This window comes from Artemia franciscana, chromosome 2 (assembly GCF_032884065.1).
Source record: "Artemia franciscana chromosome 2, ASM3288406v1, whole genome shotgun sequence".
Lineage (NCBI taxonomy): Eukaryota > Metazoa > Arthropoda > Branchiopoda > Anostraca > Artemiidae > Artemia > Artemia franciscana.
This window is the reverse complement of record NC_088864.1, coordinates 8,956,345-9,026,185: the sequence shown is the minus strand read 5'-3', so window position 1 is coordinate 9,026,185 and position 69,841 is coordinate 8,956,345. Positions and strand designations below refer to the sequence as shown.

The 69,841-nt window shown below is 34.9% G+C and overlaps 1 protein-coding gene across 3 annotated transcripts; it reads right to left on the bottom strand.

Moving 5' to 3' along the window:
- Positions 1-21,113: 21,113 nt before the first annotated feature.
- Positions 21,114-62,540, bottom strand: LOC136037063 (general transcription factor IIE subunit 1-like). Of its 3 annotated transcripts, none has more exons than XM_065719502.1 (8): positions 62,305-62,540; positions 54,029-54,195; positions 48,027-48,161; positions 41,443-41,613; positions 37,105-37,254; positions 32,824-33,067; positions 29,685-29,843; positions 21,114-21,359 (listed from the first exon to the last, which is right to left on the bottom strand). In XM_065719502.1, exons 1-8 carry the CDS (start codon positions 62,423-62,425, stop codon positions 21,178-21,180), a joined length of 1,329 nt encoding a protein of 442 aa, XP_065575574.1. In that variant the 5' UTR covers positions 62,426-62,540; the 3' UTR covers positions 21,114-21,177. The 3 variants fall into 3 exon arrangements, with proteins under 3 accessions (XP_065575574.1, XP_065575583.1, XP_065575590.1); XM_065719511.1 differs by lacking the exon at positions 62,305-62,540 and adding an exon at positions 62,223-62,303; XM_065719518.1 differs by lacking the exon at positions 62,305-62,540 and adding an exon at positions 59,779-61,109.
- Between the last annotated feature and the right edge of the window lie 7,301 nt (positions 62,541-69,841).

Genomic DNA, 69,841 nt, shown 5'->3' with positions numbered 1-69,841 from the left:
TTTTCATCAATATCGCTTTCCTTTTCTTGGAGTCTATTTTTTGTTTTTAAAATCATACCAAGTTTTCATGCACTACCCTCAATGATGAGCAGCATTAAAGTTAACACATTTTGAATATTTAGAATTAATATGAATAAAATATTTTGTTGTTGCATATATTGTAATCAAAACTTCGTTTTTAGATTTGGGATTTCCATTGTCAAAGGCTCCCCTTTACTTACAAGTTGACATTCACGTTGAATTTTGATGTAAGTTTATCAAGCTGAATTTTGATATAACACTGCTCTGAGAACAACAATCATTCCTGGTAAGATGCATTCCTCCAAATACTTGCTAGAAAGGGTCTAAATTATTAATACTTAAAAAGAGGGTTATTTTTTCCCGTTTTTTTAAGGCGTATCTCCTCCCCTCTGAAATTTTCCGATGGGGCTTATAACGCCCTCTCTCCACCTTTCCATCTTTTAATGATAACATATTTGAACCCTTCATACATAAAAAAATGCCCTTTGAGGAATGTGAAGAAAATAACATACATGATAAAAACACTTATCTAAAACACTTGTTTACTGTCGCAGACACTAAAAAATACACTAGCAATGACTCACAAGCGATTAGTACAACTCAAGGGAAATCTACGACTGATTAAGATTGCTTTCTGAATCTGCCTTCTAATGCAACCATTTTATCACATATCTCAAAAACTCTACAACGTTTGGAGATATAACTGTTACGAGACCAACTAGGAACACGGATAAAATACTTACAAAATTTGAAAAAGATACACCAAATTTGTTGACGTTCTGACGCGGTGAAAAACTTCCATAATCGCACCAGAAAAAACACATGGGGACCAAAACAATAAAGTTTTTCATTGTTTTAAAAAGTAGAGGTGTGAGAAAGAGTCAAGCTTCAGCGCAAAGAGTGAGGCATTGAGGAGGGGACAGCCCCTTTCATATACGGAATAATTTCTGTTCGTTTTAAGTTTTATTGTCGATCCGTAATTGCAACTAAAAAAATTATTTTTTTAAATTTAATTTCTGAACGTTTTTTAATTAATGCATGTTTTGATTTTGGCTCACCGCGCACGAACAATTAAAATGAAATTTGTGTATAATTTTATTTGATAAAAATAAGGGGCGCGGGAGGAGGCCTAGTGGAACTCATATTTTTGGTTAATTAAAAAGGCAACCAGAACTTTTTTTACGAACGTTTTTATTAGTAATAAATATACGTAACTTAAGAATTAACTTACGTAACGAAACTCAATATTTGCATATTTTTATTACGTATATGAGGAGGTTCTCCCCCTCGTCAATACCTCGCTCTTTACACTAAAGCTTCAATTTGGTCCCAATTCCTTAAGAATGACCCCCTGAATCACAAAGGCCGTAGAATAAATAGTTAAAATTACTAAAAAATACTTTAGCGTAAAGAGTGAGGTATTGTTGAGGAAACGAACCCCCTTATATACGTGATAATTTCTCTTCGCTTTAGGTTCTAACACTGCTCCTTACTTCCACCTGAAAAAACTTTTTTTTTTATTTTCTCAGTTTTTTTTTAAAATAATGCTAGAAGATCCTGCGGCCCCTTAATGGAAATTTTCTTCCCTCATGATAAATTCCTCCATGGAAAGATCCTCCGACGTAACCCCCTCGCCCCGACCCCCCTTTAACATCAAAAAGTACCCCCGAAAAAGTCTGTACACGTCACAATAATCATTACTATATGCAAACAATGGTCAAAGTTTGTAACTTGCAGCCCCTCCCCCAGGGACTGTGGGGGATTAAGTCGTCCCGAAAGACATAATTATTAGGATTTTTGACTATGTTGAACAAAATGGCTTTCTCAAAATTTTGGTCCAATGACTGGGGAAAAATGAGCGTGGGAGGGGGCCTAGGAGCCCTTCAATTATTTTCAGTCAATTAGAAAATGGCACTAAAACTTTTAATTTCCATTAGAATGAGCCCTCTCGCGACATTCTAGGACCACTGGATCGATACGATCACCACTCAAAAAAAAAAACACGCATCCGTGATCTGTCTTCTGGGAAAAAATACAAAACTCCACATTTTTGTAGATAGGAGCCTGAAACTTCTACAGTAGGGTTCTCTGATACGCTGAATCTGACGGTGCGATTTGGTGTGTGATGGTCGTTAAGATTCTATGACTTTTTTGTTTTTATTTTCTATCTGTTTGTATTTGGTGTTTTCCCCTATTTTCTAAAATAAGGCAAATTTTCTCAGGCTCGTAACTTTTGATGGGTAGAACTAAACTTGATGAAACTTAATCAGGATAAAATGTGGTTCTTTTGATGTAACTATTGGTATCAAAATGGTAACCAGTTTTTAGTGTTTTGGTTACTATTGAGCCGGTTCGCCTTACTACAGTTCGTTATCACGAACTGTTTGACACTAGTCAAAGTTTGTAAATTTGAGCCCCTCCCAAGAGACCTTGGGGGAATAATTCGTCCCCAAAGACATAGTTATTAGGTTTTTCGACTACGTTGAATAAAATAGCTGTCTCAGAATTTCGATTCGGTGACTTTGGGAAAAAACTGAGCATGGGAGGGAGCCTAGGTACCCTACAATTTTTTGGCCACTTAAAAAGGGCACTAGAACTTTTAATTTCGTATAGAATGAGCCCTCTTGCGACATTCTAGGACCTTTGGATCGATACAATCACCCCTGGGGAAAAAAACAAATAAACACGCATCCGTAATCTGTCTTGTGGCAAAAAATACATAATTCCACATCTATGTAAATATTATCTGACTTAACGGGTGTTTTTCCAAAATAAGGAAAATTTTCTCAGGCTCGTAGCTTTTGATGGGTAAGTCTAAGCTTGATCAAACTTATATATTTAAAATCAGCATTAATTCTTTTGATGTAACTATTGTTATAAAATTCCGTTTTTTAGAGTTTCAGTTACTATTGATCCAGGTTGCTCCTTATTACAGCTCGTTACCACTAACTGTTTTGTCAGTAATCTCAGCATGATAGCAATCTAGATCCAGGCTGCTGTCATTCAGCGTTGTAGATAGAAGGTGAAAAGAAATTTTGATTTTAGATAGCATAGAATCCAAAACACTTTTATATAGTGGTATACCATTATTATCCCAATCCATCTTCCAAAACCACTGAGGCTTTTGACTGATTTATGGAACAAACAAATTCACACAAAACTTTAAATGTAAAAGGTCACTCGTTAACATATCATTAGATACGTCAACAATGACACTTTGCAGTTCCAGGGTATTCAAGAGGACACAGTCAAAATCGGAATTGGAACCAAAATAGTGAACGTAAGAGAGAGATTTGGATTTTGAACCAAAAATATGTCGCTTGGCATTGAAGAAAGGAGCAACTGCATAAAAGGTACAGCAGCATCTGACAAATTTATCTTGTGTAAAAATTCAGTTTTGCCGTTAAATTATGACGAAAAGCCTATTTCTTTGGAGGCCTTAGGGCTCCTCTAAGTCCCTCAAAACTAATGAATAAGCCCCTTAAAGCCCTAGCTATTTTACCTTTATTAAGATGAAAAGAATGCGTCATTTTAGCCATTTCTTGGAGGGCCAACATCAGCATTGAACTAGGGTAAAATTATAGAACACATCATAAGCGTTTCAAAAATATTTATTGGTCTCAAATAATTTACTGACTTGAATGTCGGTATTGTTGATGGTGCATTGCATAGTAGGCCCGGCAAATTTACTGCAATGGGGCTTGGGGGCCATAACAGGGCCCAAAACTTCACATTGATTGGGGCGTAGGTCTTGAAGTGAACACATATTCATCGCCGGGCATACTTGGACCAACTCCTGCCCTCACCCTCTTACTGGGAGGTTCTTGCTGAGAATTTTCCGTAAATAAAAATACAATTTTAGATTTTCCAAATAACTTGAACCTAAAAACTCTAAACAAAAAAGCTTAACAAACCAATCGCGAAACCAATGTCCTTTACAGGACATTGACAAACAACCCTGGTAATAGTCCATTCTATGACTCAGTTGTCGTGGTCTGAGAGTAGCAGCGCAGCAATCAATATTAGGAGAAGCAAAAGTATTTTTTTTGATTTGTCACCTTTAATTTCAACAAATATTGTGTTCCCCAGTAAATTCGCCTCTAATAAATCAACCCCTCGGCCCCCCATTCCCCTTGGGACTGCCTACTTTTCTCCTTTCCTTATCATTGCCAGAAACCTTACCTTTTGTTAAATTTATAACTATAGATTTTGTCAAATCTGTAGCGAAGATTTGCTGTAAAAACAGCTCATCAATTGATCAGCAAAAGTATCTTTATTTGTGATTAGTTCGTAATATGAGAGCGTTCAAATTTACCCAGACAAAAGGGATGATTCTCTACGTAATTGAGTAACACCGACTGTTTGCTAGAAACTAACCCTTCTACCTAAAAGGGCATATCACTAAAGATTACGCAAGTATCTGATGGTTATCAATCGTATCCTTGTCAGAATACGGGAAGGACTTTGAAAAAGCCAGGCAAATGAAAAGCGTATATTTTGCAAGAAAAATTAGATAAATTTATCGGCGATGGAGCTATACAATAGCAGGGGGAACAGGGGTTTACTTTTCAATTCCATATAGTGAATTATACTAGCTCCAATTTGAGCATAATCACGCCCGTATTTTAGTGGGGGAGGACGGTATCTTTAATACACATAGAGACTTACCTGTATAAAAGTAAACATCCAATCCTCTTTTATATTCCTTGGTTTGTCATTGTTCATTTCGATAAGTAGACTGATAAAGTTTCCCATCTAGCAGTGACTCTTATATTTCCATGAGAACAATAGAAAATTACCCGGTCCCACCAAAAGAATAACAAGCCACTGTATAACGGGAACCCTTTGTTCCTGAAAAAATAAATACAGGACCACGTAACGCTTCATTCCATGTTTCTAGAAGTAGTGGGAAATTCCTTTGTTCGCCAACAATCAAGAGAACAAAGGCCCTGTATGCGAAGCAGAAAAATATTGGATTATGATCAATTTAGACTATGTCCCTACTTGAGAGGACGATATTTTTTCCCTACACACTTAGGTTTTTAAAAAACCTTACTTCCAGTTGAAATTTTTTTATTATTATTTATAAATAAAAATAATCCGCTTTTCATTGTTCCAACTTCAAGAGCTACCCTTGGAAGAAGGAATTGTAACTTGGTTGTTGTGCAATTTTACAGAAATTAAACATTAGGTGCTTAAGAAAATCTGGTGTTCGAGAACTACGTTTCGAAAAGGGTTTACTTCATTTTGAGATGGTAGAAGTAAACATTTTTTAAAGGATTTTTTGTATACTGGGAAGTGCCAAAAATCATAGCATTTTTCGATATTTCTATTGGCTTCTGGCTTCCTCCTATTGCGCTTCCTCTTGGCTGTATGGGGCTGTCAACAGCGCTGCAGTATCGTGCTACAGTATATATTTAATATAACCATTACCTTATTATAATCTGTAGCAGTACCAGCTGCAACATGTTCCGTTTTTCTCAAATCATAAATTTTTTATGAATTCCATCCGTGATTATAAGTCTTAGGAAATAGAAGAAATTTTCTTATTAAAGCATCATCTTAGTCTTCTGTTTATTTTCCCATGATCTCGTGTTCACCTTTTTTGGCATAAATATTGAGATAAGACCGTTGCTAGAAATCAGTTTATTTTTTGTTGCGGGTCCATGCGGTTAAAAGAAAAAGATCTGAAGTGGTAAGTTCCACATTTAAACTATCGACTTGATTCATGTGACTGTATAAATTATTTACATGGCTGTAATTCCTGAATAATCAAATTTTGATTTCAAAACATTGCACAGTACGATTTTCAAAGGCTGTTTCGAATTATTGGAAACAATTCTCAGGCCAAGAAAAGTTTTAATTACGTATTTAATTTCAAATGGTCCTTGGAATAGTTTGAAAAAGAGTTGGAGCTAAGGACTGAGAAAGAGAGTATTAGTTAGGTTAATCAAGTTATCTGCAAAAAAAAAAAAAAACGACGAGAAATTCTGAGGATAAAAAATTCAGAAATCTCAAAATATTCCTACGAGTAAGAAAATTTCCTCCGTCGGAAGGGTTGGATTTTACCGCATTAAGTATTCTAAACAGAAAAAAAACTTTTGTTTGTTCAGCATTGAAGTTGTAAAAAGAGAAAATATTCAAAAACTTTATAAAAAATACAAAAAAATGTCAGAGTTTCTCTAGCATTCCCTCCCAAACCAAATTTCAGTATAAAGGTTGGGATGGGGGATCTTTTTTTTTTTTACCTTGAATCATACAAAACATTTAAACAATATAATTTGAGGTATAAGGTGGCCCATGACTCCTCTAATGTCTTTTGTCTTTTGAACCTTGTTTAAAGCGGAGTCATGTAGGAATTTTCTGCTGTATTATTTAAGGCCTAATTTATTGTTTAACACTCTCCAACGATCTCCCACGCAGTCTATCATTAAATCCGTGGCAAAAGTGTAGGCTTCTTGCGTCGTTATTGAATTAAGTAAAAAACAATCAGTTTTCTCAAATGAAAGTAAAGAGTGACATTAAAACTTAAAACCAACAGAAACTATTCTCTTTACTGCCAGCGTTACTGCCCCTCATCCACCCCCATCTGTACAGTAAAGTTTTAAAGTGTTTTAAAAATACTTCTTGTTCCAATCCAACGGCTCTTGTGTTTGAGAAGTTGTTCTTAAAGAACCTAGAAAAACGCGCAATGTAAAGGTTAATTTTGATGTGTTAACAACTGAAAGTCCATACTTCTTTAAAATTCGATTTGTTTACTAACAATAGTAACATTAAAAATAAAATTAATTATCTATTTTTATTCAGGAGGTAAGGACTTGTCATTTCCATACTAAATTTTAAAAGTTATTTGTAGTATTACCTTTTTGACGGTATTAAAGGTAAATTTTTAGAACAAACCTCTTTTATAGAGATATTCCCTATGAGTACCAATTGGAGGGAGGCAATGCTTCTTAGAAGACAAGAAGACTTCAAGCATTGCATACACATAGTAAATAAAAAATGTTAAATCTGCCGCAAAATGAAAGAAATGCTACTTTAATCATTTCTATCAATTAAAGGGGTTATTGGGACGTTTAATTTTTCGATAAAGAGTCTCCTTCGCACATACTAGAGCCCCCGGATCGATACGGTTACCTCTCTGGGCTTAACAAATAAACAAACAAATAAATGGGTATCTGTGACTATCCGTCTCGAAGAAATAAAACAAATTCCACATTTTTGTAGATAAGGACCTGAAACCTCTACAATAGAATTCTCTTATATGCTAAATCCAATCCTTTTAGGTTAAACAAATAAACGCACAAAAAAAGACATAACTGTGACTATCCGTCTCGAAAGAATAATGCAAAATATCACATTTTTGTAGATAAGGACTTGAAACCTCCACAATAGACCTCTCTTATATTTTAAATCCAATCCTTTCATTAAAACTACTCAATCTTTTTAGACTAAACAAATAAACACACAAATTAAGACATATTTGTGACTACCCGTCTCGAAGAAATAATACAAAATCTCACATTTTTGAAGATAAGGACTAGAAACCTCTACAATAGAGTTCTCTTAAATGCTAAATCCGATAACGTTCTCTACAGTAGAGTTCTCTTATATACTGAATCCGATCCTTTTATCAAAACTACTCATCCTTTTTAGGCTACTTACCCCCTTTTTCAAAATTGGGAATATTTTCTCAGGCCTGTAACTATTATATTTTATTTTTTAGATTGCCATGCTTGTGTTTTTATCATTTACCCTGGTAATTATAAATCTGGATTTTGCATATTCACTCAACATTCAAACCTTTGAGCAAAAGGAGCTATTCTCAAGAATACAAGAATTGACCAATACATCAGGATGCGTCGACATTATTTCGGAAAATGAAATTTTCCTTTCAAAAGTGGCCAGACATATGCATAAGCCAAAAAGGATCTTTACAAAATTAAAAAACTACCTGGACTATGAAGGCATGTGCTCTCATGTCATTTTATTCCTGAAAGACATAAAAGAAACTCGGGCATACATTGAGCCATTGAAAAGACGAAATAGATTCGATGTGAGAACCGATATTATTCTTATAAAACAGGACCCTATTGTCCGGATAGGCCGCCAGGTTACAGAGCCACTTTCAACTAGTAGGGATGTGAAAAGACTTCTATTGCAACCTTCTGGAATATCTATGCTTAAGAGTATTGTACAAGGCACAAAATCAAAAAACTAGCTTTGCCATTCTTATGAATATACATAAAACTGTCTATTTATAATTTATTTTTAATCCTCTTTTCATGTACAACTGCAGAGACTATCAGTGGATACAGCAAGGCAGTTGCGTTGTTTGTAATGCATGTGGTGTTTTTTTTTTTTTTTTTTTTTTTTTTTTTTTTTTTTTTTTTTTTTTTTTTTTTTTTTTAGTAGATGCATTGGCTACTTTTACGGGGGGTGTATCCTCTAATTTTAAAACTTGCTATGAACTTGATTTAACAAAAAATTTTAAGAAGAAGGGACAGCCAATTTTCAAGGGGTAAAATGCCCCTTCTTCCCTAGCAATTTCAATGATCATGAAAGAAAAATCTTTCGCAACCATCATTTACTATCTAAAACCATCTGAGCTGGTGATCGACCTTGCAAATGATTAAATAAGAAAAACAATTTTTTTTGAAATGAAAGTAAGGAGCGACATTAGAACTTAAAACGAAAAGAAATTATTCCGTATGTGAAAGGGGCTTTTCCTCCTTGACGCCCCGCTCTTTACGCTAAAGTTTTTTATTGTTTTAGAAAGTAGAGTTGCAAGAAAGAATCAAACTTTAGCGCAAGGAGCGGGGTGTCGAGGAGCAAAAGCCCCTTTCACATACGGAATAATATCTGTTCGTTTTAAGTGCTAATGTCGCTCCTTACTTTCATTTCAAAAAAAAATTGTTTTTTCTATTTAATTTCTGAAAGTTTTTGAATTAATGCATGTCTGATTTTGGCTCTCCGTACATAAATTATTAAAATGAAATTTGCATATTAATTCTTTTTTTGGCTAAATGGCTTTCTCTTAGTTTCGATCAGATGATTTTGAGAAATAAGGGGTGGGGAAGGAGGACTAGTTGCCCTCCAATTCTTCGGTTACTTAAAAAGGCAACAAGACTTTTTAATTTTTAACGAACGTTTTCATTAGTAAAAAATATACGTAACTTAAGAATTAACTTACGTAACAAACTTTTATATTCTTATATTTTTGATTATATGTATGAGGGGGTTTGTCCCCTCGTTAATACCTCGCTCTTCACACTAAATCTTAAGTTTTGTCCCAATTCTTTAAGAATGATCCCTGAATCAGAAAGGCCGTAGAATAAATAGTTGAAATTACTAAAAATAATTTAGCATAAAGAGCGAAGTATTTATCTCCTCCTAAATACCTCGCTCTTTATGCTAAAGTATTTTTAGAACCCCTCAAATGCGTAATAATCTCTGTTCGTTTTAAGTTTTAATGCTTCTCCTTACTTTCAATTGAAAAAAATTTCATGTTTATATTTTCATTTTTTTAAAATAGTAATGCTAGAAAATCCTGTGCCCTTTTCATTGAATTTACTCTTCCCCCATGAAATATTCCCCCAAGGAAAGATCCTCCCATATAGTCCCCTCCCCTGAACCCCACACCCAGACCAAAAAAATCCCCATGAAAACGTCGGTACACTTCCCAGTAACCATTACTATATGTAAACATTGGTCAAAGTTTGTAACTTGCAGCCCCTCCCGCAAGGACTGTTGGGGGGGGGGGGGGTAAGTCATCCCCAAATACATAGTTATTATGGTTTTCGACTATGCGGAACAAAATGGCTATCTCAAAATTTTGATCCGTGGGAGGGGGCTTAGGTGCCCTCCAATTTTTTTGGTCACTTAAAAAGGGCACTAGAACTTTTCATTTCCGTTAGAACGATCCCTCTTGCAACACTCTAGGACCACTTGGTCGATACGATGACCCCTGGAAAAAAAACAAACAAACAAATAAACACGCACCCTTGATTTGTCTTCTGGCAAAAAATCCCACATTTTTGTAAATTGTACCTTGAAATTTTTTCTAAAAGGTTCTCTGATACGCTGAATGCGATGGTTTGATTTTCGTTAAGATCCTATGACTTTTAGGGATGTTTCCCCCTATTTTCCAAAATAAGGCAAATTTTCTTAGGCTCGTAACTTTTGATGACAAAGACTAAATTTGATGAAACTTATATATTTAAAGTCAGCATAAAAATCCGATTCTTTTGATATATCTTTTAGCATCAAAATTCCGTTTTTTAGAGTTTCGTTTACTATTGAGCCGGGTCGCTCCTTACTTACAGTTCGTTACCACGAACTGTTTGATTAGTGCTTGATTAATATTATCTTTCATTTTTTTATACTTTTTTTTTATTTGAATAGAATCAGGCACGTTTCTTCTAACAATAATGCAATATTTCTTAATTGTTTTGACCAACAAAATGTGTTTCTGTGCATCAAGAAAGAATAGGTGCTGACCATAGTTGATGAAAATTGCCGACACTAAGGTCTTGTTATTCAAAAGTTGGGCCAGCAAAAACAAAAAGTTGAAAAATCAAACCAATTATGGTTACAAACAATATACTTATATTAAAGAAAGTTACTTTCGTGTTTCACGATTATTTGTATTTATATATATATATATTTTAATTCTGTGTACACATTCATAAGGTTTTCTTTTTATTTCCATGTTAAGCCAAATGTTCCTACGGATATTGATTGATGAGTATGTTCTTCGGATCCCTTTAATTGGATTTAAGCATCAATGTAATATTTTACCAATAACAGACAAGCAAATGGAACCACAAACAATTAGCACGGCGCAAACGCAGCTCTTGCCTCGGTTTATCTTTCTTCCAGAATTCTATTATCCAAGAAAGATAAATTTCTTAAACTTCAATTAGTTCCAAGAATCTCTTGAACTTGAGAGAGAGAGAAAGAGACACATTTATTTAAACAACAATTGAATTATATATATTAAATATTGAAAAAAAGGGACGAAAGAGTTCTGTTAGCGGTTTGTCCGAGCACGCACAGGCACAAGTTTCAGCTTCTGTCTCGTACGGCCGACTGTCAGGACTTCTGGTGGTAAAATGTCACGATGAGCAGGGTTAGACAGCAGCATTTTGCCAAACCTCAGGATAAGGTCACCCAAACGGAGTTCCAAACTTTGGAGTTAAAGGGCTGCTAGGGTATCGTGATAGGAAATTTCTCTGTTACTCAGGATGATCCTGGTTGCCCGTTTTGGGACTTTCCAGTTCCTGAATTAGATAGGCGGTTCTTAATACTGACGGGCCCCAGACGAAACAGGCGTATTCAAGTATGGGGCGTACGTAGCACAGGTATGCACATAGAAGACTGTGGGCTTTGCACCCGAAGCGAAACATTTTTGAAAGGGTTTGCAGAGATGCGTTTGCATTACCGGTCTGACTATTAATATGGGTAGTAAATGTGCAATCACATGAGAAAATGACACCTAGTATTTTCACCTCACTCACAACAGGGAAAGGCGCTTCAGGGGGGACGAAGTCTCTCTTTAACGGGTTCAGTCTAAGTATTTTGGACGTAACAGAGTTAACAGTCAATTTCGTATCAGACCACTGTGAACTTAGTAGATCGAAAGTGATTTCGGGGAATTGTATGGTGGGGACATGGCCATGAAGAAGATAGGGGAGTAAGAGCGGCGAATCGTCGACAAATTTGAATTTGTCGGGGTGTTCTACCAGCAAGTAGTTGATGATGGCAAGAAACGTTATTCCTGTCAATTTCGTCACTTGCAGGGCACCACAGGTTATTAACTTCATAGAAATCCAATTAATAATTAAAATAAACGGAAAATCTGATAATAGAAAAACTTTTATTTGAGACAGTTAACATTGATCTTTTTCATGGCATATTAATGAGTCTAATGTTTTGATTCAATATCCAGAACCCTTTACCAACATAATAAAAGGGCACAACTAGATTAAATAATTAGCACATGCTAGGACGCTATTGAAAAAAAAATAAAGAAACCCATATCCAATAAATTACATTTGTTGATTAGACATCGGATTTGTTTAGAAAAAACAAATGTTGCTTATGTTTTTCGCTTAATATTCACAATGTTCACTAAAGAATTTACCCGCTATTACATTTTCATTCATTTTAATAATGCGACACAATTTTTATATAAAAGCAATTGTTATATAAAACACAAGTTTATATAAAAAGTTTGTTTGGATACAGTTTTTTAACATTCTCTTCTTTTTCTGAAACTGCTTTTCTGTGTATATACATAACTTTTTCCGCTTTCGATATTTTAGTTTTTATTTTATATATTTAGTACATTTACACCACTCTAAAAGATAGACTCAAGTATACAAGTAATATTGACTCACCCTAGTACATTTTTCACACAGAAAAATACTTAATCTTCAATTATTAGATAGTTTTCTAATTACCATTAAAATTTTCTATTTTTTGTCTGATGGTGGTACAAGTTCAGTCTGAGAAATTTTTTAATACCCAAAGAATGTCGAAACTGTTCCATGGTTTTGCAGAGCATATTGATGCCAGTGCAAAATGTGTTAGTCCTCCCCCCTCTCACGGAGTAAATTTTGCCCAGTTTTTGCCAAAAGACACAACCATTGATTGGAGAAAATGGAATGAGGGAAAAAATCTTACATAGTAGCGACATCAAAGTGGACAACTAACTCACCAAACTTTCCATCGAGTAAATATATTCTTTATAACGAAACAGCGGAGCAGCTCGGTCTTTGAAATTTTACATGACTAGCCTTTGGACATAGTACTTCTTAATAACAGTTGCCTATGAGACACCACTAGGTAGCCTTTTAACCACTCCTTTGTCTAACCTTAATATAGAAGCAATTGTTAGGTGTTTATTACAACTTTCTCAGTTTTCTATTTTCATAAAAAAGTAGCTTTTTTATACAGTTGGACTTAGTTCAAATCTCCCTTCTGTGGAGATTTTTTATTGTACTGTTTTGAAAATTTTGCTTTATAAAGGGTAAATTTGTAGTGCCAGACTTAAAGAAAATTGCTCCTATTGAACATAATGAATTTACCATCATCTGACTTCCATTCACAACTGAAACTTCTTCATCTGATCCCCCTGGTTTGATTCTGTAGTGGCGGAATTACAGGGACTGTCACGGCACTTGCATATGTTGATACAAATTCCAGTAAGGCCAAATGTATGTCTCATGATATTTTACTCTCAACTTAGGAAAGATCGTTAGAGGTAATTTACAATTTCTCGAATCGCGGATTAAGGTATGTGGCAATTGTGACGAGTGTGATCTGAACAAGACCTATAAGCCTAGAAGGTATTTTATCAAACCAAGGCTTTCGGAGGTTCTCAGCAAAATTTTAGATTCCACCCTCGATAAACGTAGTTTAAGAACCAACTTATGAATACAGCTGTCCATGCTGTGTATCCCAAACCAAAACTTATGTATACCAACTTATGGATACAGCTGTCCATGCTATGCATTACAAATCACAACTCATGGATACCCACTTATGGATACAGCTGTCCATGCTGTGTATCACAAATCACATATAAATAATAGTAGTAATTCTCGCTGCAACTTATCTTTTAACCCTATATTTCTTTGTTCCTCAATCGCGTTTTTTGCTCGTTGTAATTCCTGCTGTCGTATATTTTCTAACCGCTTTGTCTTATAGAAACGCATTTCTTTGTTCTTCACTGTAGTTGTTAGCTCGTTGTAAGTCTCGCTGCCGCTTATCTTTTAACCGCATATTTATTTGTCCTAGCTTTGGAATATCTTCTAACTGCATATTTATTTACTCTCTATTTTCTTTTTTGATTTTTCCCCGTTGATGTATGTCTTGTAGCCAAATATTTCTTTTCATCAGTTCCGTTTTTGACTCGTTATAATTGTCGCTGTTGTTTATCTTCAAACCGCAATTTTTTTTTTGTTCTGCACCTTTTAGCTTCTTTTAATTGTCTTTGTTACAAGTATTCAAACCGCATATTTCCTTCTTTTTTATATTAGGTTATCATTAGACTACTTCGGATATTTCTTTACTGTATAAATAAGTAAAATAATAATGAGTCAATGGGCTGAATATATTATTCTTCTTTTTGGCCATTTGCTGAACAATTTCCTATGCTGGATCTTTTCAGGAGGCAGATAAAAAAAGCGGAAATAATATCGTTTTAGATATTGGTATTTTGCGATTTAATATTCGATATCGATATTTAGTGCGATATATAGTTATATCTATATCGATATGCAATATCGCCCAACACTATTTCAAACTAAGCAAATGAGTCGAAATACTCCTTAAAAAAACAACTAATTATGTGTTTTTATTTTGTGTTTGATTAGTATAGATTGGTGATTTAAATTCTCAGGATTTCAAGCTGTGGTAGATTTCTAATTTTTTTTTTTTTAATATTTAGATTTTCCAATATTCAACTCAAACATTTAAATTTCAATATGTCTGTCGAGTATAAAAATACAAATCTGAAATTCAGCTCATACTTAGCATTAAGTAAGAGAATTGTCCTGTAAACATTTTGGCTTATAAACAACTTATCGTAGAAATATGATTGAATGGCATGTATCAAAATAAGTATAAAAATCGTCAGCAGAGTATATAGCAGTTTGTACAATTTTGTTGACAAGTATATGCAATCTCTATACAAAAACATAAATATAGTTTGTGACTGGTTGGTATTGAGCAGATTAGAAATTCTGAAGTAATATTATAGTTGCATTGCGTTTCAGTGGTTTACTCAAGTGGTTTGAATTTTCACTTTTTTTAAGCATTTCATTAGTAAAAGTTCGAAAAAATCGATGCCATTCCACGGATTCAAACTGAGAATTCAGAAATCCATCTATATCAGCTCGATAAAAAAAATAAAAATGTAGTTATTTGCCTTCTCTTATGAACGATTTTTCTAAAATTTATTTTTCTCATATAATTACTTCGACCTTTGAAGAATTATTTCGACTCCTATACTTCGTTAATGTTTTAGGATGAACAGAGGAGGTGATATATCACAAAAATCAGGGGCTTTAATTAGATGAAAATAGGCAGTAAAGTAGCCACCATTTGCTCAGTGAAATCAATAGCGTAAATTGATAAAACGTCTGCACTTCTTATACATTTACTCTCTATTGTACGAATCCCCTAAAAAACAACAATGTTGTAAAAACTACCTGACTTCCCAAAAAAAGCAAACAAATTTTTTACTGCGAAGAAAGTAATGATATCAGTTTCTTCACCTCTGTGCCATAGCAAGAATTGGAAACAAATTTTGACAGTAAAAAGAAGTTTGAATACCAATTTTTTCAGCCCCTTCGAGACAGAAAATCCTTAAGATATCTTTTTGAGAGCTTAAGGAATTTAGGATTTTAAAAATTTTCCTTCTCGTTATTACAAAAAGAAGATTTTTACTTCCCAGTTGGCTTTTGTGGTAATATGGACAGATTCTCTTGATAAATCTAAATTTAATTAAATGTTTTTATAGGGTATACGTCATCAGTAAAATCTCACAGAGACCACACAAAGCAACTGGAATTTTGTTTCAAACTTGTTTGCAAAGAGAAACAGTCTTAACAATTAAAATCTTATTAATAACTCAACTGTTAAAAATAAATTACAAATAAACAACTTTCGTTCCAACCCCAACCAGAGCAAGCAGTCCCAGCCCCAAGTCCACCAATACGTTAATGGGGTGCGTGTCCCCCGTGCCCCACCTGGATCCACCAAGGACATGGGTTCAGTGACTTAAAGAATCGGAACACCAAATCTGTCATCAAAATTTCTCATGTATTTGTTACAAGCTTTTGGTTTCTATTTATCACATGGCACTAGTCTCTAATTTGGATATAAAGGAAATAGTTCAGCTCATTTGTTTAAGAGACAAAGGCTGATACGCAATGCTCTGAAAAAAAAGTTGAGAAATCCATCAACACGTTCATTTGTTTGAGGAGAACTAAACAAGAAATTATGAATAGGAAATATAATAGTTAAATATCAAATTCTGCACACCATCTGACAAGAATCGCGGGCACAACATGTAAGACATTGTACTTACAGAATTAAATGTAGGGACTAATTGGCAGTATAGGAATTGTTAGAAAATGGTGGTTTCAAATATAAAGATCAATTACTGGAGAATATGAATATTCAAAAAGGGGGTAAAACTCACAAGGAGGTATGGGTTGAAGATGCCGGAGAATTACTCGAGTAGGATTCAAGCCCAACCACTCTGTAAGCGAACAGATATTCAGTCAACGGCAAGCATAAGAAAAGACGCGTGAGAGTTGAAAAAAAGATGTTCATATTCTTCGGCAAGTTTAAAACCGCTTTTTGACTCTGTGAGCAGGGAGTCACTGTGGCTCCCTGTAACTTCGAATTAAAATAAAATAGTTGTGGGCATCAAGTCATGGCTAATTGTAGAAAAAGCCATGACAGATAGTCCGATTGAGTGAGAGTCAATTCTGGCATTAATCCCTCCTTATTAGATTTGTATAAAAACGATGTTAGTTCATTTGTTAACAGATATGTCAGACACGCTCTATCATTGCAACTCTAAGAGACACAATATTCGCTTTTAGCGGTGACATGAGCGATTCAAGTATCGCTGCTTTGTAAGTGCTACATTGGACATCTACAGGGAAATCCATGTATCTTATTGGTTAACTCAAAATTCTCTCGAAAAAACGCCTTTGAACGGTTATGAATTTTTAAAGGTAAAATTTAGAGATTGGGTTCGAACTGTTTCTTAAACCAATGAAAATTAGAATAACGGATATAAAATTTAAATAAGGCAGTGGACAGAAAAAATTCAACCAAACAAACTTTTAATAATAAGAGATTACCCCCCCCCCCCCCTTCCCAATATGTTGGGCACTCGGTAGAAAAATAAGTCGATAAAATTCTTTGTTTCGTTAAATAAAGATCACGAAAACACTGACATGCTATCTAGAGTAATTTCGAACTTGGTCGGTAAACCCAGCAGTTTCATCGACTTCCGCCTCTATTTTACAGATGGTGCTTAGTTAAATGAAGAGCATTGAAATAGTGGTTGGATACGTACCAAAATCTGAATCTCGATCGGTAAATGCAGCGATTTTACCGACTCGTGTAATGATTTTACACATTTTATTCGGAACCGATATTATGCTAATTATTGATAAAAAAAAAAACACAGTCAGCAAAAATAATCATTTTTTTTACTATATAGGAAATTGAAATTGAAAAAGGATCTGCTATAAGACACTGTTAAACAAATCCATTTTAACATGAAAACAGTCCCTAACCCGAGATTAAAAGCTTTTTCTTGCACCGTTAGTTGCTTATTTTAGTTTAAGGCCTTCATTCTTCAATTATTAGGCCTCTTTTTAGAGGCTCAAAGAAGGCTGGCGTTATGAACCAGCCCTGCCCCCTTCTCTGCTGCTACTCGGCTGTTTGATACTTAGTCATGTTATTAAAAAGCCGTTGTTTTTCTGTGATTGTTTTTTTGTTTTTTGCCACTCTGTGTACTTACCAAGAGTATTCTCTGTAACTCTATATATTATGTATTATTATCTATATATATATATATAGATTACTATATTATACTATAATATATATTATACTATAATATATTATCTATATATATATATTATGTATTATTATGTAAAAATTATAGAAAAACAGTTTTTAACCATTATTTACCATGCGTTTAAAAACCCAAAAAGTTTGGCTAGAGTTTATAACGGTACATTTTGCTAAGACCTAGGCTCCTGCAAGAAAGGTTTTTTCTTTAGTTTTTGTCCCAATAATTTTTGAACTCTTATGGCCACAACTGTTAGGCCTTCTGAATAAAACAAGAGTAAATTTTGTTCAATAAGCATTTTCTATGAACTTTTAATATTGAAATTTCACACAGAGTTTGTATATTATGATTTACTAGGTTGTCACTGACATAACCAATGAATAAAGTATAACAGTTCAAAATAGGGATGAAACCTTTTAATCGACAGTGACAGATATAAAATTTTTAACTGGATATTTCAAACACGTATACACTGTTCATCATCAGCAGTAAAACTCTGCTGAAAACTCAGCAGTAGTTTTACTGCTGATGATGAACAATGTATATGTGTTCGAAATATCCAGTTGAAAATTTTATATCTGTTCACTGTCGATTAAAAGGTTTCATCCCTATTTTGGACTGTTTGCTTTCGTCATGAAAAGGCAGTGTGGTCTTCAAAGTTATCTAGCCCATGAATAGTTATAAAAAATTTACCTTTTCAGTCAGTATCTTCTTCAAAACTAAACGGCTCGTGCAGGAAGGAGCCAAAGAGTTTCCTGACAGAGTGTGCGCAAACCATTGCAATTTTCGAAAATTTTGATTTCAATTGGGGTCAACATATTTGGCTGGAAGGGATGTTCCAGCTAAGTAAAAGCGTATTGTTAGTAACTATTCAAAAAATAATAAATTTAAAAAAAAAAAAAAAATTGAAGAAGAAAAAACAAGGGTACTTGCAGCCAGTGAAAGGGGGAAGGGTACATATGCAGATATTTCAGTCAGGACCTCCTCTCGACCGTCCTCAGTGCTCAACAGTAAATAAATAGAACAAAATATACGGAGGCAATTCCTAATGTGTAAAACAAAAGCAACAAACATCAAAACAAAACACCTAAAACAAAACAAATCAAAGCACAAGACAAAACACAAACCACGAAAACAAAACAAAAACAAAGCCCTCTCTAAGCAACAGTGAAAGGGTAACTAAAAAGCATCAAACCTTGAATTGCTACTCAAACCTAGGAAGTCATTGTATGTAAAACTTTCCTTAGTGTTGATTACATTTTATGAGATATCGGTTACGAGACTTGTCAATATGACCTTTGACATGGTGTCTTCCCAAGTGCTTTAAAGTATGCTCGTGTTATTACTATTTTTAAAGGCGGATCACGTACTGACCCTGCTACTTATCGTCCTATGTCTCTCTTATCAGTGTTTACTAAAATTTTCGACAAAACCAGTGCTTTCTCGACTTCTTGATTTTCTTAATTCCAAACATTTTTCTTATGATTCTCAGTTTGGTTTTAGAGCAAAGCACCCAACTGAGCATGCACGTGCGAATCTCTTGAAGTATATACATACATTTCTTGACTCTGGTCTGATACCTGCAGCTCTTTTCCTCGATGTATGAAAAGCATTTGGTTCGATAACACACAAGATTCTTCTTTGGAAACTATTCCATACTGGAATACGAGGGAGTACTTGTTCCTGGTTTCTATCATATTTACCTGGTCAATTTATCTCGGTTGATCCTCTGTTTTCCAACCCGTCTGAATTTGAGTTTGGCGTTTCGCAAGGATCTTTGACTGGGCCGATACTCTTTTTAATTTATGTTAATGACCTCATAAACGCGGTTAAAAATCTAAAACCTACCACTTGCTGTCGTCTTTGTCAACCTACATCTGTCACTAATTGTGACAAGACTTCGTCCTTCTCCGATACATTCATTGCTTTTGCAGATGGCTGTACTCTTGGCATAGCTGGTAGAACTGAGTCCGATCTCCGTTCAAACATGATTGTCTTTTTTGAAACAGTTATTCAGTTGTTTGATGTTAAATATCTTGCCTTAAATGTTGGAGAGTCATGTTTTCTTATTTTACAAGAAATTCAAAGGCTGGCTCAGGTTTAAATGAAATACACATATTGAGAGTTTCCCTTAATAGACCTAGGGATCAATGAATTCAATTTCTAGGCATCTTTCTTGATGAAAGTATCTCCTACAAGCTTCATATTGACCTCGTTAGAAGGAAAGTCTCCAGAAGCCTTGGTATTTTTGAAAATTTAAATATATTTTTTCCACGGTTAATTCTTAGACTCCTATTCTACAGCCTAGCTCAGCCTCATGTTTCATACTGATAGATTATTTGGATGTCAACTTTTCCCTCCTCCCTGAAGCCGCTTTCAGAACTACAGGATAAAGCAAGGACTCTTATACAAGATACTGACTGTTCCCTACTTAAACCCATTCTTGACTTGGGATTTCTTTATTTTCTGTCTTCTGTCTGGGGTTAAATTACCAACTTCCTGCTGTCACATGTAGTTCGGACCTTAAAGGGTTTAGTGCCGCATTCTTTACCTTTTTTACCTTAATGTCGTCAATACGGTCTGACTTTAACCCTCTGATCAAGTTTACGTTCCAACCTTTAACGTTCCAGCCTTTACAATTAAATATAAAAGTTTTCTTCAACTGGAAGTAAGGAACAACATTAAAACTTAAAACAAACAGAAATCATTATGCCTACGAGTGGATTCGCCCCTTAGTCAACACCTCGCTCTTTACGCTGAAGTTTGAATTTTGTTCAATTCTTTAAGAATGAACCCCGAATCGCAAAGGCTGTTTAATTAGAATGTATAGCTCTTTTGTAATTACCAAAAAAACTTTAGCGTAAAGAGCAATGTATTGACTAGGGGCGAATCCCCTCTTTTTGTTTTTTCAAGTTTTAATGTTGCTCCTTTCTTTCGGCTGAAAAACATGTTTTTTTTATTTAATTTCTCAGCCTTTTTAAATGATGCTGGGAAATCCGGCACTCCATTCATAGAAATGTCTCTCCCCCCATGAAAAGATCCTCCCACGTAACCCGTCAGCCCGACCCCCCTCCCAACCAGACAAAATATCCTCTGAAAATGTCTGTATACTTCCCGATAACCGATACTATTTGTAAACAATGAGAAAAGTTCAGAACTTGCAGCCCTTCCCCCGGTCATCCTCAAAGACATAGTTGTTAGATTTTACGACTATAGAACGAAAAACAATAGCGGTAGGCCAAGAATCAAAGTCTTGATAAAAAGAATTAGGGGAAACCACATTTCTAAATAATTATCAAAATTCCATAGAAATTTTGAAAACACCTTAATAAACAGATCATATAGCTGTTTTTCAGAGGAAATCATAACTAGGATTTTTGTTCACGACCCAAAAAACATTAACAAAGATCTTGAAGCCAAAGTCCAAACAAAACAAGTTTAGGTTAAAAACCGCAAATTCTAAGAAAATTGTCAAAATAAACATGAATTAAGAACAAAAAAATAATATCCAAATAAATATCAAAATACAAAATAGATTTAAGAAATGAGCTTCACTCATCCTCTACAGAATAATAATCTTGATATGCTTGAACATACGCTTCCTTTTCAGACGCGCTCATCAATGCGATTTTTCCCTCGTCAATTTCTGTGATTATATATGCCTTCCCATTGGCAAAAACTGTAGGAGCTTCTTCATCTTCATCATCGGTTTCCATAACTTCAATTACATCAGCTAAAACAAACCAATAAAATTCATCCAAAAGAAAGTATGTTCAAGACACAATGACGGCCAAAAAGATAAATTAAAACGAGACACAACAAAATATTCTAAAACATTAGCAAAGGTTACTGCTACTACTACTACTACTACTAGCAACTCACCTATGGACTTCTTTTAATTGAACTTAATTGAACTACAATCTGGATATAATCTCATTATACAGTAAGACTCAATCGTGATTCCCTATGGACTTCATTGAACTTGAACTTAATTGAACTTGGATTATTTAGTTATTTGATCTCCCTATGGACTTTTACTGAAAATATTTCTATAATCAGAACTTGAATTATTAGACAACTAATTATTAATTGTGAAAACATCTAAGTGACTGAGGTGTTATTTAATTGCATTCAAGATTGCTTATGTGCATTACCTAAACTAAAATTGAATAATTCTTCCCTTCATTCTGTGTTGCCACTGCTTGACTCTCCCTGTCTAGTGTTGCAACTGCCTGACTCGAGTCCCAAAGCAACTATTGTGATATGTCAAAACCATAAAACTATTGTCCCGAGTGCCGACTGCTGGTAACCACAAATTCTGTCCAATGCGTGTCAGGATGCGGCCGTTGGTATCACGCGGGCGTTAATAAATGCGCCCAAATCGGACTAAAAGACCATTCCGGCGAATGGTTACGCATGGAATGTCTTGCAAAAAAATACCCGTGACTCCGAAGTCGCAAGCATCTCAACCCCCACAAAAGCCTAGTGCGAAAAGACCTGTAAGAGGAAGCGGAATCGGCACCTCTTCACCACAAATTATTACGGGATCTAAAACTAACTCTGATATACCAAAAGGGACTAAGCCGTCTGGGGAAAGTGTAGACATTCCCAAATATGAATCCGAAACAATCCGTCTAAGTGATAAAATTAAGACCCTTGATGCAAGTTTATTGGCATGTCAAGCAGAAAATTTAGAAATCCGGACAAGGCACTCAACGTATCTGTCAGAAATGGAGGAAAAGAACAATCAAATTAAAGTGTTGACAGGCCATTTGGAGGTTAAAGACTTTCTTATAGCCCAGCTGAAACAAGAACTCTCGGTGGCTATCGAAACCCGCCCTTGTGACCCTTCGCAAATCTCCCGTGACCAAGTTACCCAGTCAACGCAAACGGACAAAGATATCGCTGTTGCTAACCGAAATGCACCCATTGATAATAAATTGCAAAACATAACATCTAGCCCAAGCCTAGCCCACGACTGTGCGATCTTGTCAGACGAAATGAATCCTGGTGATACGTCATCAACTAGTGCAAATGTACCCCCTCCGACACTCGTAGAGAAAAGTGACGTAAGAACTCGTAAATACAACATGCTTTGCCGGTTCTTTGAACGAGGGTTTTGCAGACTGAAGAAAAAGTGTCGGTTTTTGCATATATGCTTAAATTTCCGATCAAAATGTTGCAACAAAAATGATTGCAGTTTTGACCACGTAGATTTGTGTAGTGTCTTAGCTTGTAGTAACAGAGAATGTGTTTTCGCTCATGTCACTCCTGACTTTCGGAAAACAAGAGGGTTGTTTCGGAAAAAGCTCCCCCTCCCTGAATACCCCTACTTTAGTATCCCCTTTTAGTTTCCGTTCCCCTCCCATACACACTTTTCCTCCACCTTTTCCCACCATGCATTGTGACAAATATTGTAGTTTTACCCATGCACCAAAAGTAGATGATGTTAATTCTCCTCCCTGGGGCCCTGTTCCAGTGTCCCTGTCCAAAGACAAAAAATGTAAGAGCCACTCATCTCCCTTCCGCCGTCCTTTTTTAGTGCACCGCACTCAAGCAAAAATTTCTCATCAAAGTTCATCAGGCACAGCTCAAAAATTGACAAACCCTTCCCGATCCCGAACTCTCCTCCCTTATCCTTTGCTACCTCCTCCCCCTCCCCGCATACAGAAGTCCTATTTCCTCCCCCCTCACAGTATGCTGCCCTATACCCTCCCTACTCTGCCACAAACCAGCAATTTCTTGACGGACATGAATCACTATTCCCAACCAGGCCCCCTTTCCCAGCACCTTACGAAACCCCACCCCCAGCCCATTCGTTTTATCCCTCGTGCCTACCCTGTCAACATGACTCATGTCTGAGACTTTTTAATTGTCTTATAATGAATCCTAATTGTTCTCCTCGTGCTTCATCCATATCATTGCCCGTCCCCCACCCCCAAATCCCCAAGACAAATCCTTCTCTTACTCTAATAATTCATCTATCGATGTTGACCCTAATATTCATCCCATGAAAGTCAAATGTGCTCCCTTGGTCCCTTGTTCTGACTACATTAATCTGGCCCCCGCTAGGAATCCCACCACACCCCCTGTACCCATTTGTAATTTAAATAAAGTTAAGTGTAAAAATGGTACCTCTGCAGGTCGTTTTAAATTTCCCACACTTTTGTTAAGCAACGCTGAAAGTCTTAATTTTGAAAAACTTAATGAATTAGACTCCTTTTCTAAAATATATAGATCAGACATAATCGCTATTACTGAAGTACACGCTCAAAATACACACATGTTAAAAATGAATAATTTCACCCAGTTTATTAAACTCGACCCCAAACCCACCCTCTGGGTAAGAAAGGGGGTGGAATTCTTTTCTTTGTCCGTAATGATTTTTATCCTTCAGAAATATTAGTTCCTTGTCTTACTCCCTTTGATGAAATTTTGTGGGTTTGTGTTCGACCTAAGGTCTTACCACGTCCTTTCAATTTGATTGTCCTGTGTTGTTTTACTACTCTCCTGGGCAGAGAGCGGCTGAAAAAATTAATTTTATTGAAAAATTGCATAGCAGTGCCGACTATGTACTATTTAAATACCCAAATGCTGGAATTTTCCTCTTGGGTGATGCAAATGAATTAAAACTTGAGTCTACATGCAATACTTTTTGTCTAAAACAAATTGTAAAAGTCCCTACTACCAAAGGCAATTCTACTCTTGATTTAATATGCACCAATATGTCAAATTTCTACAGACCCGTCACCATTCTTCCCCCTCTCGGAGGTAGTTACCACTTTAGCCTACTCCTATCTCCACTAGGTACAGTTAAACATTCCTTTACTATTGCTGAAACCGTCTTTAGACCTCGAATTGACTCAGGACTCTACAATCTTGGCTCTTGGATCACTAGTGAAAATTGGTCCCCTGTGTACCAAACAAATGATGTTGACTTCAAGGCTTTGTCCCTCCAAAATTTATTGAGGAGTAATTATGAAGCCCATTTTCCGGTTGAAAAAAAATTAAAATATGCTCTACCGATAAACCTTACATTACTGCGACTTTTAAAAAACTAATAAGGAAAAAAAATCAATTTGTTCAAGCAAGGACATACCACACAGGCTAACGATCTAAGAAAGTTCCTGAAGAGAAAATTGAGAAAGGCAGCTTCTGGGTATTACAATAGTAAGGTTAAGGATTTGTATTCTAACAAACCCAAACAATGGTACAGGAAAATTAAAGAGATTTGCGGAAAAAACCCTGTTGAAGTTAATTTTCATCTCCCTGAGCCCCCTTACAAGATAGCCAACGATTTGAACCTGCATCTTGCGTCCATAGTACAAAGTCTCCCCCCTTTCACTGGCTCAGGTCAAACTATTCCTCCCTCCACCTCTTTCCCCCAAATTTCTCCCTCTGATGTTATAAATAAAATCCAAAAGCTCAAAAAATCAAGTACTTGCCCATTAGACATCCCAATTGACTTGATTAAAGCCTTTTCAGACACAATTGCTGGACCTTTATCTGATATTTTTAACCAAATTACAAAATCTGGTAAATTCCCAAGTTGCTGGAAACTAGGTTTTATAACACCCATCGCAAAGAAATCTTCCAGTCTGACTATAACCAACATGCGTCCTATTACACTCACTCCAGTTTTTTCTAAGCTGTACGAAGGGTTCCTTTGTGACTGGCTTAAAATTAAAATTACATCACGAATTGACATCCGACAGTTTGGTAATTTAAGAAAAACCTCCACCACCCATTACCTTGTACACTTGATTCACACGATCCTAAGTGAACTAGAGAAACCAAATGTTTGGCTAAACCTGGTTTTAGTCGATTTCCAAAAAGCGTTTGACTTAGTTGACCACACTATCCTAATTCGTTTACTACATGATAACTTTGAAATTGACCCACTTTTAGTAAATATTGTTATATCGTTCCTTTCAGACAGATCACAAGTTGTAAAATACAAAAATACCTTCTCTAACCCCCTCCCTAGGTACTGTGGGATACCTCAAGGAACCTTATTGGGACCACTATTATTTCTTGTCATGATTAACGAAATTGGCAAGGAATTCCCCCAAAGATGGAAATATGTGGATGACTTGTCAATCCTTGAAGTATGTCATAGGAATATTAAAAGTGACCCCGTTGAAATCCTAACCCAATGTTCGGATGAATCTAAGAATCTAAATATGACAGTAAATTCCACCAAATCACAGATAATGACAATCAACTTCTTGAAATCTACTCCTGCTTTTTGCGATCCGATCCCAAGCGAAATGCTAGTGAAACATGTTAAGCTTCTTGGTGTCACAATTTCTAATGATTTTAAGTGGGACACACATGTTTCCAACATTGTTAAACAAGCAAATGTTTCACTATCCATTTTTTAGCTACTAAACAAATTTAATTGTCCTAAGATACATTCCCTCCGTGTTTACTTATCCTTTATCAGGCCGTTATTAGAATATGCATGTCCGGTCTGGCATTCGCAACTTTCAAATGAACTTAGTGACAAAATCGAGTCGGTCCAAAAGCGTTCGCTCAGGATCATTTGCAAAGAAGGCAAAATTCCATACTCCTTCCTCCTTAAAGCTGCGCGCATTACCACCTTAAAAGAAAGGAGGGAAAAAATTTGCCTGCTTTTCGCTAAATCAGTCATTTCCAATCCCCGTGCTGAGGACTTACTCTCTGATTTTCACAATCCCATTAGACTCCGACTCCCCGGTCAGCCTCCTTAGCTATCCCAACTTACTCTCCGATCCATGCTGTTACAGAAAGGTTTCGCAAAAGTTTTATACCCTTTATTCTGGAACACCTTAATAATAATTCGTGATTATGTACTTGCCAAATTCCCCTTTTCCTCTATTGCCGTTTTTATTCCTTTTTTATTTACTGCAATGTTTTTGTAATTTAATTGTTAAGTTTACTGATTTGCCCTTTATCTTTGATGATTTTGCTTTTTAATTCCTTTTAATTTTAAGTGATTGACTTAATGTACTGTTTTGAATTTTTTTTTCTTAGCTTTTACTGACATATAAAGCGAATTCGGCTCTATAGAGCTTGTGATAGCCTTTTGAAAATAAATATTATCTTATCTTATCTTACCTACTTACAAAGATTAATGCATTAATCGTGATAATGTGTTATTGTTTTATAAAGCAACAATGCAATAATTCTTTTTATATATGTTTTTACAATAGTTAATAGAGGCAATAGTAAAAACAAATTTTTAAGCAACTTCTCACTCAAGTTGAAAATAATTAGGACGAAATTAAGGAGGTTTGACCAACCCAGGAACTTAGAACTCCAAATGTAGTTATTTATAGCCGTCTTCTAGCACGGAAGAACTTGCTTTGCAAAAATAACCTGATGCTATGGAATATAGAGTATTTCTCAGATGCAAAGGTGCAACAAAGCATTAACGACATTTTTGCACAGCTATCGATCAATGCAAGATTTAAAAAGCTTTCAGACCCTGAACTATGGTCACTAATTATAATTCATTTGAATATAGTGAAGTTAATTGTAATGCTGACAAAGTCCAAAAGTCACAAGTTCGCTTCTTTGTTAGTAAGGCAATTTCAGAACGTGATACAAAATTCCCAGAGAAATATAGATCGAGTTCTATTTAGATACGATCTATTCTGGACAAAAATTATAATATCCATTAGCGACATTAGCTGTGACTACGGAGAGTACCGTAATACCTTTGAGCTAGACTGCAGTTAAACTATAGCAAACTAACGTCCAAGTTCCAAACACACTGTCGATGCATGGGCAATGGCCAACAAATTTACAATCGGATAAGCAATAAAATATTTTAAATCTAGATATAATTTCATAAAATATAAATCTATATAATTATCTAAATCTATATAAATCTAAATCTATATAATTTCAAAATCTAGGCAGAGTAATTTTGTAGCAGCATGCCAAAAAAGAAGATATTTCTAAAATCTGGAGGAATATAGTAAAAAATCAAGAGGGGGAATAGGGTTATTTACTTAAGTATCTCGTTAGCTGCAGAGCCTTGGCATGTTTATCACATTACTTCGGAATATTGTTTGCTTTCAAGCTCTAGTGAAATTCACATCTTGAATGGTATTAATGGATCTGACGACACCCTTTCCTCGTGTGCTTTGAATACAGAATGTATGCTTACATTGATGGTTCAACTGGAACCACTATTCCAAAACTCGGACAGTACCGCACCTTAGCTGCAGCTGCTTGAGCAGGAGCTGCCATGCTCGGACGTGGGTTTTGCTGTATGATGAAGAGATCACCAGCTGCTGTGGCCGTATGAGCTCTTGTGAATCTCACAAAATGAAAATCTTCGAGTTATGTAATGATGTTTGTGCTATTATGATCTCTGTAGAGTTAGCTACTATTCCTTCTGCTAAGTCTAGGTGTTCTTGAAACAAGCTTGTAGTGATGGGATGGTTTCGTATTATATTTCTGCTTTGAGTCGTAAGAGTAGTGCCCTTCCTCTGATAGGTGAGGGAAATGTTTCACCTCCGTCAATATGCCTCTTCGGGATAGATCATTTTCAGCACATCTTTAATTCTGTTGAAAATTCAGATTACTTACATTTTGATGCTGGAAATGGATGTCCTGATTGTAGTGCATTTTTCTCTGCTATAGCTGCTTTACCTGAGGAACAAAAACGGGAGCCTAATACACCTGATAGATCTGATAGCACATCTTCGAATCGTTTAAGGAATTATGGGCCAACCGTTTTTGCATATATTGCTAGTGCTTTTTTATGAACAGAATACACAGAAGAACCGTTTGCATGATTCAGGTATTGCGGATAATTTCTGGCAAACAGCATTAGCGTCGACTAAGTCAAAACTGTTTGAACATCCGCTACTTTTTTGACTGAAATCTTTTCTACAAGAAAGTAACAATAAGCTCGCCTATAAGAAACGCCTTTCAATGGAGACTGCTATATTCATTCTAGGAACTGTTATTGAATACAATTGGTTACTTTCTACTCAAATAACTTATTACTATTGCTCCAGATAATGACAATGTTGAGGCACTATGTGCTCCCCTTTTACACCCTTCATCACCAATATGGCAAAAGTTGTATGAGCCTCACGATTCCGACTAGGCTATTTCTTCAGCTTTTACATGTTCTTAGGTACATTTTTTATCCCCTCTGTGTTATAATTTTTCTTTCGTATGAAATAAATTATTACATTTCACTGAATTGAGTTAGTAAATATCCTTGAATGAATAAATCCCTGCCTTCAAGCAGGAGTGCTTCCTCTAGCCAGTGCCTCAAACATCGACACTGACATAAAATAACAATTAATATCTCACGTTAGTATTTGTGTATTTATGAATGTTGGTAGTGCGATGGCGGAAGTGGGATGGCGGGAGTGGGACGGCGGCAGTGAGCAGAAGGGGGTGGTGAATTTGTTCACCATCCCTGCAGCATATATTCTGATAGTTTTAACTGCGGAACTATATTTTGTAGATTTGCGTCCATAGCAGATGTAACCAGTAAAAAAGAAAATTGAAGGTTTGGCATGCCTTATTTAAGAGATTTTAATAGAAATTAGATGAAATGTCACGATAAGAAATCTGGAAATGATGTTTAAAACGTTTATTCTAGAATGCAAAATGAATAAAAGACAATTAATTTTGTATCTTTAAACAGGTCTCCTTCCTGTAGGGAGGGGGGGGGGGTGTTGGTTACTCTCCGATCCTTTTTTACTCTTAAAAAGGCAGTAGAAGTTCCATTTCCTGTCGAACGAGTCCCTTCTGAAGTTTCTAAGACCATCCCTTAAATATAAAGCGGCTCTGGGGGAAAATACATTAAATAATATATTGAAGGTTTATGGCCCTTAAGCTGTTCTTACTCCTTCCTCCTGGTAATACGGCAAATTTTTCTGTAATATAAAATTCTATTAAACAAGGTTTCATCAAACAGTTTGTTTCTTCCTATATTTGGATGATTCTTAAACTTGTGTTTCAGGCTATTATATCCCATTCAAAAGGATTTAAATGGTTTATAAATAAACAAGGAAGTAGCATATTTGAAAGAGAAATAGAGTACCTATATCATCGCCATCAACGGCTTCACCAAGTAGTATAGATGTTGGTACTTTAGCAGAGAAGCCAAAGCTTAACCTACTGTCTTCATCCACGGCACCAAAACTATATTCTTCGTCACTTATTTCTTTCAAAGCCTTAGCGGAATCAGATAGAGACGCACCTACAAGAAAAATATCAACGGTTTATTAAGTATAATAGCATAAAAATGCAACTTTATATATAAATATTGACTAAAGAGATTTCATATTATATGATATTGATTAATACTTTTTAATAAATATTAAATATTACTTGTTAATATTTATTAAGCCCATGTTTGGGCTTAGAGATGACCACACCTTCGTTCTCATACTCCTTCGTTACAGTAGTGAGTGCAAAGTCCAATGCCGTATTCTTTACCATTTTTATAACCTTTACCTCCTCAATTATAGCTGATACGAAACTATGTAATACTGTGCACACTTTTATAAAACATCGAGTGAATCAACTTGGTTAAATAAAGCTTTAAAAGAAGTGTCAATATTAATCATGTATTTCATATGGACTACTTGACTCTTTAGGAATGAATGACCGTGCGGCATTTTTGGCTCTGAAACTGGAAAGTTGTTTATGGAAAATTTTGATTATTTAATTGGCTATCACAGTCCTTTTATTTTAAGAAGCGTCCTTTATTTTATGCTGAACATCAAATATTATATATTCATATAATGCACAATCAGTGCCAAAGGACAGAGGGTCCAGCACCATCTGGGTACGTTGGAAGATTGCAAAGAATCCAAAAGCAATATTTTGCGACATCTCTTTTCTTTTTATATTCTAGGTTCAAGGTTTTCAATTTTCCTTTAATAGAGTTAAGCTAGTTACTCCATCTATTCTCTCTCTCTTTATTTATTAATTCAATTGGTCCTTTTATTATAGTTATGATAACAATGGGACCGCTAGAGATGCGTCGCTTGTTTTATGATGAACATGCATAATTAGTAATGGGAAAATGCTTAGCAATAAGTTACAACGAGCAACAAAAGCCTGCTTTGCCTAAAAACATAAAATATTTAGAACCAATCAACTTAGCTCTATAATGCTCCCTCTTTTTCTGCCACCAATCTCTTTTACTTGCATTGTATATTATGTACCAAATTGTATGAATTTTGGGACCAGACAAAATAAAAAGGGCCATTAATACGAAACAGAATATAGAGCTTACTTTACTATCATATTTTTTTGATAATATATACTACCAAGGTAAGTGAAGCAGTCCACCTGATTGATAGCTTTTAACCGTATATCAAATATTAAGTTGTACGAAAGCGTCGTTCAATCCCACTTTTTAAGGCTATAACGAGAGTAAGGTTGAGATGACTAGGGCAGGTTTTGCAGACGAAGGATGAGAGATTGCCGAAGAATATCCTTTTCTGCCAACCGTTGGAACGGGTGGAAGGATGTCATAAAGAAAGATTTAAAGTAAATAAGAACTTCCTGGGAGGGTGTAAATAGGGAAGCTTTGAACAGACTGGTATGGAGGAGGAGCGTGCGTAGCTGTGTCCTCCTCAGGCAGCTTGGTGGTGCGATGAGTTGTTAGAAGTAGTTACTATCATAATTTTTTAGAAGTACAAAGTTAACCCCCCCCCCCCCATAAAAAAAAACTTTTGTTTACGAAGGGCTTAATTAAAAGCCATGTAAAGATTTAAGCAAGACGTTGAAGGTTTGCCCAATATTTCTCTGGACATTAAACTTTTTGAAGCTCCATCTATACTAACTGAATTTCCTGACAAACGTTCAGTCCCATGAAAAGAAAATATCACTGATATTTGATCATTGATTGAGGTTGATCATCACAGTGCTTCAGAAAGCGCGGGACAAAGGACAATTGATTCCTTTTCGGTATTGTTCAAGATAAACGACGAAGGAAATGACATGATGAAGTGAGGACTCCTCTACGTGTTTTTGGCCGACTGGTTTTTGAAAATCCGGAAAATTTGTGATGAACATCAGATTTTAAGTAATTTTTTTCCAAAACGTATCTTAAGATGATGTTGCCTTTCAGACATCTTCTGAAGCCTTAGTGTCTGCAGGCAGTCCCCATTAGATGTAACGTCTTGTACGAGCGATGTCAGATTTAGCAAGCCCCAAAATCCAAAAAGCCAAAATTTGCTCAAGTCCCCAAATCCTAGAGTAACTAATACTGAAGCACTGTACCTTGAAGCCATGTCGAAAACACATACGCTAGTATACTTGACAAAATAACGCATTTAGATCCTCTTGGAAAAGCCAGAAGCTTATTCAGGTTTTTACCCTCTACAAAGTACTGTTTTCCAGGCCTCTAATACAACTCAAAGCAATCAAAGGCTGAGACACAGGTAAATTCTTCTGTTTTATCTATATATATATATATATATATATATATATATATATATATATATATATATATATATATATATATATATATATATATATATATATATATATATATATATATATATATATATATATATATATATATATATATATATATATATATATATATATATATATATATATATATATATATATATATATATATATATATATATATATATATATATATATATATATATATATATAACGGAATCAATTGTCCTTTGTCTCGCGCTTTCTGAAGCCCAGAGCCTAAATTATATCTCTTATGCATTCTACCACCCATCACTCTTGTTTTTCTGGTTCTAATTTCATCACAGTTGATTCAATTTTCAGGCACATGGCATGAAAAAAGAGACGTATTGGGAGAATGCATGAGAAACATATAATTTGGGCTATATATTTTCAAATCAGGAAAGTGGGGGGGTAAAATATAATGAAGCTGTGGTCAAAATGTGTTGGGTGCAATTATTCTGTACATTATGAATTAAGAACTGTTCATAATAGTCTTATGTAATGTGTATTTGAAAATCAGTATTCTTTCTTAAATCGTGTCAGCGCGTATATTCTAAATTCCTATAAGTTCTCCAAGGCTAAGTTGGATTAGCGAATCAAATATAAAAGATTGAATTATTTGTAATATTCTTCTAATATTTCACACTAACAAAATGGAATTAAAGTAAACACAATTAAAAAAGAGAAATACACTAAAAGCAAAAAGAGAAATAGGATAAAGAGAGAAATACCGAGATTAGTAGCTCCTTCAGTTTTCTTTTCATGCTGCAGCAATACAGACATAATATCAGATGAACGAATCGAAGTATCAGCTGAAATCATTTCTGGTGTACTGGCAACCAGTGACTCGACAGCAATTGACTCTTCTGTTCGTATTGTTGATCCAGTCATCCAAATTGGTTGCTCCTTCTTTTTCTTCTCACCAGTTTTAGCCTCAGCATCATCACCAATACGGATTTCAAGACGAGATTCCTCCTAAATAAATAGATAACACATGGGTAAAGAAAGGATTATAGCCCGGAATTAGATTCCATAGATTATGCAAAAAAAACGTCCCCATAACAAACCAAACAACAAGACGAAATTGTTTCAGCCACCAGTAACTTATCACCAAATTAGAAATTTTCTCTCCCCCCCCCCCGTTGGCAATTTCACTTTTCACTGATTTTTTTAATTGTGCTTAGTTTTTTCTTATTTCACTTGTGACCACTTACGCTTCAAGCACTCAAAATCACTCGTGCCTTGAGTTCACTGCAAGGCTTCTTTCTCAGCTAAAAGCCTCGAATTGTCACTACCATTCAGGGTGATACTTCATTTCTTAAAAATGACAAGGAAAAACGATTGTCAAAAAAAATTATTTATAAAATTCTATATAATATCACAATATTGATATTAAAAGCTTATCGCAGCAACAAACTGCCAAATGCCTATGGATCCCCAAACGCACTTCCTGCGCTGGAATATACTAGACCTTCCCTTTATATTTCTTTCCATGAAGTTGCCACTTTCTTTCAATTTTTCCGTTTGACTTCTTTCTACCTCCTTCAAGGATGTTGTCCCAGCTGGAATCCCATTGTTACATTTTTGGCAACCTATTGTCCTTTAATAGAAAAATGTGACCTAACCACCTTGACCTTTCTTTCTTTATAGACCTTAAAATTCGGACCAAACCATATTTTCGCTGTGCTTGTTGTTCCCTAGATATACAGTAACTCAAACGGCTTTAATACACATGTTTATTCTGAATAAAAACTGAAATATCTATCAACAGGCCTATGTTTCAGAATCACACTTGACAATTATCAGTACCATAACTTTCAACATTCTAGCCTTAGCTCTTATATATCTTCCTGTTCTTTCAAAGTTTTTTTTCACGTGAGAAAAGCACACTGCGCGTGCACTATTCTGCTATTTACTTTCCCACTGAATATAACTTTTCCCAACGAATAATACTATGCAGGTAGGTGAAGCTAAATATCGGTCAATTCTATAGGCATCATAATTCATCCTAATTTATTCCTTATTTAAGGAACTTAAATTAAATTTAATATAAATAAATATAATATAAATTTTGCTAATATAACAAAAAATATATTAAGTTAATATAAATTTTCATTAACTTAAAAAATAAGTTAATATAAATTTTCAAAAAAATCTCGCTCACTGAATTCTTGAAACCACTAAAACGATTCATTTTAATCATACTTTTACCTAGGACATTCAACTCTCTGCACAATCTATGTCCAGATGAGTGGCACTTTCTCAACTGCTAATGTAGCAATACCTCAACAGAAAACAAATTAAGAGATGTCTGTAAAATATTATGAATACAGTGAAACTTCGGCAAATGAAAGGCATCCAAAATTCTGCTTATTTACTCGTAAAATTTTCACTCTGCAATGTCTTGACTTCCTCCTTTTCAGTCACTTTCTCTGGGTTTTATTCTATTATATTAGCACCTCAAACCCTGAAGCCCACAGTATAAATATAGAACAGTATGGAAAAGTTTCTTCAGAAATGACACAGATCAAAGCGCTCAGAAGTGGAAAATCCATCTGCGTCAGTGGAATAGATCCCCCGTAATTCCATTGTAATACACTAAAAATTTATCATAGCGCGTGCCATAAAGGCGGAGTCGTGAAGAGATGTCCAGATTGACGTGCGTTAAAATCTTTAATGGATAGCATAGCACTTTTCGCTACTGTTAATATATTTATACTCTGCTGAAACCTGACTCTAATCTCCAAAAAAGATTTCGCCTGGTCATCAACTCTGCCATAGCCATATGAGTTTCAGCTTTAACTTCTATTTTCTGTAGATCATCAAATATGTCCTTTAGATTTTAATTAGCGAGAAAGTCTCTTAATTTGACCACATCTGAGAGTTTTGAGAATCTTCTTATCTTTCTTGGTGAGCCCCATGGTTTCCCTTTCAAATTCATTGATAAAACTACCAGAAAACGAAACAACCCATTTTTTGGCATACCGGCCCATTTATTGGCGTCTTTTTGGGCCGCATCGAGGAACTGAACACTGAAATGGTAGTAGCACTCTACACAATCCAGATATCCAGATCTGTCCCAATTTTCCAGCAAACACCGACTGGAAATGCCCATTTCATAGTAATGGCATATTCAGCCAGTTCTTTTGATATGCCTATGGATATCACAATTTCATTCTTTAGTGTTTCGGTCACTATTGAGCCGCGTCACGCCTTACTTACAGTTCGCTACCATGAACTGTTTGATATTCGAAATATAAAATAAATTTTTAAACACTGTAATAAATAAGAATGCTAGCATAAACTGTATTTGCTATTTGCAGCTAAAAATGTCATCTGCTCAGCACAAAGGATTATTTTCTTTCAAATTCTGGATTTTCTGGCCATGGATCCTTTCGAGGGGGGATAAGTGTATTGTATTTCCAATTTGTATTGTATTCTGTATTGTATTATATCGAATAAACTTCTTCTTCTTAAGGTTTTGATGGACTTTCTTAAGAGATTGATCGCAAATTAATTGAAAGGCAAGGCTTTCAGGTACAACTTCTGACAAGCAATATTTCTTTTGTTTTGCTTAAAACTGTTCTCAGAAAAGTCTTAGTGGAGCACGTTTTTTTTGTGAATTCTAAAAAGAGGTTATTAACTCAAAACTTGAGGTTGGAATCATTTGTTAGATCAGTGTTTTAAGCTAGATTTGAGAGTACACTGCTAATCAAGTCTTGAAGGGGAAAGTTATAGCCAACAAACACTCGCACTTGTGAGTCTAGGATTCTATTTTCATGGAGGAATGGGATTGGGTGTCGAATCTGATAGGAAGCTAAAATTGACAAATTGTCTCTACACTGAGAAAGCCTTCAAAACTGGCATAAACATGCCTTTTCTGTGCTTCTAAGTCAAAGTCCATAAAAATACCCATATAAACCACATGGTTATATACACTGCTGATATGGTTATATACACTATACCCATATAAAACACAACACTGCTGAACTCATGCCTCCACAACGAATAAGCTATTAAATTCAATGCCTACATTAACCGCAGCAATATTTCTTTCATACGAATTACATATATGAATTAAGGAAACCTGGCTTTTTGGATAAAATTGTTCACCAACACGTGGCTTTTTGGCACCATGTGGATTTATGTAATCACTAACCACTTTAATCTAAAACACAGTACCATACGAAGATAATACCTTCCATAAACGTTCTCTATCTCAGAATAAAACGCACGTTCACAATTTATGAAACTCAGGAACAAGGAGATCCAAAAACGTAAACATTTCTAAATTATTTAATGAACTTTATGATGTAGGGGTCGGATTCAGAATAGACCTTAGATGAAGTAGAAGAAGCGTGCTACAATTACATGGAATCTGGATGAAACTAAATTGAATCTAGAAACATTAAAAGAAGAATAAGAATTAAAATGATTAAGAAGTCTTTCTTTTATGAAGAATATAAAAGAGTTATAACTTGAATGATGTTATCTGATTCATAGATTCTACAAGTACTGGCGAATTACATATATGAATTACGGAAACCTGGCTTTTGGGTAACTTTTTTTCTTGTTCAATTAGAGTTTGGCTTAATTTTGAATTCGCCGGTGAAAAAAGTGTTATATCAAACCCCAAAAACAAGAAGAACAATAGGGAATTTCCCAAGACAGTGGGAAACAAGTTAGAATGAACATTTCGGCCCTATATCCAAAGGCCGTCCTCAGCAATACAAAAATATATAAGAAGAAAAAACTTACAAAAGGATAAAATCAATAAAACTAAAATGAATAATTTTTCAGAAAAGTCCCAGCATCCTTACCTCAGTGAAGTTCAACCAGGACTGATAAATAAACTGTGATGAAAGGCAATTCATTGAAATGAAAGAGAATGATTTAAAAACGCGCTTTTAATACCAATCTTGCATTTCTGGCTGCTAATCTCATAGGTCTATTTGTGACGTCCTGTGTTAATATCTAATGGTTTAAAGTGTTATATACTGTAAAATGCTTACAATAATTCCTGGTTTCGCTCCAATTTCGGTCCAAGCTGCCACAGGCTCTTCTCTCTTGATACCTTTGGTTTTATCCAATGCCCGATTGATGGCAGTTATATCTGACGGCTCTGGTTCTAAGATCTTAGGATCCAATTTGATATTCTCTACCTAAAACAAAGGGATCGGTTACTTTCTCCTACAACTATGTCAAATTAGCTCCTTCAAAGGAAACTTTTCTCTTCGCACCACCATTTTTCAAGACAAATAAAGATACATGATTCGCTCTAAATACCAGCAGGAGAAAATATACTGTTCTAATTAATTAATTAATTAGTTTCATTAAATTTTAAACATTCAATTTGTTTTTTTTAGTGAGCTTTATAAAATTCAATTTAATTTAAATATGAGGTTATACTTTCAAAGATTTAATATTAAAATTAGTGATAATGATATAAATTTCATTTTCTTACATTGGACGGCAGAATTCCATCAGAATCCCCCTAAACCAGGCTTTACGGTTGGTGCAGCCAGGTACCCAAACAGAATTGCGGCGACTGACCTGTCGTGTATTTTAGGGGAAATTAGAAATAAATTTAAGGCACATTGCTCGGGAATTAACAAATTTAGGAGGGTTAGTAATTCATAACAAGTAATAGTTTCTCTGGCAATAGTTTCAGCCAAAAGAGTGGACTCGTCTAATTTCACTAGATTATATACAAATCAACCACATAATTTAGTATTTGGAAATTAAAATAAAATATTAAGAAAGTTTTCCCTTTTTATAATTTGTTTTTCTTAATTGGTGCTTTCAAGATGCAATAGCTTAGACATGATATATGATTTACTGGAATTTATTCTATGTCATACTTTTATGAAGTTTAATGGTAATCTGTATAAGTAAATTATTCGAATTCCTATGGGGGGTAATGCCAGTCCATTTACAGCGGACTTGTTTTTAAGCCAATTAGAATATGAGTTTATGAATGATAAAAAGAACTCAAGTAATGTTAAATATTAACTTTCAAATAATAAAAGACATTTTATAATGTTTCGGGAATAAATTTTTTTTTCCAATTTTAATCCATATTGGAGTGTCAATAATTCATTACATGTAATCGATTCTCTGGCTATAGTTTAAGCCAAAAGAGTGGACTCATTTGATTTCACTACATTATATACAAAATCTACCACTGAATTTAGCATTTGGAAATTAAAAAAAAATATAATTAAGAAAGCTTCCCTTTTGTCTAATTTCGATTTTTTATAAATAGACGCTTATAATAAGAAGGCTAGATGGACTAACTTCTTTAATAGTACTATCAGTTCAAGATGCTATAACCTGGACATGATATATTATTTACTAAAGCTTGTTCTATTTAGTACTTTTATAAACTTGAATGGTAATCTATACAAGTAAATTGTTGGAATTCCTATGGGGGTAATCCCAGCCCATTTATAGCTGACTTGCTTTTAAGCCAATTAGAATATGAGTATATGACAAATAAAAAGAGCCCAAGCAGTGTTAAATATTCGCTTTTAAATAAAAAAAAGTTACTTAGATGATCTTCTGGTGATAAATTGTGCAGAGTTCATTGAGATTTCGAATAATACTTACCCATCAGAGTTAATTCTGGAACCTAGCTATGGAAATGGCAATTATGACCCCTTTTTGATTTAGATATTAATGTTTCACATAATAAGAAATTTTTTTTAAATATACAATAAAATAGGTGATTTTAATTTTGAAGTAGTTAATTTCCTATTCCTTAAAAGCAACATACAGTCAAATATCATAGATTCAGTTTTTTATTCCCAACTATTTGGATATGCGGGAATTTGTAGTATTACATTCATTTTGAAAATAGATGTCAAATACTTACCCATAAATTAATCTTAAAAGGTTTTTCCGTCAATAAACTTACTTGGCAATTTAAAAAACTTAGTTTTCAGTATAATAAACTTTCAAATAAGTATAATAAAAGTAATCAAGAAATATTGAATGATACTTTGATGTAACTTTTTCCATGTATTTTTCCCATAGTTTTTTTTCAAATTAGAGTAAGTTTCAATTCAAGCAGGTGTTTTGGTACAGGTGGGTAGGGGAAACACTTTCACCCTACCCGGGATTTTGGGGATTTTAGGGTTTTTCTGTATTTTTCGACATTTGATGTAACTTTTTGATGTAACTTCCTTTTGTACATCATATGATTGAAGAAAAATAGGCTTAAAAAAAAGAAAAAAAGAAAAAAACTAAAAAAGAAAAAAAAGAAGAAACTAAAAAAAGAAAAAACTAAAAAAGAAAAAAAGAAAAACTGAAAAAGAAAAAAAAGAAAAAACTAAAAAAGAAAAAAAATAAAAAATAAAAAAACTAAAAAATAAAAAAAATAAAATATGACGTCAAAAAATAAAAAAATAAAAAGAATAAAAAAAAATAAAAAAAGGAAAAAAACTGTAATAAAAGATAAAAATCTATAAATGAGGTCATGTTCGCAACGCGAAACCAGACTTGCGGCTAATAGATATAGTAAAAAAGAAGGCTTGTCGCTGTACTACAAAAGCAATGCGTGTATAATTATCCTATTGAATGATATTTTGATGTAGCTTTTTCCATGTATTTTTTCCCACAGTTTTTTAAATTAGGGTAAGTTTCAATTCAAGCAGGTGTTTTGTTACAGGTGGGTAGGGTGAAATAATTTCTTAGAAGGTATTGCATGAAAGTGCATGGGGATTTTTTGACAGATGGCTAGGATGGATTGGCTAGGATGGAGCGTATATATTACTTCGAATCAGTTCTAGGCGAATGGTGGTGAAGGAAGCTATACAGATGACTGTTATGCAAACACGGGGGGGGGAGATTGGATAGGATGGAGCGTATATATTACTTCGAATCAGTTCTAGGTGAATGGTGGTGAAGGAAGCTATACTCAAAATTGGTGGGCATATATATAATTTTGGTTATTTTTATTTTTTTTATATTTCTCAGGTGATACCATAAGTTCTTATGGCAGGCGCGCTTACTTGCTAGGGTCAGCAATCTGTTCGTTTTAAGTTTTAATGTTGCTCCTTACTTTGAGCTGAAAAACTTGTTTTTTTTAATTAATCATAAAAAGAGGAGAGATAGGCAAATGAAGTTTATGCTTTATATTTTTGAGCATGGAAACATTACAAGTAAAGACAATTCAACATATCATAGAATTCACAAGCCAGGCAAAGATATTTCAGTTACTCTAAGCTAATTGAAATTGCTGCTGGATAATTTTGCCTGGTAAAATTTTTTCGGTGTAATTTTTCAGTTTTCTGGGGGTGAGTTTTGTGCAGGATGAGGTTTCTTTGGTTGGAAGTTTCTTGGGTTGTGTTTAGTGTGTTAGAATCTTTTCTTCGTTTAATTTTGGTGGGTTGAGTTTTATGTGGGTGAATTATCTTTGGTTGAGTTTTGCTGGGTTAAATTTTGTGTGATTTTAATTTTGCTTTGTCTATTTTTTTGCGCACACGGCTAAATTTTAGATGAATCAGATCAAATTGTGAATTGGATTAAATTAAAGTAAACGATATAGCAATGTTCTCTAATGACAATTGTGGTTCCTCCTCACAGTCCTGATTCCGATTTTGATTCTTAGAAAAATTAACCTGCTGCATTAAAAATGTATTTTACCAAAAACAAGTGGAGAGGCCGATTGGAATGATGTCTGTTCTGTTATGTGCTCTAAAGTTTTTATTTTTAACTCTTAGATTTTTCTTTTGAGGGTTGAATTGAATAAGTTTTTCGTCGTGGATATTTTCAGGGGCTAAATTTTAGTTGGATTGTGTTTGGCGTGGGTGGATTTTCGCTGGGTTAAGTTTTGTCAGGGTTCAATTACGTGGGTTAGGTTTCAGTGGCATGATGTTGATGTGAGTCATTTTACGCATTGCATTTTGTGGGAAACTTAGTTTATCCCCAAAGACATTATATAAAAGTGAATCAATACCTAAATAAATAACTCAAATTCAATAAAATCGAACACATTAAAAAAGATTAATGAAAAAAAAATCAATAACTCATAAGCGTAATAGTGCTTTGGTAAAACAGTTAAAATCTAAATGGAAACAAGACCTAATTTTGAAGTGGGGGTTCAATTTACTCATTAAGTAGCGGAAGAAACAAGACATATCAAGCGGATGGCAGGAGAGCTACTGGTCTTGACCCCCCCCCCCCCCAATTTCTGTGCGACTTGTAAAAAAGTAAGAAAAACACATATAAACATATTTTGATAGGTTTTTAAAAAAAATTTACCCCCCACCCCAATAAAAAATAACGGATACGGCCTTGGGAAGAGCCATTCTACGATCTTCCACTGAACTGTTCCACAAACACATTACCTGTTGAAGGAGGTGCCAAATAGGCTCTATCTGCTCATTGTATCGTTTAAGAACCATTCTACCATCCTGTCTGTTAATCGCAGATTCGTCTTCTTCAACGGTGCTATGACAATTGGAACAAATCAGCAATCGATCTATATCACTTGTGTCTGGATTCCGAAGACGATCTATCTAAAAATTAGGGACTTAGGGTTAAAAATGTTTTTGAAAGATGAAAATTTGCACCACACTTTTAATTTGATAGTTGATATTTTAATACAAACAAAATAAACAATACTTTTTGCTTTAATTTTAGTTAAATGAATTCCAAAACCGTGAAGCCATTCATTACCTAAGTTCCTCCACCGCCCTAATATATTATAGCTTTAATCTTTATTCACCGTTACACAATTCCTATCTCCTTTAAATACTTTCTTATTACCGTTTTCGATCAGTTTGTGACATCCTGTTTTTGTTAACAAATGCCCTTCATTCATAAAACTTTACTAACCATCTCGATCTTTCTTTTCTTATAATCCATAAAATAAGACAGAAACCAAATTTCTGGTTCAGATTCTTACTTTATATAGTAACAAGCAGTCGTTAAAATTTAAATGAGCACACTACGGTCATTTAAACAAGCCCGTAAAACTATGCTTTGAAAAACAGTTAGCATATATGACTCGGAGTTTCGAAGGGCCCATGTTCAGATCAATACCTGAGCACCGCCACTACCCTGACTTCTAATCTTACCATGTTCCTAATCTTTGTTCAAAGAACTGTGTTTCTATTCTTCCAAACTGTTTTAACCCTGGAAAGACAATCTAAAAGAAAAACAGGAAGAAAAGAGGTTGGCTTCAGTGTGCTAGAATAGGTTTGAAAATTAATGTGAAGAAGACTAAGTCACAAAGGCTAGGAATAAGTGAAGACGAAAAGGTGACATCGGATAACGAAAAGATTGATCAGGTGGGCAGCTTCACTTACCTTGGCAGTATTATTAGTAGAAACGGTGGGAGCAGTGAAGATGTTAAAAGTAGAATAGCCAAGGCTCAGGGTGTTTTTTCACAGTTAAAAAAAGTTTGGAAGAATAGGAAGACAAGTTTGCAAACCAAGATTAGAATACTGGAAGCTACAGTGAGAACAGTGGTCAAATATGGTTCTGAAGCATGGGTGCTCCGAAAAGCGGATGAAAATTTATTAGATGTTGTCCAGAGAAATTGCCTACGAATTCTTCTGGGTACCCGGCTGACTGGCCGTATTTCAACAATTAGGTTGTACGAAAAATTTGGTCCAATCCCGATTTCTAGGGCTATACTGAAAGAAAGGTTGAGATGGCTAGGCCACGTTCTGCGGAGGAAGGATGACAGATTGCCATAGATTGTCCTTTTTGGCCATCCGTATGGGGCTAAGCGGAAAGTAAGTTGTCCTCGTATGGGGTGGGATGATGTCATAAATAAAGATTTAAAGGAAATGGGAACTTCCTGGGAGGGTGTACAGAGGAAGGCCTTGAATAGATTGGGTTGGAGGAGGAGCGTAAGTAGCTGTGTTGGCCTTAGGCGGCTTGGTGCTGCGGTGAGTTATTACTATTATTAGTAGTAGTACCATAAGTGTGAGGTACTTCAGATCAGGTTAGGGATCATCATTGAAGCAGGATCGTTTAGCATTTTCTTTTTTTTTAATTCTAATGCATTTGGACTTTGATTTCCAAATCTTTTAGAACTGCTTCAAGGGAGGTCATAGCCGCCATTTGGTGTACTTCCAATTGATTATCTACTACTACTACTACTACCACTACTAATAACCCACTGCAGCACCAAGCCGCCTGAGGCCAACACAGCTACGCACGCTCCTCCTCCCACCTAATCTATTTAAAGCCTCCCTCTTTACAACCTCCCAGGAAGCTTCCATTTCCTTTAAATCTTTATTTATGACATCCTCCCAAACCAGACAAGGACGACCTGCTTTCCGTGTAGCCCCTGACGGTTGGCCAAAAAGGACAATCTTCGGTAATCTGTCATCCTTCATCCGTCGAACGTGGCCTAGCCATCTCAACCTTTCTTTCATTATAGCCCCAGAAAGCGGGATTGAACCACACTTTTCGTACAACCTACTGTTTGAAATACGGTCAGTCAGCCGGGTACCCAGAACAATCCGTAGGCAATTTCTCTGGAAAACATCTAGTAAATTTTCATCTGCTTTTCGGAGTGCCCATGCTTCAGAGCCATATTTGACCACTGTCATCACTGTAGCTTCCAATATTCTAATCTTGGTTTGTAGATTTATCTTTCTATTCTTCCAAACTTTTTTTTAACTGTGAAAAAACATCCTGAGCTTTAGCTATTCTATTTTTAACATCTTCACTGCTCCCACCATCTTTACTAATAATACTACCAAGGGAACTGAAGCTCCCAACCTGATCAATCTTTTCGTTACCTAATGTCACCTGTTCAACTTCACTTATTCCTAGCCTTAGTGACTTAGTCTTCTTTACATTAATTTTCAAGCCTATTTTAGCACCCTGAACTCGTAAAACCTCTAAAAATTCATTCATTTTGCTCACACTTTCATCTAATATGCTTAAATCATCAGGATAATCTAGGTCCAGGAGCGTTCTTCCTCCCCATTTGATTCCATGGTCTCCAATTGCCTTTCCTGTGCTCCTTAAGACGAAGTCCATCAAAATGATCCATATAAAGGGGGATAGAACACAACCCTGCTTAACTCCTGATTTAATACAAAACCAGTTGCTAACCTCATTTCCTACCTTAACCGCAGCAGTATTATTCTCGTACATAGCGCAAATCACTTTAATGTATTTTTCTGGTATACCATATAACGATAAGACCTTTGTTAACGCTGTTCTATCAACAGAATCGAAAGCTTGCTCATAATCGATAAACTAAGGACCAAAGGTGTTTGAAAACGAAGGGACTTCTCAATTATTAACCTAAGAGTGAAAACATGGTCGACACATCCTCTACCTTTTCTAAAACCGCATTGTTCTTCCCTTAAAACTTTGTCTACAGCATGTCTCAGTCTAAAAAGTATCATATTACTCAGTAATTTGCTACTTACAGAGACAAGACTAATGCCTCGATAATTACGACACTCACTCTTGTCACGTTTCTTATACAGTGGTTTAATTAAGGTTTTCCTAAAATCATTGGGTATTTCCCCTTTTTCAAAAATCATGTTCATAATCTTCAGTAGCTTATTCCTAACCTAAGAGCCGCCATATTTAAGAAACTCATTAATCATACTATCAGCACCTGGGGCCTTATTATTTTTTAATCCTTTTAGTACTGTCACTAATTCTTCCTCACTAAACAAATCTTCCTTCACATCCAAGGTATCACAAACTTTTTCATTTTCATCTATATCTTTTCCTGCAACTGTATCTCGGTTTAGCACATTCTCAAAATGTTCCACCCATCTTTCTTTAACTTTTTCCTTATCACTAAGTGTGGCCCCATTTCTATCTTTAACTGGGACTAGTCCGGATTGGCAACTCCCTTTCAATTTATTAACATGCCATTATAATATTTTACTATTATGCCGTCTAGCCGCATCTTCCAGTTCCTCAGCAATTTTATCCATCGCCTCCACTTCACATCTCCTTAGTTCATATTTTAATGCTTTCTCCACTTTCTTTACATTCCTTTTGTTTTCATACGACCTATCACTCCGATAATTCTTATACAAACCCCTTCTACTCTCTATTAAACCTAAAGCTTTTTCACTAATATTCCTAGTTGCAGTCTTAGCACTCTTCCCTAGGACACCATCAGCAACTTCACAAATTGTTTTTCTGAAATTATTCCATCCATCTTCCACATCGTCAAATTTTAAACCCTCAAGTTTAGTACTCAACTGTTCCTGGAATTTTTTTCTCAAATTTTCATCCTGAAGTCTACCAACATCATAACCTTCTGGGAGGGAGTTACCCTTCCGAAATTTCAGCTTTCAATTAACCTTAGACACTACTAGATGGTGATCTTTACTTTTAACATCAATAACGGCACTCCTATACACCCTAGTATCTTGTATTAATCCTGCTAGTCTTCTGTTTACAATAACATAATCAATAAGGTTTGCTGTCATACCATCACGTGTATACCATGTCAACTTATGGGCCATTATGTGACCAAACACCGTATTGGTTATAACTAGGTTGTTATACCTACAAAATTGCAAAAGTCCATAGCCATTACTGTTTTCTTTTCCTACACCAAATTTACCTAGGCTAGGATACCATCTATCCCTATTTCTACCAACCTGTGCGTTAAAATCTCCAAGCAAAAACACCATATTTCTACTTGGTAACCTGTCTATTTGATCCCGTAACTGTAAGTAAAATTCATCTGAGTCACTAGTATCTCCATCAGTTGGTTCAACAGGGGCATATACTACTATAACTGATACCCTGAACTTCTTAGTCATAAAATGAGTAATTAGTATTCTATTATTAATACCTTCCCAGCCTAAAGAAGACTTAGCAGCTCCATTTGTCATCGTGAGCCCTACTCCCTGTCTATGTACCCCATCCTTCCTTCCTGAGTAAACAAAGTCAATGTCACCTAATTTCATGCTTCCTACCCCTGGGATATGAGTTTCTGAAATTCCTAATAAATCCAGTTCAAACCGTCTGAATTCGTCAGTCAAAATGTCGATGCGATAGTCATTTTTTAACGTCGTAACATTCCAAGTTGTGAGCCTATTTTCATGTTCTTTAAATTTTTGAAATTATTTTGGCCCCGGGAAAAGCAATGATCCTGGATACCAGTGCAGGATGGGAACCAACATATCTTCTCAAGTCTACACCGAAGTGCTTAAGCCGGCTTAGAACCGGACAGCAATAAGTCCCTGGGACCTCGCGATGCACTTCTATCAACAAGAGTCGAAATCCTGCACAGACAGTCCAATTGATTATCGGGCTATTGAATTATCCTGGTCACGATAATTTTAATAAAAATCGTCTTAATATCTGGCCATCTTCTCCCCCCCCCCCATTTATTTTCATTATTTCGCCATTTCGCTGATCACAGTACCCTTACTGATAAGCTAGCTGCACAATTTGTGGGCACAGAAATTATAATACATAAGAATATCACTCCCTCTTTTACTGTCCCCCGCACCGTTTTGAACGATGTAATATATCATAATTGGTACAATGAGTTTGACAATTCCGTCAGTAGCCGGACGATAAACTTTTTTCGTAATAAGGATGATCTTTTGTCTCTTAAAAACTTATGCCCGTCTCCTTACTTAATCCAATTTATAACTGGACCTAGCCACGTAAATTATTTCTTACACAAATTTGAGAAAAGTGACACTCTACTCTGCCCGTATGGCGGAGTTGAAAATTGTTATCACGTGCTCTTTGAATATACTTAATTAATCTTTTCCTCGCTCGCTTTTGATAAATCGTTTAGATAATTTGTTAATCTTCTTCCCTTTCGATTTGTACTTGCTTAGTGTTTGTAAACTTACTCGGTCTAGTGATTCTAGTGATTCAGTTTCCTATTGATACATTCTGATTTGATCACTATTCATAGTTGATTTATAAAGTGATATGCTTATTATTTAGATCGTAGTCCTTTTTTATTTTCCTTTCAAGTTTTTGTTGTGTTTATTTCTCTCTTTTTGGTGTCATTTTACAGTTTTTGTAGTTGTAGATGTGAAATACGGGATTTCCGGTTCAGTCATGAATTAGCTATCTATCTTTTTAATTACATCTATCTATTAATATTTTAGTGATATTATTATTAATATTATCTATCATTATATAATGTTATCATTACGTATAATTATTATTATCTATCTTTTATTGATAATATTTATTAATTGTATCTATTACAAATTATATCTAATTATATCTATTATTAATTATATCTATAACTTATTTATAAATTAAGTATCTATCTAATTACTGTCTATAAATTATCTATATATCTATGCATTTGGAGACAATACATATTAGTCTTTGGTACTTCTTGTAATCTTCTTTCATCAGTAATCCTTAAGATCATATTTCTTTTGCAAAGATAAAGTCAAAAACCCACTGCAAAACAAAGTTCGTTTTTTTACCCACCAAAATTTGCTTACATTTGATAGTGTTATGTGAGAGCAATTCATACTCCCAAATTAGCTACAAACTTACTTGCCCTTCCTAACTACAAAATTTTGAATATAGCTAATATAAAATGTTAGAAAATCAACTATATATATTAATTACATTTTGCAAATCTAGTAATTAATTATCAATCCTTACACTTAAAACACTCGCCTAGAGTGTGTATAGCTAGGTAACTCGGTGTAAACAATGAAATACATTTTAAGTGGCAAAAAAACTTGAAAGGATGATTATCCTTCATTTTGATTTAGACAGAGATAACGAAAGCATTTAGAAACAGTGTTGCCAGATGTTTGGTTTAAAGTTTCGTGTTTTTTTTTTAGTAAAAACGCGCCGAATGAACGATTTCTTCCCCCAAAAAATGCACCGATTTGAAAGAATTAATTCGCAAACACCTCAAAAAGCGGCGAAACGACGCGAATGCGCCCCATCTGGCTACTCTGTTTACAAATGCACCGTTGGTAAGTGTTACCTGTAAATCATCGAAAATATTCCCACAGGCAACGCTAACACATTTGTATCTCGAACGTCGTGTTGCATCCATTTCAGCCGTTTCCATTTTCCTCCTCATGTGATCAAGCTTGTACTTGACAACATTTACGAACGACTGTAAATATGGATCAGTTAAGGGGCATTCACAGAAGAATGAATGAATTTGTTGAGAGCCTATCGAGGTAACAAAAATAATGACGAAGCAAAGAAAACAACAAAAAGGAAAACTAAAGTAAAATCGAAAGACAAAACACAAGAGTTGACCAATAAACCAAACAATATATACAAATAAACAATACAATTTATAGAACAAATCCCCTGATTACTCTAGAATTAAATTGTGCCACTGTGCCACTTTCACTTTGCGCTTAAACTGTGCCACAATGGACTTTTTTAAGTCTAATTAGACTTACATATTTAGAGACGACATGTCTAATATTTTAAATTCTATCAATCAGCAAACTTCTTTTGCCATTATATCGCTAGGGTTTGCAATTATGGGGGGGGGGCATTGCCCCCTTCCCAGATTTTTCTTCCCCTAAATTTTGTAAAATATCGTTTTTGCTATATTCATTTAAAAGAATCCCCCCTAGATTTCGAAAAGTGCCTTTTTATATCTTCATTAAAAAAAAACTTTCACCCGAACCTCATTTCATAAATTGTCACCCCACTCTATCACCTGCACTTTAAATGTTGTTCTGGCTGGACTTCTACATCTAAGGAAATGCATGGCAAGACAAACATGTTTAGACTCAGAAATCTTACTGAAATTATATGTTAACATTACTTTAACTAAGTTTGAGTCAAGAAATGTTATTCAAAATGGACAAAACACTCCAAAACTTGTACGCCAGTAAAATAATTAAAAAAAATAACTTTACAAATCATTTGAAAAAATTTGATGACAGAATTACCTACAAATTCACAGAAAATCAAAAAGTTTTAAGATAAAATTGACGCCTATTCTTAAATCGTGGAAGCTAATAAAGTTGACACCAATAGTTTTGACAAGAAAAATTCATTCATTTGGAGGGAGATTTTTCAGGGGAAGGGGAGTCCAGAACTGTAAAACTGTATTTCCCGGCGTTCCTTTTCCAAACTTTCAGACACCATTTCAAAATTTGAAAAAAGGGGCGTGGGAGGGAGGCGAGCTAGCTGACCTCCAATTTTTTTGGTCACTTAAAAAGGGCACTAGAACGTTCAATTCTTATTCAAATGAGCCCTCTCCCACTATTCTAGGACCATTGATTCGATACCACCACCCTTGGGAAGAACAAAGAAAAAAAAACATAAATCCGTGATCTTTCTTCTGGCAAAGAAAGCGAAAAAAAATTCCCTATTTTTGCAGATGGGAGCTTGAAACCCCTACAGTAAGGTGCTATGATACACTGAATCTGACGGTGCAATTTTCAATAAAATTCCAGGACTTTTGGGGGATGCCCCCCCCCCTTTGATGGATAACACCAAGCTGAATGAATCTTATATATTTACAATCAAACAGTTTGTGGTAACGAACTTTAGTAAGGAGCGACCCGGCTCAATAGTAGCCAAAACTCTAAAAAACAGAATTTTGATACCAATACTTACATCAAAAGAATTGCATTTAAATGCTGATTTTAAATATATAAGTTTCATCAAGATCAGTTATACCCATCAGAAGTTACGAGCCTGAGAAAATTTGCCTCATTTTAGAAAATAAGGGGGAAACACCCCCTAAAAGTCATACAATCTCAACGAAAATCACACCATCAGATTCAGCGTATCAGAAAACCTTATTCTAGAAGTTTCAAGCTCCTATCTACAAAAATATGGAATTTCGCATTTTTTGCCAGAAGACAGATCACGGATGCGTGTTTATTTGTTTTTTTCCCCAGGGGTGATCGTATCGACTGAGTGGTCCTAGAATGTCACACGAGGGCTCATTCTAATGGAAATGAAAAGTTCTAGTGCCCTTTTTAAGTGACCACAAAAATTGTAGGGCACCTAGGCCCCCTCCCATGCTCATTTTTTCCCATAGGTCACCGGATCAAAATTATGAGATAGCCATTTTATTCACCATAGTCGAAAAACCTAATAACCATGTCTTTAGGGACGACCTACTCCCCCGCAGTCCCCGTGGGAGGGGCTGCAAGTTACAAACTTTGACCTGTGTTTACATAAAGTAATGGTTACTGGGAAGTGTACAGACATTTTCAGGGAGATTTTTTGGGTTTAGGGGGAGAGTTGAGGGGGGTTACGTTGGAGGATATTTCCGTGGAGAAACTTCTCAGGGGGGGAGAGAATTTCAATGAAGGGGGCGCAGGATGTTTTAGCATTATTTGAAAAAACAATGAAAAAATAAATATGAGAAGTTATTTCTACTTAAAGTAAGGAGCAGCATTAAAACTTAAAACGAACAAAAATTATTACGTATATGAGGGGTTTACCTCGTTATACCTCACCCTTTACGCTAAAGTATTTTTAGTAATTTCAACTATTTATTCTACAGCCTTTGTGATTCAGAGGTCATTCTATAGGAATTTGGACAAAATTCAAGCTTTAGCGTAAAGAGCGAGGTATTGACGAGGGTTGAACCCCCCTCATATACGCAATAAAAACATACGAATATAGAAGTTCGTTACGTAAGTTACGTATATTTTTTACCAATGAAAACGTTTGTAAAAAATTAAAAGTTCTAGTTGCTTTTTTAAGTAATCAAAAAATTGGAGGGCAACTAGGCCTCCTCCCTCGCTCCTTTTTTCGCAAAATCTTCCGATTAATTGCAATTAATTAATATATAAATTTCGTTTTAACTATTCATGTGCGGAGAGCCAAGATCAAAACATGCATTAATTCAAAAACGTCCAGAAATTAAATAAGAAAAACAAGTCTTTTAAATGAAAGTAAGGAGCAACATTAAAACTTAAAACGAACTGAAATTACTCTGTATATGAAAGGGGCTTTTCCTCCTTAACGCCCCGCTCTTTACGCTAAAGTTTCTTACTGTTTTAAAGATAGAGTTAAGAGAAAGAGTCGAACTTTAGCGTACAGAGCGGGGCGTTGAGGAGGAAAAGCCCCTTTCATATACGGAGTAATTTCTATTCGTTTTAAGTTTTAATGTTGCTCCTTACTTTCATTTAAAAAAATTGTTTTTTTTTATTTAATCAACAGAAAAAGCCAATTTTTTTGATGTATCTGTTGATTGATATTAAAATTCTGTTTTTTAATTACCACAGACTGTTTGAAAATTAAGCATAAAAAAAGAAGTCTTTTAGTCATATTTCTTACAGGCAAACTCTGTTTCTTTAGGATTGTATTTAGTATGATATGTATATTAATCCTTGGCAGGATCAGTGCCTCTAGCAGAACACTAATAGAGATATTTCTACTAATGCATTTTCTACTAGTGGTTCTACTAGTGTTTCTACAAGGTTCTACTAGTATATTTCTACTAGTGCCAAAAATGTCAATATTTTCCCGTCAATATTAAGACAATGAGGCATCTTAAAGAATGGCTCTATATCCATAGATCAATTTTTTCAATCTATTCAAGAATCGGTCGATTATAGGCTGTTTTTTTTTAGTTTGTGCCCTCAAACTAGTTTGTGCCTCAAACCATTTATATTCTCCCGTTTTGCGTCAGAGAAAAAATATTCAGATTTAATGAAACTTACATCATTTGAAAGTTTGAATTTTGTTCTTTTCGATTGAATGGAGCAGAAGTTTCTTTTTAAAGTTAAGGAAAGGGCAGTCCCTAAAAATATTCCCGCATGCCTGCAGGAATACCTGTAGGAAAACATTATAAATCAGCTCTAAGGAAGCACCATTTACGTAATCTGAAAGCTTTGGGGGTCCCCTCTTATTCTACCCGCATTGATTGAAAATCTTGCCGACATAGGGGGCGTATCATTTATGCCGCATGTACATTGAATAGACAACGCTTTGCTGAGCAATTAGTAAGGGATTATGCAGCCCCCTTATTTAAAACTAGCGAGTCGCTAGCCCTTCGAACTGGTGACATATCTAAGGTTGTGTCAACAGTACTTTGGGAGTTCCCTGTGGCACTGTGAAAATTCGCTAATGGGATCTTTGTTTTTTAGATGGCCAGCCAACGCTAATACACATAAAATGATTTTCACGGTATCGAATGGCCTTATTAACAGAGCTGAATTAATTTACAACAGGAATAATTTATTTCTGGTTTGTGATGCTGTTGTTTATCTGGGTTACCTAATCGTGCTTCAGCTCAAGATTCAAGTTTTAAAATTTGAAATTTTTCATCAATTCGCGGTTATTTTTTAAATATTTTAAATTTTTACTTGGTTTTTAAATTTATTTTAGTAACAGATAGTTAGTTGAAAGATTTAGGGTTAAAGAGCCATTGGAACTGGCTAAGACTAAGACCGATAACTTTTACTGCAAGTCTGAAAATCTTCTCTCTCTGCATAACCTTTTCCCTTTTTTTCCAATGTAAAAAAAATATCAATTATTTTCGTTTTTATTTGACGAGCTTTGTTCAGTGATGTTTTTGAGCGGATTGTAAATCGTTACTTTGTTATATTCGTAGAATTATTCTTCAATTTCATTATTTTACATACTCCTCGATTTTGAGGGAAATAAATAAATCAATTTCTTCATAATCATTAACGATTAAAAAATTAGTTTGTTAGATTTTACAAAACATACTGCAAAACAAATTTTTGTAAAAGAAAGTTTATTTCTTAAAATTTTACACGCATAACTCATGTCCTATCACATTAACTTATGGTTTTATAACCACCGAAAATGGCAAGGAAAATGGAGATAAATCGGCATTAATCTAATGGTCTAATCTGAGCAGCGCTGAACTGAAATAGGATCAATTAAAATATATAGGGATATAATAAAGAATACTTCTCACATGATTTTCTATGATCACATGATTCATAGATAACTTCGAAGACCACACTGCCTTTCCGTGACGAAAGTAAAACAGTTCAAAATAGGGATGAAACCTTTTAATTGAGAGTGAATAGATATAAAATTATTTAACTGGATATTTCGAACACGTAAACAGTGTTCATCATCAGCAGTAAAACTCTGATAATAATTAATATATAAAAATAATTATATATAATAATTATAAAAATAATTTTATATCTATTCACTGTCAATAAAAAGGTTTCATCCCTATTTTGAACTGCTTTACTTTTTATCACACGATTCACATGATTTCTAATCAACTTTTTTTTTTTTTTTTTTTTTTTTTTTTTATTCTTAGTATATTTCTCTTAGTCTTGGTTATTTGAGCTCAGATTAATTAAAAAAAATTAATTGATTCTTTTCTAAGCCAATGGAGAACTAACTTTATAACTGACAACTCAAGTGACACCTATATTGTCACTTTAATATTCTTTTTAGTCTACAAAAAAGCACTGACATTTTACAAAAATGAAAAACTGCATAAGAACTAATAGTAGATCCATGGAAGCCCCCCTCCCTGTCTCGGGTGCCATTTTCTTCTGTGAAAGTTTCACTAACATTTGAACAAATACATTAGTCAAAACACAAAGTACTTAATATAATCTACAAAGGTTTTAAATAAACAAACCTTTTTCGTCGTTATTTATAAAGAAGTTTTGTTCTAAATAGTTAAAGGTAGGCAAAACCGAGGATGGTAATCAGACCCTAGTCTGGGTGGATTAAAACATGGGAAATCCAGTTAATGCCCGACCTTTTCTGAGGCAATCCCCTAGAGTTTAATCTTAAGAGAAAATCCCTATATTCTGTTCTACATTCGAAGATGTGTTTAAAATATACATAGAATTATAAATCACAGTCTCAGTTTAAAATACCTACCGCTCATCTATATTCTGTCTATTCAAGCATACACAGATGGTGCTAAAGTGTATTGCTTCATTTAGGAAAATAAATATTCCTTGTGACCTAGCAAACAATCACGGTAAATTGCAGATACAGGTCTATGAATGACTGTACTCGACAGAAGCAAAGGCAAATAGTTACCTTATAGTTAATAAAATAATAATTGCATTTAATTGCTTTTCCATCAGGTCCTGTCTCCGATCTCATCCTGATTTGTACTATCTTGTCGTTTTTCAGTGTATTTATCCGACTCTTTAGCATCTTTACATCAAACCGTAAAAGTGCAGCTAGGTCAGTTTCCTTCATACCTAAAGAGAAATAAGCTACAATGAAAAAGATCACCTCCTATATTACAATCTATTAGCCAGACATATCTTTCCTTTTTACTTCAGGAATACTGATTTAGGATACAAAATAACAACAACAAAACTAAAATATCATAAAAAGCAATCTTATACTAATACGATTTTATATTAGCAGGCTCCAAACCAGAACTTCAATGATATTGTACACACACACACATATATATATATATATATATATATATATATATATATATATATATATATATATATATATATATATATACAATGCCGGATGATTTCTATGTGGTTTTAATGTTCAATGTCTCTGATTCACTCTACAAGGATTTGAATAGAGCAAGTGATAAATATATATATATATATATATATATATATATATATATATATATATATATATATATATATATATATATATATATATATAGGGAAAAGGCACTGATAATTCGATAGTGTAATTTTGAAACCACTGTCGAAATTTTCCTTCAAAACAGGATAACTCTGCTTAGTCGTGACTTGGAACGCCATCTCTTGAAATCCAATACACCCATATAAGAAAAGAATATTTAATTCAATCACTTTCCTGTTTTCGAAACAAATGAGCTCTCAAAAATTTTTAAGCTATATAATGTCCAAGCTGTCACTATCTGCTTATTTTTTGCAAAAAAAAAGTTGGAGAGCATCAATGCGTCAAGATACATCTGATCTTCTCTAAAATGTAGCCATATTGGCTTTTATTGATAAAATCAAATTAAAATGGCAGCGAATATTACATGGGCAAAAATATGTTCAAGGTGTCAAAAATTCTTGTCTGGTTTAGTGGAATGGCAAGCCGATTAAAAATGTTCCCTCAACCGAATTCAAACATAAGCCCTCAAGGTCCTTCGAAATATAGATGACTCTGTCCAAACTTCACTGAACATGTAAAACAGATGAGTGGATTTGACCTTGGCTTGGTAATACAGGACCCAGAGATCGAATCAAGCTGCAGGAATGCACTGCAGGGCCGACGCAAGGACCTTAGTAGTCAAGAAGCGTCGTTAATTCTTAAATAATAATGTAAAACAGATGAGAAACAATTGGTGTCGAAATTTAAGGGTCCTCTGACGAAATAGTTGTCGACCTTACGGGTACTTTCTCAACAACGAGAGATTTTGATGATTATTATTTCTAATAATATTTCACACACTTGGGGAAATAATGGGATTAGTAATATATTTGTCTCTTTTTTAGGATCTAAATGGATGACTTAAATATCATTTTGTTATGATAAGGAGGGAGTTTGGAATTTAGGATTGCATTAAAAGTGTCTGAATTTTAGCCAAGGAGCAGTGACACTTGACAGCTATAATGTCCTCACAACCAAGCTGGCAATCTTTTCTTTTTTGACATTTCTTTTCCTTACTTCATTATTTGGTGAAAAACTATAGCCTGAATACAACATGTATGCTGGAAATCACTCAATTTTTTTGGCTTTTAGGCCAAACAATCGATCAAAGTCTGTTCACATTTTTAACGTCTGTTGCTAACATAGCAAACAGTCAAGATCGCAACAGTCATAGCCATACTGTCAAGATCCTGGTTCAAGCTCTCCTGTTTCTGCTCCTTGAGTTCTATTTGTAAGTTCTCAATTGGCCTTTTTTAAATTTCTCCATGCCAGACAATAGCTTTCTCATTCTCCTTCATTTGTTGTCCTTCTTTTCCTTTTTCTTCTCTTCTTTTTGTTTGAGGAAAGTATGGCTAAATTTAGTAGACTTTTTGTAATGGGGACATTTTCGCTTTTATCTGTTAGAATCTTGACTGAATTCAAAAAACAACACTCAACTGCAGCACTCCCGTGAGAAAAGAAAAGGCTAGTTTTAACTTCATTGGCCATTACTGGATATTTTAGCACACAAAATTTTAAGGATGACTAGATTATTCTGATACTCATCAATTCTTGTTGACAACAAAGAGAAACCTACTTTCAAGTCCAGAAGTCTAAGATCAGCACATATAGCATCTGGCTTCATCCCTTTCAGGGGTAATATTTTTACCAGATCTAATATACTGCTGCTGCAGCTGGACCATTTTCCTGGTGCCATGGAGCCATATAATGCCAAGTTCACAGCCTTTTGTAGCCCATAGCTCCATAAGAGAATATTGGACTCCAGCATTGAAGTGATCCCTCCCTCTTTGCAATGATGAAACAGTCCAATGCTCACAAAATTTTCGATACTTTCTTTGCTGAGAAACCTTTCAGCAGTGATACCTTGCTCTTTACGAAAAAAATCCACTGTAGAGATTCATCTATGCTTCTGACATATTGGTCACCTGAAAGTAAAGTATACAGACTCCAGTCACCTAATAATGAAATAGTCATATGGTCAGTAAAGGTAGAGAGATCCTTTTTGTAGAGAAACATCTCAGCAAGTACAACCACAACTGAATTATACTTATCATAAAGCAAGGTGATCATAAAGCAGATTGAAAGTTGGCAGCCAAATGAGAGAACTGTTTGAAATTAGCTTAAGTTCAGTCTACATTGTCTTTTACTTTAAAATTTTCGTAATCTTCATATATGTGGAAAGCTTGATAGTAGCAGGATTCTTACTGGGAATGAATTTGAAGAAATAATTGGATGGCTTACACCTCCCTAGAAGTTTGTCTGCTGGCAGGCAAAGTGTGTTGGAATGCACTGTATAAGAATGTATTTTACAAGCTCTTTTCTTCCTGGATTTTATGTTGGCCTACTCTGCTAGGTCACCCATGGAGAAAGTAGTACAATAGAATGTTTGGCTGGAAAGATTTATTCCCCAGCTCTTCCATAGCCCTATGGAATGTATTGTGTGTGGAGTCAATTCAGCAAGGCCCTATATCACCAAGCCACTTCCACTATAAGTAATCCTTTTCTTTTTATCAAAAATTTTGAATGCATTGTTATTTACATTATATTAGGTACATTAGAATGGAGAGTTATCATATTTTCGAAAGGCAAACAATGCTCAGATATGCACTCAATTAACTTGTCTAATCAGCTGTAATTTGGGCAATAAAACACTCATCAAAAATATGGTGACAGCCTTTCCATCCACATCAGACCATAACCTCACTCATAGCTGCAACTTCTTCTGACTTTTGTGATTGTTGTATCATCACATGCATGATGATATATGATCATCATGTTAGGTTAACAGGTCTCTGAAGTAGGGATAAAGTGCTTCTTTCACCAAATATATAGAGCTTCTAAGGCCCAATAAAAAATTCATCTGGTACTGCTGTCCTAAACATTGCCTAAAGACTGTACCCAAAGCCTTTATTCTGACAAAAAGTTGCAGAGAATTCAAGTCTACAATTTTTAGTGCCATATCAGTTCGCCTCTCTGGCAGTTGTCTTTGGGATGGGACAAACTCAAGGAACCATAATTCCAGAGTTTTCATCTGTAGAAAGACTAACATATTATTGGAATTGATTCATTTTCAGTTTTAGCGTAACTTTAATTTTGTGACTGTCACTCTTGGAATGTTGTTTTGGTGTCTGAAAGCAGAGCAGCACATGTAACTTAACATAATGCAGCAAACCAAACACATGAAGCCACTTTCACTTAAACACCAGTGTACAACTTGAGATACACGTTTCCATTGAGGTCTTGCTACTTCAACCAGAATAAACCAAACTTTTTTCAAACCAGCAAAGACCCACAACTGAAGGATGTCCTCAAGGCTACAGAAAATGGATGGTAAAGCTGCCAGTCAAATATTGTCATGTTTTGGAGCATCCAGAATGAACTCTACAGCAATGGCATCATCTTTAAAGGAGAGACTCATGATACCCTAAGCTTTACAACCTGAAATCCTGACACAACTACATGCTCCCTACCTTGGCATGAATAAAACCAAGCAATAGGCATGCATGCTGGTCTACTGGCCAATGTCTGATTGGTGACATTGACTAGTATATCTGGAAGTGCAGATCCTGTGCCAAAAATATGCCTTCAAACCAAAAAGACCCCTTGATCAACCATTCTGTCCCACCTCTGCCATAGCAAAAGACTGCATCTGACCTCTTCAAGTGGAATGGAAAGGATTTCTTAGTCAATACAGAATATCACAGTCTGTTTTATGAAGTAAATAAACTGAATACTCTCATGTCAAAGGCAGTGATTAGCAAACTGAAAACCTATTTTGCTCAATATGGAATACCAGTGGTATTCATATCTGATAATGGCTCACAGCATGCCTCAACAGAATTCCAGGGATTTGCAAAGCCATGGGGATTCATGAACCTCACATCCAGCCCACTCAATCTGTAATCCAACATACTAATCAAGAAATCAGTACAGACAACTAAGAGCCTGATGACCAAGGCATCTGAAAATGTTGATAACCCCTATATGGGACTATTAGAGTACAGGAACATGCCTGTAGATGGCCTAGCTGTACCAGCTTAACTCCTGATAAGCCACCAGCTAGAATTGATCCTACCATGCAGGACCTACCATCTACAAAAGAAAGCAGTCCCAGAAAAGGAATTCCTGAACTCCCATGTGGAAAGGCAGCAGCAGCAGAAGTCTCATTATGAGAAATCAGCTGAACCCCTGTCACCACTTGAAGTAGGGGATTCAGTACATGTCCAAGCATCCCCACAGGGCATCTGGAGTCCAGCAACTGTCATTGCTTGTTCAGAGCTGCTGCAACTATATATTGTGGGAACAGAGGATGGGCCAGTGATAAGAAGGAATAGGAAGCACCTATTAGACCTTCCACAATGTCATTCTGAAGATAAACAAGGCAGGGCTGCATCAGTCTTGCTAAACCGGCAATTGCCCAAAATACCTGCTGGCAGAGATTGCACACTGCCAGCAGAGTCACAGAACAAATGTTACAGCTCATCCTTACCTTTCACACCATTTCAACTAGCTGCACCCTGCATGTAGGTAACACTTGCTGGAGGTTCTGGGATGCCAGATAGACATACAGTGGTGAGACCTAGCACCAGCTCCAGTACCACCACTATTGGTTTATATCAACCAATCCAAACCAGGTCTGGAAGAGCTGTCAACCCACCTAAAAGGCCCAACTGGTAAATAGACAGTACAAGAGGAATAAGAAGTGAACTAGCTAGTGAATATGTAAGAAGCAAGCCTAATGCCTTGTCACATGTACCTTTCTGAATGTTTTTACAGTGTGTAAGCCTACTCACAGTGGATGAGTAGAAGCAAATGTTGAGTGTTGATGAAAGAGGAAATACAGGCAGCTTAAATGACAAAAGTAGGAAGATATAGCATTATGCTATGCTTGTGCTTAATTCCAAGCTGTGCCTATACCATGCTTAATGTAATGCTTGTGCTGTACTTATTCAGTGCTTTATTTTATAGGAAGTCTGGGTCAATAAACCTTGTTAATACAAACATTGCACTTACCTTCTCAGTTTGCAATTTAACTTAATGTGTCTGTGAGTGCATAATTTCCCAAATATTATTTGGAAATACTTTAAAAATTGTATAATAATATTGATTAATAGAAGGATCCTTAGTGTTAGTGTGCAATTAAACCTATTGAGAAGGAAACATGTTAAGAAAACAATTCTTACCTCACAAAATGCAGAAAAATTGTAGTCAGTCAGTCCTTAAAGCACTTCAATTTGATTTACCCTCAATAACCCAAATGTACAGATTATACATTTTACCTTATATATATATTAATCAATAACAGATAAAATAAACAGATAAAATAATGTACAGATTATATGTTTTACAGTTATCCAAAGTTATGTATTTCCCTTGCATTTTTCTATACATAGCTCTTTTGTTTCAACTTAATGGGCCTAGGGTTAACTGCTTTACAGATTTTTGTAGTTAAAGATTAATTAACAATAATTTTTAAAGAATGTTATTTATACTCATTGTATATATTTTTGTACAATCACTGAACTTTTACCCACAGATCAAGGAACTAGATATGTCCAATGGCATTATAAAATGGATTGCATCTTTGAAAAACCTTAGGATTGCAATATATGTAACTCCATTTTTTCAGCAATATGTAACTTCAACTAGCAAAATTCTGGTAAGAAATGAAGGTATAATAAAGAAACTTCAACATTGTTTTCCTAAATATGTCCTTTTTATCTAAATATGCCATTTTTATTTTTCTCCAATATACAAATATATACTTTATGGTTTGAGCAGGCTATTTGGCTCTCTACTTTTTCTTCTATCTTAAAACCAACAAGAGTTCTATAAAATCATGCAGTAAAGATTTTAGCCCGCATATAAGTCTATTCAAAAAATTGACCCATCTTTGAAAGTTTTTCTGGCTGTAGGCCTTCATGAATTATATGTATTGTGGTTTAATTTTGGACTGCAGCAGGATATTCAGCCTTGTTGTTTTGGTGGTTTATTGTCCATTAAGCATACTGTTCATTCTCATAATACAAGTGGTAGTGTTGACTTCTATGTACCTAGAGGTAGGCTATTTCTTCCTGTTCATGGTTTTCTGTTTTTATAGAGGCACAAGGAAATGCAATAGCTTAACTAGTGATATTAGGATTATTGGAGACTCTAATATATTTGGAATATGCATAAAGAAACTGCCTTTTTCTGAATAAAGTTTTGGTTGATTGATTAATTTATTGTGGGGGTTTTGTTGATATGATGTTACCAAAGGAAAAGTATAATATATGATATTATTTTGACTTTATTGTTTAGTGTGGTGGTATTAGTGCCATTGGTGGCCAAGTGTTCTTTTTCTTTTAAGGATTTTATTTTTTCTGGTAAAATTCTAATTAATTGACTTCTTACTGTCTCAGAAAGGGTTTAGGTTAGGAAAATTAAACTTTCAAAGATGAGTCTAACAGCTAAAGTATGTCCTGGGAAGGTATTTTGAAGTACCCACCTCTACTCCTTCTCCCTCTATAGGGCCCTGAAATTTGCCTACATGACAGATCTATACCTATTGAAATTTTGACAAAACAATATTTTACCTTAATTTTCAGTTACTAGTTGCTTTTTCTTGGCCTTTAGTTCTGAAAATGCAATTCCTGTTATTTGAATAGAATTTTGAGCCATATCAATGTTCAAAATTTAGGAAATGTATTTGCATATCTTTAAAACCCTGTAAAATGGAATTGAGCAAAGTTATGAGGCTGAAAAAAATTTTGTCTACGAAATCTACAGACTAAAGTATGTCCAGGGAAGGTATTTTGAAGCAACTACCTCTACTCCCTCCCTCTCAAATTCCTTCTCTCTTTCAAAATTGTTTTCAGCTTCATAACTTTGATCAATTCTATTTTATAAGGTTTTAAAGATATGCAAATACATTTCCTAAATTTAAAAAAAAAAACATAGATATGGCTCAACATTCAACTCAAATAACTGGAATTGAATTTTCAGAACCAAAGGCAGAGAAAAAGCAACTAGTAACTGAAATTTAAGGTAAAATAACTTTAAGTAACTGAAATTTAAGGAACATACTTTAGCCTGTAGACAAATCCCTGAAAATTTCATTTTCCTAACCTAAACCCTTTCCAAGATAGCAAGCAGTAAATTAACTAGAATTTTACAGAGGTAGGCCTAGTTGCTTCAAAATACCTACCCAGGACAGACTTTAGTCTGTAGATTCATCTCTGAAAGTTTTATTTTCCTAACCTAAACCCTTTCTGAGATAGCAAGAAGTCAATTAACTAGAATTTAACCTTTTTTCTACCTCCTCCAGAGACAAGCTTTGCTTTTTAGGGAAAGTAGCAATAGTTTTTTTTATGTGTTTTGTCAATAAATTATCTCTAGGCTATTATGAGATAAGAATTATTTTCCTGGTATGCTTTCTTCTTGACATGAATAAATATAGGCTACATTGATTTCACATCCTGAATATTATAAAGTAAGAATTCCATTATTTTAATGTATTCTTTTGGTTCTTAGATATTCCATGAACTTTATATGGGACAACCAGAAAGGGTGAGTGCATCTTTCAATAATTGACGATTATATTTGGAGAGGGCATACAAAAAGGAGTCGAGTTGGCTAGTACATTTACCTTGTCCTGATGTTACTTATGGAATCTTGTAGCCTAGGCTATCTTGATTAGCTTTGTTCTGAGAAACATTTTTGTCACTTACAAGGATTTCTGATCAGCATATCTAATATTAAACGATCTTCTATTTGATAAAATCCTCTACTGACTAAACGAACCAACTGTTTCAAACCACTTGGAACTTCTGTGATAAATTGATCCTCCATTTTCTCCTGCTTTAAAAATTGTTGCTCAATTCAGGCAATATTGACAGTATTTCCACAACAGAAAAGAAACAATCAAACCGCAGCTCAGACATATAGGCACACAGAAAGAAAGAGAGAGAAAAAAAAAGCACCTACAAACACACTGAGTCAGACACACAAACATGAGGACAAGAAAATCGCTATTCAGACACATATGCATACGGAGAGAGCTAGAGAGAGAGAGAAAGCCAGACACACCGAATCATACGCACACACAGACAGACACAAAGACAAGTAAATGACCACTCAGACATAATGACACAGAGAGAGAGAGAGAGAGAGAAAATAAAAGACATACAAACACAGAGAGTCAAACATAAAAAAATACAAAGAGAAACAAACAAACACCCACTCAGACGCACAGGCATAGAGAGTGAGAGAGACAAAAACATACACGAACATACAGATTTGACAGATATGAGGACAAGGAAACATCCGTACGGACTCACAGGCACATAGAGAGAGACAAAAAAACTACAAATAGACAGAGTAAGATACAAAAACCTGCAAAGACAGACACGGGGACAAAATAATATCTGCACAGACACAGAGGGGCAGAAAGAGAGAGAGAGAGTGAGAGAGAGAAAGAAATAAAAGCATTTTTGACTACAATAAACTCAGCTAGCTGATAAATCCCGGGTGTTTTAGATGACGACAACTAATTTACATTGATTTAGCTGCTTTATAAGTTAAGTTTGTCTAAGTTCACCTAGTGGGGGGGGGCACAGTAAGTGGTCGTTCTCTGTGCCTCACTCTAAGTCTCCCTCTTTGTGTCTGTCTGTCTGAACAGGTGTTTGCTTGTTTCTGTTTGTGTGTTTCTATGTCTGACACTGTGTGTTTGTATGTGTTGTTTTTTCTCTTTCTCTGTGCCTGTGGGTTTGAGCGGATGTTTGCTTGTCTCTATATCTATCTTTTTGTGTTTGTGTGTCTGTCTCTGCATGTTTGTGTGTATTCTCTCTTCCTCTCTTTTTTCTTTCTCTCTCTCTTCCTCTCTCCCGCTCGCTAGATCTCGCTCTCTCGGACTCGGAGACAAGAAAACATAAAAAGACAACGAGTCAGAATGACGCAGACAGACGCAGGAACAAGTAAACGGCCGCTCAGACACAGAGCCATAGAGAGAGAGAGAGAGAGAGAGAGAGAGAGAGAGAGAGAGAGAGAGAGCGAGCGAGAGAGAGAGAAAAAGAGAGAGGGAGAGAGAATACACACAAACATGCAGAGACGGACACACAAACCCAAAAAGACAGTCATAGAGATAAGCAAACAGCCGCTCTAACCCTCAGACACAGAGAAAGAGAGACAACAACACAAACAAACACACAGTGTCAAACATAGAAACACGCAAACAGAAACAAGCAAACGCCTGTTCAGACAGACAGACACAAAGAGCGAGACAGAGTGAGGCGCAGAGAATGACCACTTACTGTTGCCGCCACACTAGGTGAACTTAGACAAACTTAACTTATAAAGCAGCTAACTCAATGTAGCTTAGTTGTCTTCATCTAAAACACTCGGGATTTATCAGCTAGCCGAGTTTATTGTAGTCAAAAGTGCTTTTATTTCTCTCTCTCTCTCACTCTCTCTATGTTTTTGTCTCTCTCACTTTCTGTCCCTGTGCGTCTGAGTAGGTCTTTGTTAGTTTCTCTTATTGTGTTTGTATGTTTGACTCTCTGTGTTCGTATGTCTTTTCTCTCCCTCTCTCTCTCTCTCTCTCTCTCTCTCTCTCTCTCTCTCTCTGTCATTATGTCTGAGTGGTGGTTTACTTGTCTTTGTGTCTGTCTGTGTGTGCATATACCGAGATCCGTTGATTTTTGAATTTAAAAAAGAGGGAATAGTTGTGGAGAAAAGTGGAAGTCATGGCCAAGTGAGGCGCAGAGAATGACCACTTACTGTTGCCGCCACACTAGGTGAACTTAGACAAACTTAACTTATAAAACAGCTAACTCAATGTAACTTAGTTGTCGTCATCTAAAACACTCGGGATTTATCAGCTAGCCGAGTTTATTGTAGTCAAAAGTGCTTTTATTTCTCTCTCTCTCTCACTCTCTCTATGTTTTTGTCTCTCTCACTTTCTGTCCCTGTGCGTCTGAGTAGGTCTTTGTTTGTTTCTCTTTGTGTGTTTGTATGTTTGACTCTCTGTGTTTGTATGTCTTTTCTCTCCCTCTCTCTCTCTCTCTCTCTCTCTGTCATTATGTCTGAGTGGTGGTTTACTTGTCTTTGTGTCTGTCTGTGTGTGCATATGACTCGGCGTGTTCGGCTTTTTCTCTCTCTCTAGCCCTCTCTGTATGCATGTGTGTCTGAATAGTGATTTTCTTGTCCCCTTGTTTGTGTTTGTATGTCTGACTCAGTATGCTTGTAGGTGTTTTTTTTTTCACTCTCTCATTCTTTCTGTATGCATATGTGCCAGCTGCGGTCAGCTCTTTCTGTCGGCTGCGGTCTGACTGTTCCTTTTTCTGGTGTGGAAACACTGTTAATATTGCCTGGATTGAGCAATAATTTTTAAATCAAGAGAAAGTGGAGGATCAATTTATAACTTAAAAAGATAAATCTTCTGAAAATGATGGCAGGGGGGAGGTATGGAGCTAACTCAGCAGTAATGAGAGAATTTTACATCAAGTATATACGACCAAAAATTGAATATGGGGCCACTATATATGGCAGTGCAAATGAAGGTCTGCTAAATAAGCTAGAAGTTATACAAAACACAGCTATAAGGATTGCTTTTGGTGCAAAACATACCACACCAATTCCATTCTTATTAATTGAATCTGGCATAGAAAAACTGTCAACAAGAAGAGATGTACTATTACTTAAATATATTCAGAAACTATGGACATCAGATAAAAATCATCCAATCAAGAAACATATTGTCAAGCGTGGGCTATTCCATACCATGAACCCAAATAAACTAAGGAAACATTTAAACCCATTTGAGAAAGCAGAAGCACTGATGACAGTAGAAGGCTTGAATTTCTCTATTACTAGAATGTTGCAATATAAGAAACCCATAGAAACCCCACCATGGCTTTGGATGCAAATACCCTGTACCATAGAAAAAATACAAAAAAATGAAAGAAATCCACTACACACAAAAATGGAATTTAACAAACTTATCACAGAAAAATTTCAAAATTTCTGTCTAATATATACTGATGGATCCAAAATAGAAGGAAAGGGAGTGGGAGCTGCAGCTTTTGTTCCTCAGAAGAACTTAGTGGCATCCAGATCTCTAGGACAATACTCAACAGTCTTTGAAGCAGAAATTGAAGCAATAGAGATAGCGCTTGATTTAATCCAAAAGGCCACAATAAAGGACAAAGAAGAACGAAAATTTGCTATTTGTAGTGACTCAAAAGCTGCTATACTGAGCTTACAAAATTTTACTTCAAACCAAAACCAAGAAGTCAGCTTTTGTTACAACACACTTCTCCAATTGCTCCAAAATGGATATGAAATTCAGCTTGTATGGACACCAGCACATGTAGGTATACAAGGCAACGAAATGGCTGATAAACATGCAAAAATAGCAGCAGCACAACCCCATGACTGTGTAGAGGGAAATGAATATAAGGAATTGAGAGCAATCAGAGGAGGATTGAGAAAAAGAAGATTTGGACTTTTGAAGGATTTAATCCATGGTCAGCCTTGTAGCCCAGAAAAAACATAACCACTTTGATAGTAAAATTTATAGTAAGTTGAAAAAGAGAAATTGTAATTTGTTATTCCGTTTTCGATCAGGTCATGTAAGTACTAATGCTAGACTATTTAGGATTGGGAAATTTGGTAACTCTGCTTGTAATGCTTGTAATTTGAAGAATGAGACTGTACATCACTTTCTAATTGAGTGTCCTTTTTACGAGAGACTTAGAAAGGATATGAGAATTATATGCCAAAAAGAAAAGCTAGGCAGTCTCAATGTTAGTCTTATGCTTGGGATAGGGATAAATGATGATGTTATAAGACTTGAAATGATAATGATGTTTTTGAAATTTGTGAAATTTAGTGGCAGAATGGATGATTTTAGCTAGGATTATATATTATTTTAATTATAAAAAAAAAAAAAAAGATTTTTTTTTTTTTTTTTTTTTTTTTTTTTTTTATATGTTCTAGTGTTATGGAATAAATATTGAAGAGGGTGGAAAGGAATTATTTGCTTGTTGTGTGTTATTTCTGTATTCATTGTTTATAAAAAAAAAAAAAAAAAAAAAAAAAAAAAAAAAAAAAAAAAAAAAAAAGACTGAGAGAAAAGAGATTATGAAGTTTGTTTCAGATTACTGCATCAAGAAACAAAGAGAAAAGTGTGGAACAAGGAAGATCGTCTCAACAGAAGCTGGATTCTAGAGGAGACGTTAATAATCAACAACAACAACAACAACAACAATTTATAACACAAGTCCATGTGATTTGAAACAGTTGGTTCGTTTGGCCAGTAGAGGATTTTATCAAATGGAAGCTCGTTTAATATTAGAGATGCTGATCAGAAATCCTTGTAAGTGACGAAAATATTTCTCAGAACAAAGCTGATCAAAATAGGCTACAAGATTTGATAAGTAACATCAGGACAAGGTGAATATACTAGCCAACTCGACTCCTTTTTGTATGCCCTCTCCAAATATAATTATCTATTACTGAAAGATGTACTCACCCTTTCTGGTTGTCCCATATAAAGTGCATGGAATATCTAAGAACCAAAAGAATACATTAAAATAATGGAATTCTTACTTTATAATGTCCAGGATGTGAAATCAATGTATAATTATTCCTGTCAAGAAGAAAGCATACCAGAAAAATATTTCTTACCTCATAATAGAGATTATCTATTGACAAAACACAAAAAAAAAAAAATATTGCTACTTTCCCTAAAAAAGCAAAGCTTGTCTCTGGGGGGAGGTAGAAAAAGGGTAAAATTCTAGTTAATTGACTCCTTGCTATCTCAGAAAGGGTTTAGGTTAGGAAAATGAAATTTCAGACATCAACCTACAGACTAAAGTATGTCCTGGGGAGGTATTTTGAAGCAACTATCTCTGTAAAATTCTAGTTAATTGACTTCTTGCTATCTTGGAAAGGCTTTAAGGTAGGAAAATGAAACTTTCAGGGATGGGTCTACAGGCTTAAGTATGTCCCAGGAAGGTATTTTAAAGTACCACCTCCACTCCTTCTCCCTCTAGATGGTCCTGAAATTTGCCAACATGACAGGTCTATACTTATTGAAATTTTGACAAAACAATGCTTTACCTTAAATTTCAGTTACTAGTTGCTTTTTCTCTGCCTTTAGTTCTGAAAATGCAATTCCTGTTATTTGAGTAGAATTTTGAGCCATATCTATGTTTTTTTTTCAAAATTTAGGAAATGTATTTGCATATCTTTGAAACCTTGTAAAATGGAATTGAGCAAAGTTATAAAGCTGAAAACAATTTTGAAGGAGGGAAGGAATTTGAGAAGGGGGTCAGGTAGTTGCTTCAAAATACCTTCCCTGGACATACTTTAGTCTGTAGATTTTGTAGACAAAATTGTTTTCAGCCTCATAACTTTGCTCAATTCCATTTTATGAGGTTTTAAAGATATGCAAATACATTTCCTAAATTTTGAAAAATAAAACATTGATATGGCTCAAAATTCTATTCAAATAACAGGAATTACATTTTCAGAACTAAAGACAGAGAAAAAGCAACAGGTAACTAGTAAGTAAAAGAGGGAAATGTCCCTTAAAAGTCAAGGAATCTCAATAAAAATCACACCATCAGATTTGGCATATCCAAGACCCCCATTGCAGAAGTTTTGTATTTTATTGCCTGAAGAAAGATCATGGATATGGGTTTATTGTTTGTTTGCTTGTTTTTTTGTTTTCCCCAGAATTAATTGCATCAAACCAATAGTCTTAGAAAATTTGAAGAGGGCTGATTTGAAAAATTGAAAGTTTTAGTGCCCTTTATAAGTGACCAAAAAGATTGGAGGGCTACTAGCCCCCTTCCCACTGCCCTTTTTCTTGAAGTCATCTAATAAAAATTTTGAGATAGCCATTTTGTTCAATATAGTTTAAAAGCCTAGTAACTAAGCCTCTAAGGACAACATGAACACCCACAGCCCCTGGGAAAAGGTTTGTAAGTCATGAAATTTGACTATTATTCATGTGTAGTATTTTTTATTGGTAAGTATAAAGTCCATTTTTGGGTAGGGGGGATGAATTTTCTATGAGGGGATTTTCCAAGGGGAAAATTTTCCATGGGGAGGACAGTTTCTGGGGAGTAAACTTTCCAAAGAATATTTTCAACTTGCAAGAGGGGGGTCACCCCTTTTTCAATACCTTGGTCTTTATGCTGCTGAATAAAATTTTAACTTATCATTTTATTTTATTTATGATGTGGGAAAACTGCTCTAGAATTTACAGTAAAGACATTTTTTCAAACTGTTTAATATGTGTGTGATTCATTTAAAACTGATTTATGATTATCAACAACAAAGCTTATCATTATTTTTTGTTCAATTCAGTTTTAGAGCAGAAAAAATAGTTATATATATATATAAAAATATATATATATATACATATATATATATATATATATATATATATATATATATATATATATATATATATATATATATATATATATCTATGTGATTTCAGCTCTTAGAAACATTATTCTGCCAACTTCTTTTTATGGAAAGTAGTAGGGAGGGGGACAATACTATAGACTCTACACCCTTATTTGGGGACTATATATATATATATATATATATATATATATATATATATATATATATATATATATATATATATATATATATATATATATATATATATATATATATATATATATATATATATATATATATATGTATATATATATATATATATATATATATATATATATATATATATATATATATATATATATATATATATATATATATATATATATATATATATATATATATATATATATATATATATAGGGTTAAGGCTCATTCAAGTGCTGGTCTATATTAATCACTAATTTAGGAAAACAGTCTTCCTCTTCTCCTTCTGTCTTCCTGAATGTGTTTGTGCTGTTGCATTGGTGATTTCTCTTTTTGTTATATATCTATGTGATTTCAGCTCTTAGAAACATTATTCTGCCAACTTCTTTTTATGGAAAGTAGTAGGGAGGGGGACAAAACTATAGACTCTACACCCTTATTTGGGGTCTATAGCTTGCCTATACTTAGATGAACTGCAAATTCTGGTCATTGACCTACTTATAGACAAGTATCCAACACTTATCTCATTTGCATAATATTTCTGTCTGAACATGCTTGATGAAAAAAAAGTAAACCACTTCATTTGAATTCAAGTTCGACTAATTGTATTTACAATTTACTATTGAACTTCATGTGACATCA

Excerpts from the sequence above, each read along its gene's own strand:
- LOC136037063 (XM_065719502.1), bottom strand. The coding sequence starts at position 62,425 with ATGGAGGATCAATTTATCACAGAAGTTCCAAGTGGTTTGAAACAGTTG. Across the intron at positions 54,196-62,304 it reads TATGCTGATCAGAAATCCTT|GTATGAAGGAAACTGACCTA; the intron begins GTAAGTGACAAA and ends ATTTCTCTTTAG. Across the intron at positions 37,255-41,442 it reads TTTGGCACCTCCTTCAACAG|GTAGAGAATATCAAATTGGA; the intron begins GTAATGTGTTTG and ends CCTTTGTTTTAG.